The sequence below is a fragment of the Populus nigra genome, chromosome 9 (assembly GCF_951802175.1).
Source record: "Populus nigra chromosome 9, ddPopNigr1.1, whole genome shotgun sequence".
In the NCBI taxonomy this organism is placed as follows: domain Eukaryota; kingdom Viridiplantae; phylum Streptophyta; class Magnoliopsida; order Malpighiales; family Salicaceae; genus Populus; species Populus nigra.
This window is the reverse complement of record NC_084860.1, coordinates 3,079,901-3,151,431: the sequence shown is the minus strand read 5'-3', so window position 1 is coordinate 3,151,431 and position 71,531 is coordinate 3,079,901. Positions and strand designations below refer to the sequence as shown.

General features: G+C 33.1%; 6 protein-coding genes and 1 long non-coding RNA gene across 11 annotated transcripts in view; 4 read left to right on the top strand and 3 right to left on the bottom strand.

Annotated features, from left to right (window-relative positions):
- Positions 1-10,231: 10,231 nt before the first annotated feature.
- LOC133703893 (transcription factor MYB102-like) lies at positions 10,232-11,918 on the top strand. The gene is made up of 3 exons (XM_062128627.1): positions 10,232-10,571; positions 10,671-10,800; positions 10,898-11,918. The coding sequence occupies exons 1-3, from the start codon at positions 10,439-10,441 to the stop codon at positions 11,760-11,762; spliced, it is 1,128 nt and encodes a 375-aa protein (XP_061984611.1). The 5' UTR covers positions 10,232-10,438; the 3' UTR covers positions 11,763-11,918.
- Positions 11,919-21,162: 9,244 nt separating this feature from the next.
- LOC133702670 (uncharacterized) lies at positions 21,163-27,966 on the top strand. Of its 3 annotated transcripts, none has more exons than XM_062126987.1 (6): positions 21,163-21,454; positions 23,005-24,340; positions 24,455-24,721; positions 25,176-25,331; positions 26,905-27,028; positions 27,601-27,966. In XM_062126987.1, exons 1-5 carry the CDS (start codon positions 21,447-21,449, stop codon positions 27,022-27,024), a joined length of 1,887 nt encoding a protein of 628 aa, XP_061982971.1. In that variant the 5' UTR covers positions 21,163-21,446; the 3' UTR covers positions 27,025-27,028; positions 27,601-27,966. The 3 variants fall into 3 exon arrangements, with proteins under 3 accessions (XP_061982971.1, XP_061982970.1, XP_061982969.1); XM_062126986.1 differs by having other exon boundaries at positions 27,520-27,966; XM_062126985.1 differs by lacking the exon at positions 27,601-27,966 and having other exon boundaries at positions 21,164-21,454; positions 26,905-27,422.
- Positions 27,967-30,389: 2,423 nt separating this feature from the next.
- Positions 30,390-37,989, bottom strand: LOC133702669 (lysine-specific demethylase JMJ28-like). 3 transcript variants are annotated; one of them, XR_009843777.1, is made up of 14 exons: positions 36,942-37,985; positions 36,714-36,859; positions 36,318-36,423; positions 36,086-36,218; positions 35,910-35,973; positions 35,068-35,803; positions 33,717-34,046; positions 32,523-33,053; positions 32,378-32,450; positions 32,207-32,292; positions 31,694-31,813; positions 31,522-31,589; positions 30,729-30,851; positions 30,390-30,632 (listed from the first exon to the last, which is right to left on the bottom strand). XR_009843777.1 is itself a non-coding variant. In XM_062126982.1 (13 exons), exons 1-13 carry the CDS (start codon positions 37,566-37,568, stop codon positions 30,827-30,829), a joined length of 3,045 nt encoding a protein of 1,014 aa, XP_061982966.1. In that variant the 5' UTR covers positions 37,569-37,985; the 3' UTR covers positions 30,390-30,826. The 3 variants fall into 3 exon arrangements, 2 of the variants coding, with proteins under 2 accessions (XP_061982966.1, XP_061982968.1); XM_062126982.1 differs by having other exon boundaries at positions 30,390-30,851; XM_062126984.1 differs by lacking the exons at positions 30,390-30,632; positions 30,729-30,851 and adding an exon at positions 30,858-31,086 and having other exon boundaries at positions 36,942-37,989.
- Positions 37,990-38,942: 953 nt separating this feature from the next.
- On the bottom strand, positions 38,943-40,569 carry LOC133703371 (uncharacterized). Its single transcript, XR_009843874.1, has 2 exons — positions 40,072-40,569; positions 38,943-39,959 (listed from the first exon to the last, which is right to left on the bottom strand). It is a non-coding gene; the product is annotated as an uncharacterized LOC133703371 (long non-coding RNA).
- Positions 40,570-48,838: 8,269 nt separating this feature from the next.
- On the bottom strand, positions 48,839-57,228 carry LOC133702549 (equilibrative nucleotide transporter 3-like). Its single transcript, XM_062126852.1, has 9 exons — positions 56,888-57,228; positions 56,684-56,788; positions 56,388-56,543; positions 56,153-56,296; positions 55,958-56,045; positions 49,878-50,053; positions 49,582-49,745; positions 49,069-49,327; positions 48,839-48,983 (listed from the first exon to the last, which is right to left on the bottom strand). Exons 1-9 carry the CDS (start codon positions 56,933-56,935, stop codon positions 48,870-48,872), a joined length of 1,254 nt encoding a protein of 417 aa, XP_061982836.1. The 5' UTR covers positions 56,936-57,228; the 3' UTR covers positions 48,839-48,869.
- Positions 57,229-60,281: 3,053 nt separating this feature from the next.
- LOC133703424 (uncharacterized) lies at positions 60,282-63,229 on the top strand. The gene is made up of 5 exons (XM_062127913.1): positions 60,282-61,492; positions 61,609-61,732; positions 61,997-62,326; positions 62,408-62,518; positions 62,609-63,229. The coding sequence occupies exons 1-5, from the start codon at positions 60,942-60,944 to the stop codon at positions 63,137-63,139; spliced, it is 1,647 nt and encodes a 548-aa protein (XP_061983897.1). The 5' UTR covers positions 60,282-60,941; the 3' UTR covers positions 63,140-63,229.
- Positions 63,230-70,173: 6,944 nt separating this feature from the next.
- Positions 70,174-71,531, top strand: part of LOC133703098 (protein PAL OF QUIRKY-like) — a 1,921-nt gene continuing 563 nt past the window's right edge. Inside the window, exons 1-2 of the mRNA XM_062127521.1 lie at positions 70,174-70,741; positions 70,856-71,531. The exon at positions 70,856-71,531 is cut by the window's right edge and continues 563 nt beyond it. Coding sequence (XP_061983505.1) covers positions 70,498-70,741; positions 70,856-71,531 — 920 coding nt within the window. The 5' untranslated portion in view covers positions 70,174-70,497. The remainder of the gene's footprint in view (positions 70,742-70,855) is intronic.

Sequence of the window (71,531 nt, the reverse complement as noted above, 5' to 3'; positions counted from 1 at the left end):
GTGATGCTATCTCAATTTATCTAACATGCATTAAATGGGCGTTGTAGAAATTTAGAATAGAAGAAAAGGATATTATTCAATTATTTGATTATATATTTTGTATTAACTCCTGTGAAGTTTATATAGCATTACAACAACAAAACATATAAGAAAATAAAATAAAATAAATTATACAAAATATTTAAAACGATAAAAACATCATGGGAAACAATCATGCACCGTAAATCAAATTCCAAGCTAAACTTTCATGTTTGCTACTCGGATATAACAAGAAACAAGGACTAAATACTCCAAATAGAAATGACACAAAAGGCACAGTTATGGTTTCATAATAATAACAGTGATAGTTTTATCAATGAAGATGAATCAATAAATTATGAGTTGATATATCATTAAAGAGGATAGTAAATAAAATATTTTATAGACAATGAACAGAATTAAAAACAAAGTATTTTAAAGTGGTCTCATGATAACATAAAGTTATCGTTCGATTATTACCCAAAAAAAAACATAAAGTTGTCCGCTGCAGAAGTGGAAGCTAATTTTTTAATTATCTTAATTTGTTCAATTCCTTAATTTCTTCATTTTATTGATTATGAAATAATGAAGAGTGTATATCTTGATTATTTCCTTAACAGGGTATTATATGTTAGCTACGGGATCAACTCATGCTTGGTGACCCAAAAATATCTGGGCGCTAAACTGCTGTTTATTGTTCACTACTGTCATTTTAGAATCTGAGAATGATATTCCATATTTTCCATGGATGTTCTGAAGCTGTGTTTTCTTATCTTCTTCATGAATAGCAGGGGATACTCCATGTAGTTCAACTTGGCTCGATGTACCCATCCGAAGAGTCATTTCGAGACTCTGACAGCAATCCCCTGCTGTTCTTGAAGAAAACAAATACCCAGATGAATTGCTCTTAACAAGTCATAGAGTGAGCATGGATTTCTCCAAGTATTGCCGGTCAATGCTTCCTAGTTTAAATTCCTTCACAAATTGTTTTGTGGAGGAGGCAAAATTAATTGAATATCTATACATGTGATGTGAAAGGCCTCCAAGAGTGGAAATGCAGCATGAAATCTTGACGTGCATGTGAGGCAGACTTAAGGAACCCGTCCTTCGTATACTCGATGGCTCGGTGGGAAGCAATTTGTGGACAGCATTGTTTCTTTCCAAATTAACAACGCCGTGCATGACATTTCGTGAGGTGATGATTGAGTGTTGAGCCGTAGGTTTAACAAAGAAAGAAAACCCCATTTTTGTCAGGCATTGATGTTGTGTGCGTCATTGCATTCATCATGCCAACTGATCTAGAGTTTTCCAGGATGAATAATCTGTGCATGTGAACTGTTTGAATCAGCTGACACAATCTTTCAAATATGTTCATGGTCCTGGGGAAGAAAATGGAGGGGGATGCGATATCATATTTTGCAGTTTTCTTCATTTCTACCAAGTTACTGTTTCCTTCGAAGAGTAAAATCTAGCTACAGCTATAACTAGGTGTAAGCATGCAGTTGGTTCGCTCGGTTTGAATAAAAAAAATCCGGCATAATCGGGTTTTATTTATTTTAAATTGAACCAAACCAAATACCCGGTTCAAATCCAACAATTTGGTTTTTTATTTTAAAAAAAAATGTGTACATGGGCCTTATAGTTGGCCTTTTTAAATTGGTTTTGATATAATACGCGTAGGCTTTTCTGAGTTCTTTTTTGTTTTTGATTTTATAAAAAATGGTTTGGTATAATTTGGTTTTCCAGCTCTAAAACTGAACCAAACTGATTTTTTAAAAAAAAATTATAAATGTTTTTTTCCCGGTTCGATACTTTGGATCGGTTTTTTTCAATTAATTTGATGCCAGTTGTTTCAGCTACTGCTCTGTCAAAATTAGAATTGAGCTTTTGTACTTCCAATGGTATTGGATGCTGCAACATACGGTGGGATATGTCATGGCCTTTATGGGGTCTGAGGGGAGAGGATCGGCCACTGGCTATGCCATAATAGGGGAGGGGGGAGGGGGGAGGGGGGGGGGGGGGGGGGGGGGGGGGGGCCTTTTCGACTGCCTAATGAGCTGTTAGGACTTGGAGCTATAAAAAATAAAGGCCTCCTAGATTGTTGTCTAACCAATTATATATATGTGTGTGTGGACGCGCGTTGATGACAGTAATATTTAAAGAAAAACATAAAAAAATCTGAAACATATTTAAATAGTTTTTAATCCTAGAATTTTAGTTTTAAACGAAATCATGTTATCCAATTTCTAATAAAAAATTAAATCTGAATAAACAATAAAGCTCAATCTCTAATTAAATAAAAGTTCAAAATTAAAACTGAAAAAACATGAGTTTAAAAAAAAACATAAAAGCAAACCCAGAAGAATCTTTTAAACCCGAATTAATCTTATAAATTTATAACCTGTGAAATTCTAGACTCGAGTTCAGTCAAGAAGATCAATTCTCAACCAATTTATATTAAATGATAAAACCAGAAAAAAAATATCAATTTAGAAAAAACTATCAATTTAGAAAAAACTATCAAAGTAAAAAAATCAAAAGAATGAGGATCAAATCTGATAGGAAAAAAACTGAAGAATGATAAAATCATAAAAAAATCAATTTTAAAAATTATCTTTAAAAAATAGTAATCAAAAGAATAAGTACTCAATAATGATGAAATTAAAAAAAAATCAATTTGATAAATTATTTTAAATAAAATAAATAGTAATTAAACGAATAAAGACCAGATTTGACAGTAAAAAAAAAATTAAAGTGCTGCTTTTAAAATTTAAAAGGTTCGGCATGGAAAACAAAAATAAGAGAGAAAATAAGATGAAAAATAAAAAAGAACAATAGTGTCAAATCAAATTTAGTTTTACACAATGTAGAGATTATAACTATGTAAAGAAGGTCGTCCCGACAAAAAAATCCACCATGCGCATTGTATGAACACAAAGGAGCAATGGACATATTAATACATAAAATGCATGTGCCAACATGTTTTGGCTTTAAATAATATACTATATTTATGAAAATATGAGATTTTCCCTCAATTAACTTGATTATAACTAAAAACATAATACAAAAAAAAAACCCATTGGTGCCACTTAAAGAGAATTTGTTGTTAAGAGTAATTTATTTATTTTACTATACTTTAAAAATATAAAAAGATCAAGTTGTTCCCAATCAATATAATAATAATAATAGACCTTGCAAAATACTATATTATCTCCAATCGGCAGTCCACTTATTTTTTTAGAAAGGTAATGTAAACCCTAAACTCAAAAATTGGTAAATCAATGTTAAATAGGGAAATCCTCAACTAAAAATAATAAATTAAAACAGAAATTTTTAGTATTGGAGGTGAAAAATTCCTAGAAAAATTAGTTAAGTCTCAGATAAAATATAAGTAATAAAAATACGATGTGAAATATTAACTAATGATAATCATGAAAATTTCTTAATTGGGTAAAATAAATATTTTTAAAAGAAGAATTTGTGTGAATTTGGGGTGAAGATATTTAGAAAAATATCTCATAATTCTAAATAAATCAATGTATGATTTTATGCGCAACTAACACTAACTATCGGTATAAGTATCGAGTATATATAATCATGTAGTTTTTAACTGAAGGAGGATGAAAGTTTCAGATGAATTAGTTTAAAAATCTTGACTATTCAAGTAAATAAACAGTATATAAAATAATACGATTTAAGGAAAGGTTGAACAAGCAAATTTAGATTTTAGTGTAAAATTATTTATTGTCTGATTATACACTATCAAGTATAATTTTTAATTTGACTATTGCATCGAGTTAAAACTTTTTAATGAGTCTCCTAACATGTTGAGAAGATTAAATGGATTAAAATAATAGAAATTTATAATCAGAATAGAGTATGATCCATGGTTACTATTGGAAATATTTGCATCAATGGAGAAAAAATAAACGTGAGTATTGTATAGAGAATTTGGGATAATCATTGAGTTCGATTGAATTCTAATGATTATGAATAAAGTAAATTAGAGACATATTCTATTACTAACGAATTCTATTGGGAATAAATAGCCATTCAATCAATATAAAATAAAATAAGCTGTAGAGCCAAATATGAAGGATATTAAATTAGAAAAGATGAGGATTATGACTATACATTATAGGTATTTTTTGTATCAGAACGATAAATTTTGGTTATAAAGCTTCTCAATGTTCTGTATTGAGATCTTTTATATATATATATATATATATATATATATATATATATATATATATATATATAATTTTAAAAATATTAATTTGATATACATGATTTTAATTTAAATCTAAAAGTAAATTAACTTCAAAAGATGTTGCCTAGCTAGGGATGGGTTGGCACAAACCTTGACCAGTTTTTTTTGGTGATAGCGAATACTAGTGAAGGCCTTTATCTTTAGCCACCCAAGACAATGCGACAAAAATCTTAAAGCTTGAATTTTCTTTCTTAGCTGCACCAAAAAGTTGATGCCACTATATTTTCCACAACCTCAACTGCCATGAACTGCATGTTGTGTTGCCACTTCAGTATTATATGATTCTGAAAAATTAAATGTGGACCGACAAAGTAAACCTAAAATATCTCAGCTGGAATTTAAATAAAAAAATTTAAAATTATCCTTGAGACCCAGAGAGAGAGAATTTATTTCACACGGGCTATTCTAACATGCCAGAATTAATTGTCAACCTTGCTATATTAGGCTTTGAATAATTCCGGCCTAAATATTCATCGAAAATCACAGGGCTAATTAAGTTCTTCTGGAATCATACGCGTCTCGACGTTAATTACATTGGTTTTTTAGTTTAATGTGGGTGTTTGGGCTAACTTACGTATACCTCAACTGATTTTATGAGTTCTAAAATTAACAACCATATAAATCTCTAGTAAATATTATATAAATAATTATAAAACTCAAATCTAAAATCATCAAAAAAAAATTTATCTTAAATTTTTATTGCTAGTTTTTAACGTAGACAAGTACATTAATTACATTGTTTTTTTTTTATCTTAAATTTTTATTGCTAGTTTTTAACGTAGACAAGTACATTAATTACATTGTTTTTTTTTATTCACGTGGGGTGTTCGGGTCAGCTTGCGCGTCCCACGACTATTCCCCACGGTCCACTGGACATCCTGCAAGCCCAGGGGCAGGTTAGGCATCGCGGGGGTGACAGGCATGTACATAAAAAATCAAACCCGGAATAAAAATAAAACAAGTCACACGATTAACCACGACAACTAGACCCTCAAGTGCCATTAATTACATTGTTGCTTCGTGGGCCAGTAGCCTCCAAGCTCTTCCTTAACTTTTGCAATCATAGGCCACAGTGTCCAAAACGAGCTCGTCCAATGAATGTGTCTTATACATTGTTTATCTGTTGTTGTACCAATCAATGTAAGGTCAAACATGTGAAGTGGCAAGTGCTTTTCAGTTTCAAATCAATCTGCTTTGGGCACGTTAACCTTTCCTAGAAACCATTATTCACTGCTAATTTGCCCCCACGTACAGCTGGATGCCTCTGCTGTGCATCACGATGATTTTGATTACTTTTATGTTTTAAAAATATTAATTTTATTTTTATTTTAAAATAATATTTTTAATGTTTTTAAATCATTTTGATATATTAATATCTGTTACAGAATAATATAAATTATATTTTAAAATCTCACATAGCAGTTGAAGTTATTAGGTTGAGAAGGTTATTAGACATGGTATCAAAGTTTTGATGACCAAGCGATCACGAGTTCGAATATCATAATTCATATTTATTTAATAAAAAAATAAATATAAAGTAATGTAAGAATAATATAAATTATATTTTTGAACCTCACCTAACGGGTTAAGTTATTATATAAGAATAATATAACAATTATATTTTATTTAGTTTTATTCCAATAATTATAAATATCAAAACTAATTATAAAAATTAAAAAAATAATTTCAAAAAACGATATTAATTCAAATTCTAAATTTTTTTTTTGATATAATAGCATTACAAAAACTATTAAGAGAGTTTATCCTTTTCATTTAATTTACTATACAGTAAAAATCTATACTTATAAGAGAGTTTTTTTTCTTCTAATGTGAGATAAATATTTTGAGTTAATCTACCAAGTTTCTATGCAGATCGAGAGCGGTTGAGGTCAGCATAACACATATGCAACTTCTCTGGGTAACCCATGCACAAAGCAAATCGTAAAAGTTGGACAAGTAATTAACGTTTCAAGCAGGACCACGCCCAGGAGACAGTGTTTTGCAAGATCAAACCATCAACAGGCTGCCACGATTTAACATATGACGCCTGGTGTCGGCTCCCGACAAGAAGATTTTCCTTCTTTTATTTATTTTTTCTTTCATCGATCATCAAGTCTTTGCCTCCTTGACATCAATGAATCTAGCTATATATATATAGATGCATGATTAAATATAATATAATGTTGATTATTGCAGCCAGTAGCCACCATATCCTTAGTGGGACAATGAAGCAACATAAACATTGTATACAATAATGCAATTTACTTGTGTTATTGCACTTGTAATTAAGCATATATATGCATGGGAAAAAGAGGATTATTCCCTCCCTCCTGAGTTCATTCTTCACCATCCTAATAGTCTACACGAAATGAGAAAAAATGATAGTCTACATATATTATAATATTATATTATGGGAAAAAGAAATATAATATTATGTTCTTTTACGAGTATTTTTTATGCACATATATACACGAAATGAGCATAAATGATAGTCCACATTATGCTAATTACCTTTACTATTCATCAACATTAAAAAATCATGAAAAATTGTCTTATCCACCTTTAGCCATCAATGCAAAATATTAGGTAAATGGGGTCGTATATTATTATATGTTTATCAGATATTGATTTCTACCTAAGTTTCTCTAGGTATAAATTTTGAGTTTTCACCCTATCCCTAATCCTCATTAGCTTTCTTGGATATCCTTCTAACCTTGATCAATTATTTCATTCATCTGATTAGAAGTAAGGGATTATTCCATTCATCTGATTAGAAGTAATCCCTTCGATCAGCTTCTCATAAAAATTTAATTTAAAACAAATAAATTATTTTTTTTTACTGTGAATATCCAAACTAACTTACGTGTATCTCGACTAATCCTTCAAGACCCTGAAAATTAACGATCAGATAAATCTCCAGTGATCCTAAAGTTTGTGATACTTGAATCAATGATTTTTTGAAAATAAATTTAGAGTCTAACTAGTTGAGTCATATTTCCTTAAAGTTCAAGAATAAAAACAATGATAAATATATTTTTTTCTAGCAATGCTTTTAAAATACTAATTAAATTGATGAAGATTAACACGTCCGTAATCTCAGGCATGCCTAATGTCTCCGTGCTTGTTGTCATGGAGACACCCCATGTCAAATTACTAATTATAATAGCCTAATCATCATATTAGAGAATTAACAAGTAGAGATTAATGCTTAATTATTGAACAGAGTGCTTACATCCTTCAATTCAATTTGAAGGCCAATCAAGCTTCTCGCATGGTGACACGTTTGATCAGACTAATCAGATTACTTGGTTAGAAAAAAAATAATTAAGCACAAGCATTTATAAAAAAAAAAATGCACTGTTAGTAATATTATATCGTCGCGGTCGTCATTCGTGCAAATATAATATATAGTTTCTATTATATTTTGGATGATCATCCACTTTTTGTATAGTTTGATTCAGGATATAATAAGTAACGAGTGATTTTGATGACGTGTGGGAGCTGCATGCATGCATAGTATATCAATAATTAACCGATGAGAGCATCCGCTTTAAGCAGATTTATTAACATATATTGCATATATAATCATTATGTTATTATTTCTACATATTATATATATGAGTTGGTGTAATGGTTAAAAAATATATTAATTTTCTTATAATTAAGCATCATTATTCAAAATTTTAATTCGAATCGTGAGGAGTAAAAATTGTCATGAATCTTTAAATCAGATAATGCATATGATTTATCTGATTAAATCAAATTTAATTTTGATTTAAAAAATATAATCCAAAGACATCTTAACTTGACATAAAATTAAAAAATATTTTGTCTATGTCAATTTTGTTCATCCAATCATTCGAACTGGAGGCAACTTAATTATGAGTAAAAAAGCTTCAAACGAATTAACTTTGCTTAATTTATATTATATTATACATACTGATTACCGTGTCAGGTCTAATCCATATTGATTGAAAAGGAGTGACAGATCACATAATTATAAGTTGGCACAATTTCAAATTGTTTCATAATTTTTTTTTTATCATAGATATTCAGTTAACTTGCGTGTATTTCGATTAATCTTAAAAGTCCTGAAATTAACAATTATATAAACCTTCAATAAACCATAAAACTTAAATCTAAAATCATAAAATAAATAAATTTTTTAATTTTAAATTTTTATCACCAAACTTACTAGATAATTAATTGATCGTCTGGTAATTATCATGAGTTTATTAAAAACAAAAGGGGGCGGGGGGTAGCTGGGCCATAAAAGTTGGACATCATTAGTCTTAGCTTAGAGCAGCCAATAAGTCCCAATAAGCACTTTTCTTACGGTAAATTTTCTTTCTTTTCGGCTTTCTTTAACTTTTTATACTATTTTTCACTTTGATTCAAGTTGATAGTTATGTTTAGATCCAATTCTAGTCCGTGTTCATATTGGTTTCGTGTTTGGCAACCAAAAACGTCTTCCCCACAAAAGTTATATTACATTTCAATTTGTTGGACCTTCTTTGTTATATAATTCATGATTAGACTAGCCTTGAAATCGATGGCTTTGGTGGCATAAATAAATCGTGCTAGCTCTAATCATATGATTACTCTATAATTCAAGTGGAGATAAGCTAGAAAAATATATGTTCATGCAGTTACAGATTGTGATTTATGAACAACTATATGTACTGGAATTCCTGCAGGGCGTATATATGCTTTAATTCTATTAATTTATATTTTTCTGAGGGACTGTTCTTAGTCTACTCAAGAAAAAAGCTATCATCCCTGAAAATAATTGCTCAGTTGATTTGTCGAAAGTCAATGAAGTTGAGGTCTTGACGTTTTGCTTGACAACAAGTAATCAAGTACCTGTGGCTAAGGAAGAAAGGGATTAATGGAAGGTGTGATATCAAACACACAAACACACACACAGTATATAAAAAAATCAATTTTAAATCACAGTTCAAAATTTTAAGCACTGGTGTAAAAGGATAATCAGTAGAAAAAAATTAATTAACCTATCACAACAGTAGAAGAAAAAAAAAAGAAATTTCTCGGCAAAAAGATAAGAATTGGCTTTTGTAGAACTCCATTGAGTCAGTTGGGCTGCACGCTATAGTCCTTCGTATTCACATTAACCAAACTTCCTTTCCTTGGTTTCTCTCTGTGCTAAAAAAAAAAAAAAAAAAAAAAAACCCTCCAAACTTTTTATCAAATTTCCCAATTTTGTAAAAGAAAAAAAAAATCTATGAATCCAAATAAAAATCTATTCTTAGAACAGATAATTAGAGTAGAACTATCACAATCTGCATCATAAATGCTCTTCCTTCATTTATTACACCCAAAACTAAAACTGCTTAATCATTTACATAAAAATCTAGCTAAAATTCTTGAACTAAAACATGCCCTCGATAACATGAGTAGTTCATTAATAATTTAATAATATGGTAATAGTTGTTTTTCAAAATATATATCAATAATATTTTTTTATTTTTAAAAATTATTTTTAACATTAACATACGATCTAAAACATATAAATTATATTAAATTTTAACCAAAAAAAAATAAATATTTTGAAAACAAGATTTGCACGGCATTCGGTTTTTTAAAAGGGAACAGCGTGGTTTTCCACACACAGAGAGACACGACAAGCTCAAGCCAGCCATCTTAACTTTGTAGCATGGAGCCATGCATGAATTCAAGAAGAAACCCTGCAGCAAAGGTCATGTTAAAGATGGGAGGAGTACGTGGCTAATTCATGTTGGTGACAGCTAAATATGAACCCAAAAGGCATGGATGATAGATATGGTACCAAAAATTGAGATATCAAACACATTACTTGTAAGATTTTGCATGAGAAATTAATTTCGTATTTTACGATATGGTGACAGAGAAATTAGACTTTACATTTTAATTTTTCCAAGGAGAAGGGACACGTTGCTAAGCAGCGGACGGCACCGAATCCTCTTTGACTTCATTTTGTTTCCTAACCTTCCCATGGAGGGCTATTTATACACAACTACAAGCCCATGCGGACCCAGCATCCATTTCTTTGCTCCAATTTTCAGAAACTGAAGCAAAATATCTACCTCTGGATTTTCTCTCTAGCAAGCACAGTACCGAATTGCTATAGCCAGGAGTACTTGATAGTGCAACATGGGGAGGGCACCTTGCTGTGAAAAAAACGGGCTAAAGAAAGGGCCGTGGACACCAGATGAGGATCAGAAGCTGATTGATTACATACAAAAACATGGCTATGGCAACTGGAGAACACTTCCAAAGAATGCTGGTATGTTATTGTTTTATATATCGGTTTTGATGCTTCAGTTATCTTAGGCTTCAATTTGTGGACATGGTGTTGATGGGTTTAGTTTCTTACTTTGTTCAGGGTTGCAGAGGTGTGGAAAGAGTTGTCGTCTTCGTTGGACTAACTATTTGAGGCCCGATATCAAGAGAGGTCGATTTTCTTTCGAGGAAGAAGAGACAATAATTCAGCTACATGGTATTTTGGGAAACAAGTAAGTCTTCTTTTGACAAACATGCATAGGTGGAGTTAAGGAGTCGTGGAAATTTTGATTTTAACTTCTTTTTCTTCGTTTTATATTTGATGTATAGGTGGTCTGCCATTGCTGCTCGACTGCCTGGAAGAACCGACAACGAAATCAAGAACTACTGGAACACACACATCAGGAAAAGGCTTCTGAGAATGGGAATTGATCCAGTGACTCATAGTCCAAGGCTTGATCTTTTAGACCTCTCCTCAATCCTCAACTCGCCTCTTTACGACTCCTCCAGGATGAACATGTCAAGAATTCTTGGGGTTCAGCCTCTAGGCGACCCAGAACTCTTTAGGCTAGCCACATCTCTCTTATCTTCTCAACGTGACCAAACCCAAGATTTTGCTTTCCAAATTAGTCATCAAGAAAACCATCTTTCCAGCCCACAAGTCCATCAAAGCCAGCACCAATCGGTAATTCATCAAGCTAACCAGTTTCAAACCCCAGGTCAAGAAATGCCTACGTGCACTACATTGACTACCACTCCTTGTGTTACATTTTCTAATGAAGCACAGCAAATGGACCCCAACGTAGACCAATACCAATTAAGCACTATTACCAGCTTTAGCTCTCCAAATTCTCAGTTAAGCACACATGATCAGTGGCAAAGCAACAGGATGGGCTCGAATTTATCACAAGATTGTTATCTGCCTGCAGGATCAAGTTACAACAGCGCCGACAACTGCCATGGGACTGATCTTGTAGACCCTTCTTCTGAGGCCTCAACTTTTATTTCCAATAACAGCAACCAAACCTTTGGTTTTGCTTCAGTTTTATCAACTCCTTCCTCAAGTCCAGCGCCATTGAACTCCAATTCAACATACATCAATTGCAGCAGCACTGAAGATGAGAGGGATAGCTACTGCAGCAACATCTTGAAATTCGAAATCCCAGATATTTTAGATGTTAGTAACTTCATGTAATGTATTAGGAATTAATGAGGTTGATCAAACAGTTTCTTCTTTCTCAATTTTCGATTTCCCATCCAAATTTCTTCGCTTAATAGGATGTTAAACTTTATTCATGTAATTAACTTATTAATTAATTACAGTATCAAAAAACAAGCCAGCTTGATAGCCCATGTTTTCTTTTTCTTTTTTTTTCCCTTTTTATAATCCCTTGAGACTTTAAAATTAATCTATGTAAATTTTTAATAGTCATGACATTGGTTACTCTCGAACTAATAATTTTTTATCTAGAAAGCAAATCCACATCATCAAATCCATGTTTTCTTATTTTTAATATAACAGGAAGAAGTTCCCATTATTGATCATGTCATTCAATTATTTTATCATATTAATTAAAATATGCCATCTTATTATAATCACATTATCATTTTAAGAATTTACACTTCTATTGATGATTATATATACAAAGAAGATGTATGTGCACCTATTTATTACCCACTACAGAGCATAACACTATGAATAACATTTATTTATGCTGCTAGCAGGATCTTGAAAATTAAATTCAATATTCAGAAGAAAAAAAATTATATTTAATAATGTCCTTGGACCGTGCATATATTATATTAACTTTAAGCTTTCCGTAAACGGCCAGCCTTTAACTATAAGAGGAAGGCTAGGAATCTAGCTAGACAAACAAACATAAAAATCAATTTCAATGTATCTGACTTTAAGTTGATTTAAATATTGACAAAATTATTTGTTGGCGGAGAAGTACAGTGTAACTCATTGACAAAATTATTATTATTTATATTTAGTTTAGAAAAATATTTTTATTTTTCTTATTCAGTTTATGAATTTTATGTTTTTCTTAATCAATTTAGATCTAGAACTAGTATAAATAAGGCTAAATAAAAGAAAAATAGATTGAAAAATTAACTCATTAATTAGTAGCAATAAAATTATAAAGGCAAGTTGATGAATCATAATGTTAATTGGAGAAGATAAAAAAAAGAAGAAAAACTAGAGGGTAATGAAAAAAATGATAACAAATCTATAACTAATTTTAATAATTCATTTTAAAAGTATGAGCAATGAAGACAGAATGAGTGTCGTATAGGTTTTTGTGATGTTGTTTATGATGGAATATATATGAATTGGTTTTTTTTTTTTATTGATTTATCATGTTTATTTTAATAATAATAATAATAATAATGATATTATAAATAATAATAGTAATTAAAGTGATAATATCATTAATGATATTCTCATTAATAAGTTAAAGGTTGAATATAAAGAAAAGTTAAAAGGTCCTTAAAACAAATATTAATTTAGGTTATGTTGACTTTTTCTTACAAATTTACTATTATCGTATCATTAAAATTAGATTTATTCAAGGGTTAAGCAAAATCATTTGATGGCAACAATGGCCCACTAAAATTACGTCAATAAGTGCATGTCTTATGTTTTATTATTATTATTATAAATGCAATTTTTTAATCACATGTCTATGAATTTCAATTACTTGAGTTTTAAATTTTCTTTAATAAAGATATACTCTTATTCAAGTTTTCCACACGGGACTTGTGTGGAAATAATTTTTTTTAATACCTAGCTTATCAAATAAAATAAGAAAAACATTATTTCAGAGATATTGAGAGTGTAGTTGTAGTTGCTTTTTAAAGTATGTTTTACTCAGAAAAATATTAAAATAATATTTTTTATTTTTAAAAAATTATTTTTGATATCAACACATCAAAATGATCTAAAAACATCAAAAATATATTAATTTAAAGCAAATAAAAAAATAATTTTTTTAAAAAATACTTTTGAAACGCAAAACCAAACAGGGTATCAAATTAAAGAAAGCTTTTCCTCAAATAATAATAATAATAATAATAATGAAGCAACCTTGTTTCCATATTAATATTAACTCATATATGAATGCAAACCAAATTGTGTTATAAAAAAATTCTCATGAATAAATTAATTATTCAAATGAGAATAACCTATCTCAAACTCAAGAAAAAAACATATTTTCTCTGGATATTTTAAAAAAACATTAAAATTTTGATTGAAAAAAAGGAAAAACGATAGCACTTGGCTATTATTGGCTAATGGCTAGAGACCAACTTTTGGAAAACAAAAGCAAAAGGAAAGGGCACAAATTTTATGGAGCAAGCAATCATATGGAAGTAAGATATTGCTCCAAAGAACCCGACAACAGTAGTCGAATACCGGCAACCATTCCGGCGAGGACAGCCGGAGCATGTAAGGCGTACAGGGCTACAAGTGTCCCAGCCACCTGTGAGATTAACTGTCCCATCAAGTAGGATAATTTACATGGGGATTACGGTAAACTTTGACAAAAAAAAAAGCGTGTACGTGGCGACATTTGAGCGGTGACTTAAGATTTTTGGAAAGGTAGGGACCACAGTTTGGTTTATTGAAAATCAAGGCGGGGCTTCTGTGCTGTTTTTTTGTCTCTTTAGTATCCTCCCCCACTTGCATCATTAATTATCTCCAGAGAGATGTTATTAACGACGTTAGATTTTTTTAGATGACACGTGGATCCAATAGCAGAGAGTGGGTCCCGTTTTATTTTCGTTTTTTGGTGGTTAATTAGGATTAGTGGTTGACCTTGTGATTATTATGGGGTCTCAAGCCTGTAGATACATTGCCCAGTAGCTTGCCGACCCTCGGTGATTATTTCATGATCAAGTGAGATTAGTAGGCAATTAACTTGGCGAGTTAATCATTGAGAGAAAGTAGGCAAGAGCACTACTGAATGAAAGTGACGTGGTATGGTTAACTTAATCAACACTATAATTAGAATATGTTAAGACTTAGATTCGCACGGCAACTTAGAGCCCGTTTATTTTTTTATTTTTAAAATGATTTTTTAAAAAAAATTATATTTTATTTCAAATTATTTATTTTATATATTTTCAAATCATTTTAACATGATGATATCAGAGATAATTTTTTAAAAATAAAAAAATATATATTATTTTGAGCAAAAAAAATATTTATGAATTTTTAAAATATATTAACATTAACACATTGAATTATTGTAAAAATATTTTTAAAAAAATGAATTTTGATCCACCTCTGATCCTAATATGAGGCGCAATATCCTAATAATCCAACCCTGCTTTTAGATCGATCCACAATTATGTTATTGCGTGCAAGTTGGTACAAAACTCGGTATGTTGCATGGAAGAAGCAGATTTCATTGAATCACGACATCGCCAGGCAACAACTACTAATAATTTATTTTTGATATTAACATATTAAAATTTATTTTTGATATATACATATTAAAACAATCTAAAACATTAAAAAAATATTAATTTGATGGAAAAAAAATAAAAAATAAAAATATTTTTTTTAAAAAAAACATTATTGAAACATGAAAACAAAAGGCTTGATGCACATGCCTAATTAATTTCATGGTCGACGTGTACAGATCCTGGTCATGCTTTTTGTCAAAGATGCCCAGGCAAAAAGGCAATTTATAACCACATGTGATGATGAGTAAGTAACCTATGAATAGTTTCTTCAAGGGAGCAAATCAGCGAACACTTCAGCTTAGCATGTCTAGCTTGGTTACTGTCTCTGCTTCCCCTTTTCTGCCTCCATTCAACACCTCAAGTCCCACGTTTGGGTGCCAGGTGTACACGTTGAGCCGACACTAAATTCTTTTTCGTGTGAAAAATATGAAATTCGTGGTTTTTTTTTTCTTTAATTAGCCAAGTTTGACAAAAATTCTGGAAACCCCGCCTAATATAACAAAATCTTTTTTTTTTTTAATTTATCATCTGCTTTGCTTAAGGTTTACTGTCAACTTGATATCAAAAATAAAATTCAATTAAAACTTTATATTAAATAATAATATTAAAAAAACTAAAAAACCAAAAACCAAAATATTTTATTATATTTATTTAGGGTTTGTGTTTAGGGTTATTAATTATTGTTTGTTTTTAGAATTAGCAATTCGGTGTTTATGAATGTTTTTTTTTTATAATTTAGGGTTGTTGTACTATTTATAACTTCTTTTTACTATTAGTTTGGGGTTAGAGGTAGGAGTAGTTTACGGTTTGGTTTTTTTAAACAAGATCATTATTTTTAATTATATCTTTGTTAAATTATGCTGTTTTTTTGAATATTTTTTTATATTTACCAAAACCTTTTGCTATTCCAAAGGAAAAATATCCAAATCCATGGTGCTAATATTTAAATTAAATATTGACTAGAGTTTTTTAGAGTGTGGTTATAATTGTTTTTTAAAATATTTTTTATATCAAAATATATTAAAATAATATTTTTTTATTTTTTAAAAATTATTTTTAAGATTAAAATATTAAAATAATTTAATATATATAAAAAATTTAAATTTTTAGAGAAGATAATTTTGCAGTATAAAGGTAACGGTACGGACGTCGCTTGTGTAGATTTGACAATGAACCGACCTCAGGAATGACAGATTTCACTTTCTTGATCCACCGTCCAAAGAAAAAGCCTCCTCGATGGTTTGAATAAAGTAAGCTCTTTGAAGTGTTCTTCTTATGTCTTTGCCATTGGCTTTATTTTTCCATGTTTTGCTTTTGCTTGCTTTGTTTCTCTTGTTTTATTGCTCTGAGGACGACAACTGCAGCAGCTTTCACTAAAGAAAAAATGGGCACCATATCGGAAAAAAGGGGCCTCTTGATAAATTGATTTTGTTTCCTTGGACCCATTGCCATATTGACCAAGATTTATCTTTTTTTTGGGGATTCTTTACACTATAAAATTAATTTTGAGGTAAGAAATTGCGGGCTCTAGCCTTCTTTTTTTGTTTTGCTGAGACAGTGGGATGAAAGTAGGCAAGAAGCTGAAGTGTATCCTTAATTTGGGATGTTTGGTAGGCGGCTAAAATATTATTTATCTAAAATTTAAATTTTTATTTGTTTAAAATTATTCTTTTGTATTTTTTCAATCATTTTAATGTGCTTGTATTAAAAATTAATTTTATAAAATAAAAAATATTATTTTAATATATTTTCAAACAAAAAAATAATTTAAAACACACCAATTACCCCATTGTCAAATACACTTGTTTTTTATATATAATTGTGCAACTTGGGACAAAAGGTGATAATCTTTGAGGTTGCAATGATTTGTTTAATATTATTACTGGTTACTTTGATTTGTTATTACACAACCTAAAGTGCGGTTTCAATATCAACCAAAGTCCAAAGGTCCATTGCCAGCATGAACTAATTGACTAATTTGTTTCATACAAAAGCAATACGCATGGTGAAGAAAGTCCGACGACACTCAAATTAAAACATAAAAAAAATTAGTGTGATCATAGTCAATTTTCATTAATCATTATTAATCCAATTAAAGTTGAGATTAGATCTAAACCAAAACATAAATTGCTCACTAATAAGTTAAACTTTTACAGTAAATGGCATTTAAGGTTGCCGCTTGTTGCTTAAATAAATATCTTGCAAAAAAAAAGAGATTTTAGAATTTAGATTGAGTCCCAACTTTAATAATACATGGTTAATTTTAAAAAACTATTCTTTTAGTATTTTTTAATGATGTATTTTGATGCGGATGTTAAAAATATAAAAAAAATTATTTTAATATATTTTTAAATAAAAATTATCATACATTATAATCTCAAATATGCCCCAAGTGACCATTTTCAAACTATAGTATTAATATCAATGACAAATTCAACAAATTATTTACGTTGAATATAACTCCCAGCTCACCATTAAATACAACAATAATTGTCCAGACTTTTGAAAATACTTAAAATCCTAATGAACAAACAATATTTTTGTGTCTATTGATGAGAATATAGCTAGCTGGACTAACTAAAAAGTGCAAATTAAAAATTGATATATCAATGTATTTCTAAAAAATCATTTTTTAGCCTAAGTTTATATTAAAAAAAAAAGCCAATGATAGGGTAATAATTTAATATATCTAGACTTGGCACAATATTAAGCTCATATGACAAAGATCTAGCTCAATATTTTTGAGTTCAGCTATACGTTGAGCTCAAGTACATATAAGTTTGATAAAGTGTCAAATTCAATGTTCTTGAGTTTAGTTACACGCTAAATCTAAACAGACGTGGATCTGGCAAGTTTCCAGATCCAACGTCCTTAGATTCATCCACATGTTAAACCGAAATTGACATGGGGCTGACAAGTTTTAAGACCTAATATCTTTGAGATTAGTCACATGCTAAGCACAAATAGACGCAGATTTGACAATTTATTAGACCTAATATTTTTGAATTCAATTACATGCTTGACCTAAATAGACATGGATCTGGTTATCTACCATACACAATATCCTTAGGTTCAACTATGCGCTGAGTCAAAACAAACATGGGTCCGACAAATTACAAAATCCATCACCCTTGGGCTTAACATCATTCGAAGTCCACATGGGTATAGACCTCATGTTAGGCAACAAGACTTTATTTGTTCATTTTTAAGACTTTTAAATTTTAAAAGTTGACTTGAAAATTCTTAAAATTATTTTGGGTAATTATCAATTTTAATTGAGAGTATATTCACCACAACATACGAGTTGTGGAAAACTCTTCACTTTCTAGAATAGGTGAACCCTGTAAGAGGACTTACATGATTTCTTTCCACAAGAATTTATCTAGACATATAAGCCAATAATGAATTCAAAACTTTAGGTTTAATCATAAAAATAAATCTTTATTTTAAACCTTAGACGAACCTTCGGTTACGAACCCATAAATACCTTTAAGCCACATCTAGATTATATAATATAGTTTACCTCATATAAGATGAAATGCTAATATATTTCCAATCCATAATCAATCTTTTACTTTAAAATTTCATATAAAACCTATTTTTTATTTTAAAATTTCATATAAAACCAGTCAATCGGATGTCCTATAAACCTTAAACGGCAACTTCTTAATCCCAACCCCGCAGTGAAAACCTGAGTCAGAGAAATTTAAAGGAAATAAATGGCATTAAATCAGGTTTGTGATTAACTTGTATTGACGTCCATTATGTCATAGCCAGTAGTAAGAATACTATTTATGGATGGTTACATTTTTGTGGTTCGCGTGTAATGTCCAAACTTGGCCCATGCATGGCTTCCATACGTGGTGTGGCTAGCTGCTAGCTAGCCGAGGTCTAAGGCTATTCTTTGATAGAACAAGATAAGTTATGAAGTGTGGCGTGTGTGTATGTCTATATATATACTATATTGGTGGCCCGTGGTGTCAATTTCTTTCTTTTAACCAGAAAGAATGGAAACCATCGTGTTTCTAAAGAAGTAATAAAAATTCGAGAGTTAAATTTTGAGTAATTTGATTATATAATAAAAAACAAGATAACAATAAAAAATAAAATAAAAAATATTTTCCTAGATAAAGTTTAGTTAATATGTTAAATTTATGATCTGGATATAAAAAATAAATATAAATTAAGATATTTAATAGCACAACATAATAAGTTATTTATCTGGTTATGTTTAAAAAATTTATTTATTCAAATTAATTTGTAATAGAAATTAACATGCACATAAAATTTATTGAATAAAATAAAAAAAATACCTTGTAAGGTTATACATATTAAAAATATTATAAAAAATAAACACTTTTAATATATATATTATAAATGAATCATATTAACCTCATAAAAAATTAAAGACATTCAATATAATTAAAAAAATAATCGCTATTTAAAAAATATTAAATAAGTCAAAAAACAAAATAGAAAAAAAACTTTAAAAATATTAAAAAAAGATATAAAAATGGTATTAATTGAAAAAAAAAATTAAACATGTGGGCCTTAAAGCCTGGGCTTGCACGCCTGGGTTTAAAGGGACATATAACAAATCTTCTGCTCCTTTTTTTATTTTCTAAAAAAAAAATTAGGCAAACTATATGTCATTGTTTGTATCCAGATTCTTGCTATTACTATGGTGACTGGAACAGGTTTTTTTTATCTAAAAAACAAGTTTTTCAACCTATTTTAACTACAAAAAAAACCTACAAACACTCTTAAAACATCAGGAAACCTATCTATCAACTCATTAAACCTAGAAAAAAGTTCAAACTACTAAATCAAACCAGAAAAAATATTGCATCATTGATCTAGATCTAGCTTTTTAGATTACATTGAGACTTAAAACAAACACCATAAAACTCTTTTTGTCTAATGAAATCTTTTAACATTAATTTTAACCTATTTTATGGTTAGAATGCCAATTATTAATTTATTTTTTAGTGAGAAAGTCAATTGTTTTTGTTGGGTGGTTTTATGATTATGATTTAAAAATTTCAAATTCTATTTTGAAACAGTGAATTATCCATCTTCAAATTTAATTTTTTAAAGTACTCATTTAAATTTTACAATTATTTTCTAATATAATTTAAATCAATAATATTAAAATATTATAGTAGGTTAATTTAATATTGGTCTTAAATTTATTATTTTGATACCACAATAAAATATTTTTTTCTACAGCACAAAAAATACATCATGAGTTTTTATCTTGGCTTTACAACTTGGTTTTTGAAGTGTTTTTCACAAATTTTTTTTATTAAATTGATATTTTTTAGGTGTTTATTGATATGCTAATGTTAAAAATAAATAAAAATCTAAAATAATAACATTTTAATATATTTTTAATTAAAAAACACCTTTAAAAAATATTATATACCATAATACCAAACACTTTTTATCCATAAACATATTAATTGAATCCAAGTGGTGCTTTTAAGAGGAAAAAAAAAACCATGAGTGCAATATTATATCATTTATCTACCTAATCTTCTCCTTGACTTATGTAACAAATATTGATCACAAAATGAAACAACTTGCATATTTTATTCATAAAATATATGTTTTATTTGTCAATTCCATTATTTGGCACATAAGAATAAATTAGTAAATGATTTTTTATCATGTTAATAAAAAATAGAAAGCTCTTGTAGATAAATTCTTGTAAAAAATAAAATTTTAAGTTTATAAATAAAATTGATAGCGTAATTAGTAGCATTTGATTATCGTTTCAGAAAAAAAAAACAAAGGTAATAAAAAAAATAAGATAAGTCTCTCTACACTTATTATTTTTAAAATATAAAAAATTACTTTAAAATTATTATAAATATAAATTTATTTTATATTTATATCTATATATATTCGATCAAACAGATTTCTAACTCTCGTATATCTATCTTTTCAGTCATCCAATACTAACCAAAAGCAAACAATTAGTAATTTCTTAGAATATTTCAGAAACAAACATTTGCGAAAATGATTCTTAAACCCGTGGACCCAAGATAACAGATAGCGTAAAGCCCACGAAGACCAGGTAGCACGGCCCATTCATATCCCCGTGGGTGGAAGTTTCCAAAATTACAGTCCCAGCTTCCTCTCTTTTCTCCCTCTTTCTTGCGCCGTTGGCCACCCCCAACCCAACCTTTCCTCCGCCTCCGCCTCCGCCTCCGCCTCCAAAATCTCATAAAACGATGCGTTTTACCAAGGTCAGCAAGTAATAAAAAAATGCACCGTTAAAAAGCCCCCCTAGGGAGAGAAATCCATGAGAAAATGCATGCATCAACGACAACAATCAACAGAGCAGCCATTTTCCACCGCCTGCGCACTTTAGCTTCATCAATTAATCCTCTTGGTTCTGATCGCCATGTTCAGGTTCATGGAATTATCCTCCTCTCACTGAGTTAATTCGGTTTTTTATTTTATTTGTTTTCTTAAATTTGAGCTATTAATTTTGGTTAATCACGCATTTAAATTCTGTAATTGAGTTCATAATTCCTTATCTAGGGCTAGAAATTATAGGAAAAAATTATATTTTTAAAAAATGTCGTTTATATCTGTAATGCAAAAAATAATAATTAAAGGGTTAGGGTAGTAGCTCAGTGAGTGTATTTTACAGTATAGATAGGTTTTAGAAGCATAAGCTTTCAGCCAAGCATTCATAAGAAGCATTTCTGCTGTTCTCTGTTTCGCTCTTCTCCTGCGGCCCTCACCTTTTATGCCTCTTTCCTTACACGATCAGACTAGTTGAGGAAAAGAAAAAGATTTAGATATTGGCATTGGGAAGTTTTCTTTGCTGATCCCTAGATGAATTATAAAAAGATTATATATAACCAGAACTGATTGGTTAAACCTTCCCAATCTAGGGTTAAAAACCATGTCACAAGTCCTCCACATTGCCCGTGAATGATGATCCATCACAATACCTAACCTTAATTCTGTTCCTGTTGCTGAAGTCTTCATGTTGAGGTAAAATTCAGTATGTAAAGAATCAGAAATCAAGCATCAATATAGATTTCAATATATAATTTATTGTATTTAAGTAATTACGTGAAACCTGGATTAGATTTTTGCTGTCTGCTTAGTATGCCAGAAAATCCCATCTGTTTTTTTGCAATTTCTTTGATGAACCTGAAGTAGTGTCCTTACGAGACTCACCCTGAGAATCCATAGCCAAAAACATAGTAACAAGTAGCTTGTAGCTAGTAGCTCACATACACAACTAGATGACCTTTGGGGCAGACGTTATCTTCTTCATTGCCAAATCTAGCTCATACTGACATTTCATCTTGGTCGTGGAGCATTTCAATTTTCAAGGCATCTATTGTAATTTTTTGTAGATAAGACCAATCGCACGTGAGAGAGGAAGAGTCCATGGAGATTCTTTCTTCAAATATTGTGTGCTAGGATGTGTCTCAAACAAATTTAGTGATCAGTTTTAGACTGTTTTCAGTGCTTGATGGAGTTTAATTTAGACAATCGTCCACACGCATAGGAGTTAAATTTGGTCGGTCATCATGTACGATGGATGGACTTTAATTGTTGCTCAGCGTGGGTTTCTAGAGAAGAGATTGCATTGGATTTACAAATCCAAAGTCAAAGGTCTTGAATTCATATGCAATTTTGATGGTTAAAGTGTAAGAACTGAGACCCAATTGTGTTTCCCTTGTATTAAAGCCAAAAACAAAAGAAAGGTGTTGTCTTTTGAATTTAATCCTCGTTCTTGTTAAACCTTAGCAATGACTGTCTGCTTGATATATTACATTTTTTTTGGTGTTTCTTATTGTTATAAATACACGGAAAAGGTTTTTTTTTTTTTGAGCTTATAATGTTGTTCTACAGTATATGTATTTTTGGAGTTCATTTTTGAAATTCTAAACATTTTCTGAAATATTTGATGCGATCATGTAATTTTGGTATTGCAGGTTTTTGACAACTGGAAATATTAAAAAAGTTACGGTGTTGATTTTTGGTAAACAGAAAAGTAGTGATCAATTATTGGAAGTAAAAGAGTATGGGACAGTAGTTTCAGTTTGTTTGCATTTGCCGCAATTTAGAAATTACTCGCAGTATAGCTTTCCAAGTAGAGAGTGTTCGTCATTTGCATTGTGCAATATTAAAGAGCAGTTTGGCCGTAGGTGTTTTACAAGGAATTATTCACTTACGAGTGATGCGGTGACACACAATGCCCAGCTTGCCTGGAAAAGGCTATTTAGGAAAGGTTCTGCTAGTGGCTGGAGTTTTCCTCGGATAAGTAGGATAGCTCAAGCAGTTAGCTTGGCTTTGACACGGTCTCAGTTGGTGGTCCCAAGTGCTTTAGTGTTGACATGTGGGCAGGTGGCATGGGCACAAAGAACATTGGTGGAACCGGATTATTATCCCGGTTCTTTGTATATGCGTGCACAAGATGGGCATGCTTATGTGACATCGTTAGTATCTGCTATTGTAGAAGCATTTGTGTTGTTAGTGAGAGCTATATATTTAGCAATTTTGTTCTCACCCAGCTTGTTGATGGCTCCATTTGCTGATTCTTGTGGGCCAGAGTTTAGGAAAATGTGGCTTCATGTTGTTCATCGGACACTGGAGAAAGCAGGTCCAGCATTTATAAAATGGGGTCAATGGGCAGCTACCCGACCGGATCTATTTCCTAGAGACTTATGCACCAAGCTTTCAGAGCTACATTCTAAAGCTCCTGAACATAGTTTTGCGTACACGAAGAAAACTATTGAAAGAGCATTTGGTCGCAAACTTTCTGAAATTTTTGAGGGTTTTGAAGAGGTTCCTGTAGCATCTGGAAGTATTGCTCAAGTGCATCGGGCCTCTTTGAAATGTCACTACCCTGGGAAAAAACAGACAAAGCCTACCGTGGTTGCTGTAAAGGTTAGACATCCTGGTGTTGGCGAATCAATTAGAAGAGACTTTATGATAATAAACTTGGTTGCAAAGATATCAACATTTCTTCCAGCTTTGAATTGGTTGAGACTTGACGAGAGTGTGCAACAGTTCGCTGTTTTCATGATGTCTCAAGTTGACCTTGCAAGGGAAGCTGCACATTTAAGCCGCTTTATATATAACTTCCGAAGGTGGAAGGATGTTTCTTTTCCGAAGCCTGTTTATCCACTTGTGCATCCTGCTGTTTTGGTGGAATCGTATGAGCAAGGAGAAAGTGTCTCGCATTATGTAGATGACCTTGAAGGACATAATTGGATTAAAACTGCACTTGCGCACATCGGGACTCATGCACTTCTCAAAATGCTTCTGGTAAATTTTTGCACACTTTATTCGTGTGTGTTTGTGTTGTCTCTAAGTTCCCAATGATGAGTCAAGGATTGTTAAGTGCTTTTCAGTTAGAAAATGGGGTATTTCTTGTTTCAGGTGGACAACTTTATTCATGCAGACATGCATCCTGGAAATATCCTCGTCCGGGTTTCTCCGAACAGTTCTCGGAAACGGCTCTTTAAATCAAAGCCTCATGTTATTTTCCTCGATGTAGGCATGACTGCTGAACTTTCTCAGGGTGATCGCGTGAATTTGATTGATTTTTTTAAAGCAATTGCCCGCCGGGATGGCCGCACTGCAGCAGAATGCACACTAAGATTGTCAAAGCGACAAAACTGCCCAAATCCAAAGGCCTTTATTGAGGTAGGATATTGGTTGCATAGATTTGTTTTCTCATTTGACTGGTTATAATTGTGTTAAGAATGCGATGAGTACCTTCACTACGAGGATGATTGAATTTAATGTTAGTTGTATGCTGTGGTGACAAATTGAAAAATGATATGTTATTTCTTTTGTTCTATTAATTGCTTTTCCATTTTTATTTGATTAGGTAGTAAAACACAGGTAGGCTTGAAAGTTAAATCTCTCTAAGCGAAGAGTTATTGTGAATATAAGAGAATAACAGTCTATTAAGGTTATTGGATAGTTTGCAGTGATTTTAAATTTAACATGTTTAGTGAAGAGAAGTTTGTCTTAAGCAAGTAATTTATTGATGGCCTAATGCTCTCACAACAGAGTCATGAGCATTTTGATATCCTTCCCACCCTTCTTCTTTTGGAGTATCTTGACTTGCGATACCATCTTCTTTTTCTAACAGGAGGTGGAAGAGGCATTCACATTCTGGGGTACCGCTCAGGGTGATCTAGTCCATCCTGCAGAGTGCATGCAGCAATTACTTGAGAAAGTCAGGCGTCATAGAGTTAATATTGATGGCAATGTTTGCACTGTCATGGTCACAACTTTGGTTCTTGAGGTAATTTAGTTCTTTACTATTGCCATAATGTTTCATTAGAAGGACACTAGCAAAGCTTCTTTGATGTTTTTAGCAACAGGGTAGAGAAAGAACTGGTAGGCAAAGCAATAAAGTGCTTTTTATGAAGAAAGGCAAAAGATGATGTTAATTATCTAAGAACTGAATATATCTAAGACCAGTTCAAAAAATGATCTAAGACTTATGTGAGAAATCTTTGCTTGGTTGAGATCAGGGTCAGATTTGTGAAACTTGGGAATTGTGGAATACAATGTTTGAAAATTGGGTTCAAGCATGAATCACTCTCCATGACTATAAACATTTTTTCATGTTTGCTTGTATTGCATGTGTCAAAGTGATTATGATTTGGATAAGTCAGCAAATTGGAATCAATTGATATTCAGTGGAATAAGTCATCAAATTTATCAATGGTTTCTTAAATTATGAATAATTTAACAAATTCTCATTGCAAGTCTGCTAGTCCTTAATAGCTGTGATCTTAAAAAGTTAGGTCCAGGACTAAATACTGAACTATAAATTCACTTATATGGACTACATTATTTGTTCACTTTTCTAATTATAAAAAAAGAATTTGAATCTATTAATCAAAAAATCAAATTTTAATCAAAATAGCAAATATATATTATTGACATGGACAAACTGAAAAGGAATTAGTTAGGTAGATTCAAGAGTTATGATTTTCCTTGAAAGTGCAAGAAAAAGACACTAATTTCAAACCTTCAAGCTTACAAGACACTGGTATTTTATATTTCTATCAAGACAATAGTCTTACATTAGAATCAACTCAGAATTTTATCAACTACCCTCGTATTAAATATAGAAGATGATTCTTATTAGTCATATTAAGTTGTATACTTGGGATACTTGATCGTCACACTAGAAAAAATGCATGTTTGTGTATAGATGTCACGGGCCACTTCCTAATTATGACTACTATATCTAAATGGTCACACAAGTATGAAAGGTCTAACACTAATGCTAGAAATTAAAAAGGATTACAAAATTCAATTTTTTGTTTTGATGTTGTTAGCAACAGGGTAGGGAAAATAACTGGTAGGTGAAGGATAAAGTGCTTTTTATGCATACAGCAGGTGTAGAGTATAAAGAAATACTGAATATACATGTTGATTATTTCGGAACTGAGTATATCTAAGACTTTTGTTTTAAAAAAAGATCTAAGAATGGGGCAATAAACTTCCCCTTCCTCTTTTTGGTTATAATGTATGGACTTGAACTGGGTATTCAAAACTTGGAATTATGGAATACAAGTAATTCTACTGCAAAACTTTTGATGTTTCTTCTTCACTCTTCTACCTTTCGATTACCTGCTTTCCTTAACCATATAAGATTGTAGTTTTTGTTTATTGATTTCTGCAAAATAAAAGTAAATTTGGTGTTGGCCAAAGGAGCCCCAGAGGCAGCCAAATAGTGATGTGTAATGTAATATCATGATTACTGGCTACAAGGGGGGACCTCTGCAATATATTAGTGATTGTTATCATTAACAGGGGTGTAATTTAATATCTTACTTTTGGTGTTTTTACAATTTCTTTAGGGATGGCAGCGTAAGCTAGATCCAGAATACAATGTGATGCAGACATTACAAACACTGCTTCTTCAAGCTGACTGGGCTAAGTCTCTTTCCTATACAATTGATGGGTTGATGGCCCCATAAGCAGGTTTTTCTTTTCTTTTTTCGCGATGCTGTTTTTAAAATAACAAATTTGACAGTCCAAGGACTCGGAAATTATAACAGTTTTAAGAAATAACAAGAGTTGGCCATTTGTTTTCCCTAGAAATCTCCAGCAGTTCCGTCTTTTTCCGTGAAATTTTGTCCTTTTGTATTTATTGTGCTGAATTTAACATATCATTTCCCCCAGCACACAAAATGATGATGAGGACGGGGCAAGAAAGGAATGTAATAAAGACTTGACATTCTATTCTTTACTTAAGTTTTTCATTTCATTTCATTTCATTGTAAATTTAGCCTTTTTTCCCTTCCCTCTTGAGGAACTAAAACAAAAAAGAAGTAAATTCATGGGTAGATATCTCAAACAATCATTTTCAATTCAATTATTTCTTTTGTTTGTATGCAATGGACGTACTACTTGAGCTGGTTTTTAAACTTGTAGCCAACATGACATTTTGATGGTGAATGTTGGCATGACAGGAGACAAGTTATACATAGCAAGAAGTTAATTTGAATTTCCAGATGACCAAACATAAACTACAGCAAGTACTTTTGTAACAGGTGTGCAATATGTAATGGTAGAAAGAAACAAAACATAGATTGTGGACTTTGCGAGCTGAAAGCTTAGAACATCAATTTTTATTTTTAAGCTGCATATTCACTGATTGGTGGGAAGCTTGAAAGAGCTCAGTTGATTAGCATGTTAGCTATCATTTCTGTTTCTCAGAGAACCTACCCTCTCTTGATCTTGGCTAAACGCAATTTATGGGATTTGTAGATTTTCCGGTGGCACCGAACTGGTTGATTTCCATATTGTAATTCATTGTTGCCTGCTCATTCAATCATATTGATATTATAAACAGTGATTGCCTGAGCATTCAGTTAATAGCACAAATTGAAGTATATAATCATCTAATCATATTGTCAGGTTACCTTCTCGTTTCCATCCATGCTTGATTCGCAGTGTTTGCTTCATGGTTCATATGACTTTTATTGAATTTTCCAACCCCAGGATACGAGCGAATGTGTAACTAGTGATGGATGAAATTCGGATTTATTCAGATGGCCACCAACAGTAGTAAATTGAAGATTCACTAGTAGTTTCACTTTGAGCAGCTTTAATGTTCTTAAATACTGCAATGCAATGTGAGCACGTTTTTCGTTTTCAATCTCTCTGCTTCTTATCCTTCTCTCTCTTCTTTCAATGATTTCATGCCACTGTAGCTAATCTTGTTATTTAATGGCTCAGCCGGATTGTTTTAAAAGGTTCGCCGGAGTTTCAAGATGCCCCAATGTACCCCTTGTGGTCTGTGTCTGAAGGGACCATTAACTTCCCTGTCAGGAGGAGAGTTTAATATAGAGGTGATGACTTTCCTATTTAGTTGATGGTAGTGTGTCTTTAGAGGAAGAAAAATCTAGGACACGGAGGACACGTGTTATTAATTTAATAAAAAGAATATAAGAAAAGTCAATGACAACTGAAAAATAAAAATTAATTGTAAAAATATAAACGCTCAATATATATTTTAAATATTTTTAAAATGTTTTACTTATTTTATTATTAATAAAAATAAATAAATAAAAACATGATAATTTTATAAAAAATATAAAGAGAAAAAAAAATTCTGAAATTTAATTACTAATAAATCAAGGTGGAAAGATGAACTGAAAAAATAATTAATTTTTATAAAAGAACAAAAAAAATCTAGCTCGAGTTAGTATGCAAAATTCTTAGCCTAGTGGCAAATTAAATGATGGAAGGAGAAACTGAAAAAATCAATAAAAAAATAAAAAAAATACTAAAATCAATCTGGGTTAAATCGATCAATTCATGATCCAGGTTATGAGATTTCAATAATTTTATAGAAAAAAAGTAAAAATAATCATGAAGTTAAGATCCAATAATTTAATATTGAATGATAAAATTAAAAAAATATTAATTTTAAAAAAATCTAAAACTTTCAAATTGAGCCAATTTTTGAAACTTGTGACCCGGATCATGAGACTACATTACTCTATAGAAGATAAATATGAAAAAATAACGAAGCAAGATTTTCAATAATCAAAATATTGAGGTATGAGATTGAAAAAAAATCAATAAAAAAAAGAATTACAAAATAAAATAAATAACAATCATAAGAATGATGATAAAATCTGATATATAAATTAAATGAAATAAAATAACAAGATAAAATTCAAAAAAATCATGAAAAATAAAAAAAAATAGTAATAAAAAAATAAGGATCAAATTATATATAAAAATAAAATGAAATAAAATGATATGGAGAAAATTGAAAAACAAAATCAACTACAAAAGACATTAAAAGCAAAACAAATAGTAATTAAAATAATTAAGATCAAAATTAACACATATAAATTGACATGACATTTAATTTTTAAAAGGATTGACATAAAACCCGAGATCAAGAGAAGGAAGAGAGGGGAGAGAAGAAAAATCATCCACATAGCCACATTGACTTGAAGGCTAGAGGAAAAGACTATTATTATTATTATTAAATATTTTATATTTATTAAAATATTAAATTACACTGAACTGAACTTAATTATAATTAAAAAAAAATCAAGAGAAAAAATACAAAAAAACCTTTGGACACAAGCTTTTATTTTTATTTTTATTTTTAAAAGTAATTCAATTATTTTACTGTGTTTAAAATATGAAGATAAAAAAAACCCCTAAACATTAGTTTTACCAGTTTTATAATTTTTAGCTTTTAAAAATAAATTAGTTATATTACAGTTTAAAAATTATAAAATATTATGAAAAAACCATTTTAACCCAAATCTACCCAAATCTATTTTGTAATAATAAATAAACCTTTACGAAAAGAATGTTATACTCCCATGACCAAGTGTATTGAGTTTTGATGGGAGGGGCAAATACCCATTTCATTATTCCAATTCACAATGTGTCTTATTGGGTTAATTTCTTTTTGTTTTTGTTTTAATTTTAATTCAGCATGTGAGAATATTTTGAAGATTTCAAGCATTTCGCTGGTTCCCTTGCCAGTGGGTTTGTTATTTTGCTTTATAACTCTTTTGAACTTAACTCTCTTTAGGAAAACTGGACTCTTCTCTTTGAAGGGGGGATGCTTATGAGGATGGAGTATGCCACCACTTTCTGTTCTTGGACGTAGCGGGTCTCTTAGATTCGTTATTGAATCTCAAACAATCCGTTGCTGAAACCCCAAACCATTCTTTATAGAGGCAAGGAACATCAAGGATAAGAGGCCTTTCAAAACCAAGCATTTTTACTCCAATCAACGACAATTTTTGCAAGAATATCAAGAGCTTTTTTCATGCAATTTGTCTAGCATCAGATGACTGCAGCATGAAGAAACTATCACAAGGTTGTATATATATAAGAAAAGAACTAAAGAATCAATCATTATTACAACCAAACTGATTAGTCATTATATACAGTCGAATGGATCGATCATATATACGTGCTGTTGCAACAAGGGGAGAAAATGCTAACCTTAATGAACCCATGTACAAGTTGTTGCAGAAAATGAGGAAACCAATGCAAATTTTTGATAACAAAAAGTTGGTGTTTTTCACCATGAATGAGAGATCTGCGAAAATTAGCCTTTTAATCATTGAAGAGAGGAGATCTATCAAAATTTCTGCTTGCGAAAAAAAAAAAAGACGGTCGCAGCAGAGACCAATACCCTGCACGATTCATTTTAGTAACAGCAGCAGAAGCTCAATGCCTCCACGTCAGGTTCTTCCCTTCTATGAATTATCTTTCCGTTTTCAGTCCTTGCAGTTAGCCATTGAGGTCCATGCTGGTCCTAAATTATGAAGCACATATAAATTGCCTGGGCAGAAGAATCTTGCTGACACATGCTAAATAAAGTTCTTAATATCCATTTGAAGCATAACATATAGTTCAGTATGTGTAGTATCATGCTTACAAACATGAGGAAAACCTGATTGGCACTCGTGTCGTTAAAAAAGTATCTAGAGGATAAAGCCTCATTCAATTTCTGGGGAGACTAGGGTGTAAGATGGGCATCGGCAGTTCATCTGAAAGCATAAGCAAAGGGATGGATAATAATTGCCTAAGACAAAACTAGGAACATGGACACCCCCTTTTTTTATTGAGAATGGATCGTCAAATTTATTTGATTCCATGATTCTTGTCCATCACAAGGATTTTGATATAATCTCCCTCTAAAAGTGTTCCACAAATTAGCAACCATCAAAGATATTTCATACAAACAGGTTCTAGTTCATTCTCCTGAACATATACAAGCCATGCTTCCCAATCCAGGTGATATGTTTTTAAACTATACACTGACACTGCATTTGATTTTCACTATTAAAACTTGATGAATTTCATGCACAATGTAACACACAATCATGAAACAACGTGGATATCTTAAATTATTTGATGACCAACATACTGAGAAAGATAGAAGAAAAAGAACAGAACTCATGCATTTCAATGTGAGCGCTTACTCTGCCCGTGTAAGCTCATGAATTTTTCTGACTGCTCTACTGATACTGTGCAATGCCATTTTCTTCACCTGGTTTTTGCCAAAAAAGAACAAAAAAGAACAGAAAAAAGTAAAGAATTCATCACACGGGCAAGGATGGAGAGGAAATGTGTACTCCTTCATGTATAATTTACCTCTAAACTGTCAACTTTGGCCTTATGGTTCTCTGGAAGTTGTCGAAATTCATCCATCAACTGAATGCATTCAGTAACATTTTCTGGCGAGAGGAAGTCCAGAACCACGCTGACGCATGACTGCAATTCGCATGACAAGTCAAATGAACAAAAATAGTAATCAATATTGCAAAGAAGTCAATGCAGATCTTGAAACCAGAACCAGAAAATTTGACAATAAATCAATTTGAACATGACAAAATCAAGTGTGTTACAAACTCTCTATCTTCCTATCTCCTTCAGATTCCAAGTAACGATGCAAGCTTAAAAAAAGTTGGAGAACTGGTAAGATTTTTATAAGAGAAAACATCAGGAAATTTTGACAAATATACTTAAAACCGTGGTAAAAGAGCTTTAGATAGAGCAGATTTTTTGAAAAGTAGCCAACAATGGAGTATGAAAGGATTCTAAGAAAATCAGGGCACTGACAACAAGATTTCTAAAAAACTAGTTCAATATTATTGCACTTGTTACCTTAAGATTTCTAATTTGGTAAGGGCATCCAGCAGGAACAATCACTGCTTCTCCAATATGTTGATCAAAACTCCAGGGTTCAATTTCTGGAAGCATCAGGCAAGGTGGAAATTTAAACAAAACTTCAAATTTTTCATCGTAAGAAAAGGGGCAAATAGAAGTTTTACTTACTGAACTCCTCCTTCAGTCTCATTTTATGATATGCATCAAGAAAGAAATTCTGATCAAGTATTGGATGAACCATCTGCAAGAGAGAGACTAGTAAATAATCCACTCTGACCTGCTAATAGAGGCTGACATCTTATTCAGAACTTACATGCTTTTGGAAGCCGTTTGTGTGAGTGAACTCATTAGAGTGCCTTCTAAGGTATTCTACAAGCTTGGGAACATCCTGTTTACGAAAGACATCCCATTGGGCACCACAAGACTCGGATATGAAATGATTGGAAGTCTCCGAGTGATTCCCATGAAACTTAAGATTATCTGATGACCTTGAACTTTTAACAGGTCCAAAGAAAAATTTTGAGACTTCAGTATCAGTATCAGTGTGAGAATCAGAATCAGAATCAGAACCAGAATCCCCATTATGGAACACGTCTCTATCTTTCAGATTTGAAGCATGAGTTTCATGTCTTGCAGCAGAGAACCAGGATACTCTAGCAACTTTCTTGTTTACTTGCATATCTTCTCTGAACATATCATGCAATTCCACTTCAATGTTTTCCTCATCTAAAGGTGCTTCTCCGCTCTCTTTATTCTGGTCCTTGTGCTTTGTCATTAACTTTCTTATGTAATTAAGCTGTTTTGTAGATACAGGGACATCAGTAGCATGTGCCAAAATATTAACCTGAAATTAGAAAGACAAATGAATGATTCGTGCTTTTTGTAAACTCTTCAAAGAATAACAAGTTTGCAGAAACCTAATTACAATAATCTTGGTCTAATAAAGATTCAAGAAAGTTAATGAATAAAGAAAGCAGGAAGCTGTGACAAATAAAGATTCAAGAGGTGCTATATAAGAAAAAAGGAATGCAAGTCACTGCATACAGCAATTACAGAATAAGCCTAATTACAATAATCTTGGTCTTTGCTTGGCTCACCCACCTAGATGACGAGACCAATAATTGATATTACTTCGAAACTATATGTAAGCACCGATTTTGAATTGTTTTTGAAAAACAGTTATAAAGTAGGTAGCAATCCATGCTAACATATTACTTGGACATTGTCACATGCACATATTGCTCAAAGCATAAGGAAGAAATCAAGGAGATGGTTCGTTACAGATTTGGAAGCATAGCAATTTCTGATCCTTGCTTCTCAGAATGCTGCATGCTTTCTAAAATGCTTTAGAAAGCAATTGTGTATGAAGCATGCATCTTGCGTGTGTGGGTGCCAATCAAGAAAAAGAATAGGAAAAAGAAATTCACAAAGTAAATTAAAATCAAAGTTCAGGGAAAAATCTAAAGAGGATTAGACTGTGATATAATTTAAATAGAGCCACACTTACCACATCATATGAATTATAACGCAGTTTTGTCACAGAATCAGCCTGTGAAAGATTCTCACCACTTCCATATGAGATATAAAGACAAGGACCCAGATCAGACTTTGAGGTTTCCTGCCCCAAATCTGCAGCAATGTTTAGAACACCTGAAATGGGGTCCATGTATTCTGGAAGTGGTAGAGCCTGAAGGACGTGACTATAATGAACTGGAAAATGTTCTTGGAATAAATAAGAAGAAAGCAAACCCTTCAATTTCAGCTTCTCATGCCATATGTTGGCATTCGTCAGGCCCTTAAAAGACCCCATAAACATCTGTCTTATACCAATTTCTACCTGCCACACCAAAGAAAAATTGTTGAGAATTAGAGTTTTGGTCTCAAATTCTTGACCAGAAAAAAAGGAGCAAAAAGCAGCAGGAAATCAGAATTGCAAAATGTTCATTATCATGAAAAAGGGAAAAAAAGATTTCAAAGAAAAGGTGTTAAATGGAAAACACTAAACAGTTCGCAGGAGCATAGAATATAAAGCAGTGCTAAGCTTATAGTCCAAATCAGTCTAATTTCTTTTCATGAAGTAAATATAATGCATATGAACATTTTCCCTAAAGACAGCCATTAGCACAAGTTTTTCCATCACAATCAAATTAAGAAGAAGAACCTGGCATTTTGCAACTTGAAAAAGAAAATGTCCTGAAGTCGGATAAAGCGGAAAAGAGAAGTGAAATGCCCCAAAAGTTTGGAAGCTAGATTATGCTGATTTAACAGTTAGCAGCCAAACTAACGAGAAAAAATAAGATATTTTGAAAAATATTCTAGATTCTCTAGCATCCTCTAGGAATCTTTCAAGGCTAGCAGCTACATTTATTTACGTCCTCCAGAGCGTCAAATTCTTTGAAAATCAGAGAAATTGGAAAGGAACCTTCCAGCCACAAACAATTAATTATTGTTTTCAAGGAATTTTGTACCAACATATTTCTATTCCTCTTATAATTTAAAGCTTTACAACTCACAAATATATCGCACAGAGATTTGTTTTTATATTTGCATGTACAGAAACATTAAACACTCCAAATTCATAATGTAACCAATTTTCACCGCTCAATCCCCCCCCCCCCCCCCAAGTAAAACCAACAGGTAACAACTCAGTAATGTACAAGAGATTAATTCGTCTTCTAATAACTCATATGTTCACCAGAAATTGAAGAGAAAGCCTTGATATTATTTTGAACTATGCTGGTTTCTTGGTACAAAATACTGACACCATCTGATATTTGACATTTAAAAAAGAAACACACTAGGCACATGCACGACCACACAGCATATTAACACAGCACATGGCTGAGAAAAACACTAACCTCAAACCAGTCCGAGCAATCTGTAGCTTGCCCATTTTGAGATCTGGCAGCATTATTCTTAAGATAATTGCAGAACATGACTATTGGATCCCAACTCAAATCAGATGTACTCTGAAGCACATTACGAACTATCACAGGCTGACCTCTGCCCCAGTGCTTCTGAAAGTGTTCTAGGTTATCACTGCGAACATCCATGATGGTTGGATAATATAAAAGGTTATCACCAGAATCTTCTCTTGCAGCTGCTTCTTGCAGCTGTTCAATACCGTTAGATTCACAATCCATCCCAACACATAATGAGCAACATGATTGAACATCCAAGGTTTCTGGTAACTCATAGCAGCCAACTAATTCTTCTGCACTTACTTCCAGATCTTTTGTCCAACATAAGGGGAAAATGCAACTCAAATCAAGTAGGCTACCACCACAACCTCCAAACTTTCTAGAGGGACAAGGTATACCACCATTACGATCCACAGCACTCCGACAAGGTGAGAATGTCGAACCAAGATATTTGCTGCTGTAACTCCGCTTTGTGGTACAAAGTGATTTCCTTTCCGAAAGTCGTTTGCCAGGTATACAAGCTTTCCTTCCATTTGGACATTTGCATAAAAGAGTTTTAACACCTCCATGTACGCCCCCATGAAAAATATCCCGACAACAACTTAAGCAAAGGTTATAGGAACACTCAGGACAGCTCCTATGGAAATCCACTATGGAAGTCTTGCAGTTATTGCTGCTCCAAAAGTCATACCATGCACCAGAGAGCAGATAACAAATTGAAATCAGATACGTTAAATATTAGCAGATCATCATAACTTTTTCAGAGGCAGATTATATACCAGCAACATTGCTTATTGCAGCTGACTTCAGCCTGCTGGATTTGAACTTCAGAAGGCTTCTGGCCTATCACAGAATGAAGGACATTATAAAAAGAACTTCTATGGACATTCTACAATAAGCTATGAAAAGTGGAAATCTATTGCAGAATATCAAGAAGTAGAACTATGATCACTACCTTTTATTTTCGCCTCTATTTCTAGCTCAATGCTCTGATCTTGATTTATTTGTTTCAGTATGGGAAGAAGCATGCAAATCAAATAATGAAAATGTAAAACGTTGTCTACTTCACTTTTCTCCTTGGACAAGTCCTGTGACATAATAGTTTTTGCATATATTTAGACATCATGATTCAGCAAGAAATATGAAAGTACTACGTCTAGCTCGCATAGAAAAATTAGAAGTCAGACCTTACATGCAATGTCCCTACTTTGAATCGCTGAGCAGACCTTACAGCTGCAAGTTCCACGACACATAGGACATTCCATCCTAACTTCTTCTTGTGTTTCCAAATACCTAAATTCATTTCAAAATCAAGAATCACAAGTCAGATTTTACTCCTAAAGACAGAGCATTAGGCTGAAATCACAAAATCACTGTTTTCAGCAATAGCTGGAGCTATATATAGAAAACAGTTGGCCTAAAGGATACAATAATTATTAAACAGTCCACATTATTATAACCAATGCTTGTTCCATACAAAAAATGACAACCTTTTGCACATAAGCTTCAAAAGGGTAAGATATCTGGCACCGAGCAAAGAATACAAGTCAAATTAAACAAATTAACATGCAGAAACAACATACTGCTCTTTGATGCAATCCAAGCAATAATACTCTTTCCGACAACTCGAACACCTAATCAATGTCCTCGATCTACTACTCCTACACCAGTGGCACTTCTTCCTCTTCCCCTTCCTCAATCTCACTCCATCCCTCTTATACGGCAAAACCTACAAAAACCAATCAATAAAAAAATGAAATACAAAAACTTTCAAAACACAACTCAAATACCAAACAAACAACAAAACCAACCTGCAATTTCCCAATTGGCATTGGCTCAACATTTTTAGACCTAAAACATCTTCTAGCAGTACTAGCCCCGTTAAAAACATCTCCTCCAATCTTAATATCACAATGTGAACTAGAACAACCCACATTGCCATTCCCAAAACTCTTAGCAGGTGATATTGCCATGAACCCATTTGGCAAATTTCTCATTAACTCTTCTCCTTCTCCTTCTTCACTCTCACTACAGTCATTCACATTATCATTATCATCACCATTATCAACACTTACTTTCTCTGAAAAACTTTTCCTTTTCTTACTTTTCTCCATTTCTTTCTGTAAAACCATCCTAATCAAATCCAACTGTAAATCCCCTCTCTTCAATTTCTTTCCTTTCTTCTTAAATTTCCCTAATTTCCCCTCTTTTGATGAAACCCTAATTAGGGTTTCAGCATTAGAACTTGATGTTGCTGATTTCTTGCTCTTCTTTCTCTGCAATTTCAAATTCTCTGGAACTTTCCTTCTATACTGCCTATGGCGGCCTTGAAGGTGGTGAATTTCACAGAGCTTCTTATCCTCCATCACCCGCCGGTTGCACCGCCATTGCCGGCCGTCTGTTCTCTTGCACCGGAGGTGGTCCGGTAGTGCCTCCATTAAAAAAGAAATGTTTGGAAATTTTCCCGGAAAGTCCTGATGTTTCTCGGGAAAGTGACAGAAAGTTGGGATTTTTATTAGAGAGAGCGAAGGGAGGAAGACTGAAAAGGGTTTTTTTAAGAGAGGATTTATTGTTGGGTGTGAGAGTGGCAAGTAGGTTAATTGTGAAGAAAAGAGGAGGAGAGTTTAGGGATAAAAAAAAAGGGGAAATCTTGAATTATGGTCACGAGAAAGAGAGAGCTTGACAAGTAATGGACTCTCATAGACAGGTGTTTATATTTTGAACTGATTGTATTGTATTTATGAAAAAAAAAGGGAATCTTTTCAGGATTTTGCTCTGCTTTTCCCCCCTCTTTTTACACTTGACATAGATATCTCTGCAGTGACTTTCTGTTTCTGTACTTGGGTTTCTGTTTCTCGATTTCTGCTTTTATAGTAGTATTTGACTTTATATTTGCATGGATTTTTGGTTCATGGGATGTGATTTTAGTCTATGTTGGTGCTGTCTGTTTTTCTAGATTTTATGTTTGATGTAAGAATTGAGACTCGTTAATGTTTCAGAACTTGACAATTTCAGGATTCAGGTTCTTTTTGTGGTGTCCATTGTGCAATGATACATATAATAAGTTGGATTTTTGTGGTGTGATCTTAGATTATGCTGCCCCTTTTAGATTTTGTAGAAAATTAGTGTTTCAGAATTTCAGAATTTGGTTAATCGGAGTCAAGATTTTTGAATTTTGGGTTATTTGGTAATCAGATAGCAGCAGTACAGCTTTTATATATGGTGGCTGCAGGGCTTTTTCCATGAGGAATTTAGCCGCATTTTTCAAATATATAGCAGTCGTGATAAATAAACGAGACTAAGACAGACTATTATTCTCAGTCTGTTTTTGCTTGCACACCAAGTTTTTTTTATAATTTTGTAACCCTATTTATTTTTCTACGTGGTCTAGTCTTGGCTAAATATAGAGCTATAAATGTGGGCTAAGGATCTGCATATTTTTCTCTTGTTTTCTGCATTAATTTCACAGCTTATTTAGACCAAGTTATTCTTCAGTCTAAAGGTTGGTTGAAAGCCAACTCGAGTATGAAAAACTATTGAGCATGCATGATTTGGTGTCAGGCTGTCAGTTCTGATATTGATGATGCTTATTAACCCTCTCATCTACTCATCCCACAAAATTCATCGTCTAAAACAAGTTCTAACAGCAAGCTTCAGATGGATGGATGTTTTCTGCATAATTTAGTTCAATTTTTAGTGTCCTGGGCTAGGAAGAGTGTCGTAGGTATTTATATTATATAAAATAAATATGTCTTCGAGATAGTTTTAAAATGAATTTTTAAACATCACAACAAGAAATAAAGAGAGACATGTTTTTTCGTCTTGAATATCTTTATTTTTTTTTTTATTTCGAAGCAGTAATTAAACGTTATTTTAGATTCTATCATGCTTAGAACTTACACGGGACCTAAAAATGGGTGAATGAAATGAAAAGATGTGGGATAAAGGCAGAGGTGCATTTGCTATGCCATGCTTGAAGCTTGTCCAGGCATCGAAAAACTGAACTGAAAATATGTAGAGATTTGACTTGTCTGGTACCACTGGGCCCTCGTATCTCTGATTCCAATGCTTCAAGATGCCTTTCAAGTTTCTAACAATACATGGGACAGTACAAGGATAGGGCACATGGTGGTTCTTCTGTGAGCCTCAAAAACTGTAGCAATCTTCTTGAAACTTTTTAAATGGGAATGGACAGAGAAAAAAAAAAGAAAAAGTTTCTCTAATTTATGTTAATTCTGATGAGCAGTAGGGCAGCTGACAGAGCAAAAAAGGTTAATCTAATTTGTGTTTATTCTGATGATCAGTGCGCCAGCACTGCATGATCAGCCTGGAAAATAAGCCTGCGACTGGTTTTGTGGCTCACTGGACCTGGGTTTGGGTTTTGGGTTCCTGGGAGTTGAACTGGATTCATTCAAAGAAAAGAAATGTTCAGAAAAAAGAGAGACTACAAACTAGTTGCCTAACTATGAACTGACTCTCAATGTAGTCCCCAACTATCAACTTTATCAATTGGGTCAGCAAAGTTATCATAAATTTCTCAATTGGGTCCCCCATTTAAAATCCTCCCACTTTTTCCTAAACAAAGGCCAAACTTTCCTCAATCCACACCTACACTTTGTGTCATATATGCAACTTACACATTTAACCATTAATAGACATTGAGAAAATTGATAGTTTGGGGACCTAGATGAGAATCAATAGATAGTTGGGGGACAAATATGAGGTTTGCACAAAAGATATATAAGAATATATAGCTGTGCATTTTATGGTGAAGGAGGCTGTGAATCATTGTCATTGGTGTAAATATACTTTACTTCACTCTCAAAGTGCTGCAAAAATAGCATGAATTCATTAGCCTGAAACTAGCAAATTAATCACAGACAAGGAATCCAAACTTGTTCAAAACAGAGGGAAGAGAATGCCTTTTCCATGATGATTCACCTTTTTACATATTTCGAAAGAAAATGAAACAAAGTTGGGCTACACAGGAACAGCTACAGCGCCCTGTAGACATGGATCACAAATAGTGAGCTCAACAGACCACGCAAATGCCTGTTTCGCACCCACTATTAGGATCCACAACGGCACTTTCCTTTGACATCCAACAAAAGTTTCTTCACAACCCCTTGATACATGCACGCAAAACCATGCCCGGAAGAGTTAGAAAAACATGATTGAATGCAGCGCTGGTGAAATGATGCCATGCCCCATAAAGGGCTGGTAACAGTTTAATAGCACAAAATGTAGGATTTCATCAACGCTGCACTCAATGATGGTTCTCCAATCCAGGAAGCCTCCCCTAGCTAGCTCACTTTCAAATGCAATAGATCTGCACATCTTGATGCATGCATAAATAGTAAGCATATAAAATGCAGTACATTTACACATTTCTGCTTGTACTACAATATATGCCAGCAAAGTTTTGATCCTAAATTAGTGTTCTCATGTTGAGTAAAAAAAAAATGGAGCGGTAAGATGAACGTGCTATCTCATGACATGTACTACTGCTTTGTACTGGGATATTGTAGTACATGGCCCACCTATCAACCTCCATGTGAGGTAGGAATTTTTTTTGGCCCAACAAGATTTGCCTATTTGGTCTTTTCATGATGTTGATCTCTTGATTGGTGTGTCAGAAGGTTAGATGCCTAATTTTTAAATGATGCTTGTTCTAAGTCAACTAATTTCCACATCTCAACTATATATTAGGAAGAATCTATAGAATATATTATCAAATAAAATAAATAAATAATTGCATTTGTGATCGTGATCTGTATTAAAAACTCATTGATTTATTTTCTGCAGAACATACCAATCTCTTTCTTGAAGGAAATGCGTTCTCTTTCTTTGGAGTTCTTTGAGGGGGAGTTACTTTTCTGCCAAAACTAGCATTTTGGGAGGAAATTTGTGGTTCTTGTAAGAAAATGAAAAAAAGAATTTCATGTCATTTCTTTTTTTGATTGAACATTACCATAGTTTAAGAAAATGAAAAGTACAGTTAGCCGATAACATATGAAGCATCATAGGACAAGAATGCCTGTCCTCGGCAAAGAATTACACAAATCAAACAGTATTTTCATTCTTCTTATCTTCTTCGCAAAACAATCTTACCATCTGCATTTTCATGTAAGATTTGCAAAATGGTATCAGGAGGAATGTGCCTCCAAATTATAGGCTTCTGCAACTGATAGCCTATTGGAGCCAATTTATCGGCAGCTAGCTCTTGTTGCCTTCTCTAAAAACATGGGTCGCAAGGCAATTTTTAAGCTCTGGGCTAATCAAGTTTATGCAGCTAACTTGTCTTTGTGCTTCCTTGCATCTAACTATTTTGCTTTTCAAAATAATATCCACTAAAGACTTTGAATCTCCTTCAAGCCATACGTTGCTCCAACCATTCTCTAACACCAACTCGAGGCCTCTTCGGAGAGCAGCTAATTCGGCAATCATGCTAGTAGTTCTGCCTATGGGCATAACCGAGTAAGAATTCAGCCTCATGGTTCCTGAAGACACCTCCAATGCTAGCTTTTCCAGCCGAGTCTTTGCAAGAGCCATCAAATTTTAATTTAGTCTAACCTATCCGAGGCTTCTCCCATGCCACTGGAATAGGATCTCTGTGCAAATTCCTGATGAAAATACGAACTGGGCTTTCTATTATTCTTCTTTGGCACCTCAAAATGTTTGTAAATGACAACATTGTTTACAACTCCAAGAAATTATGAAAAGTTTTTGATCCTTCTGAGGCTGCCTTTGCGCAGTAGCCATTCACCACTGGAAGTTTAGGGAAGACAAGTGCATAGAGAAGAAAGCACATAAACTCAAAGAAAGTGGCTATCGCCAAAAATAACACCGCAAGGACTGACTCGCAAATATCAGTCATCAGTATTTCTGTATTCTATTTATTTTGGTGAGCTATATATTCACCATATGAGAACGGTAAATGTTGAACATCCAACTTTTTTCAAAGATGATGAATTTGGTTGAACACTGAACCAATTACGAAAGATGAATGAATTTGGCTGAACACTGAATCTACGTTGGTGAGATGAATGACTTTGCCTAGAAAGATGAAGAGTTTTAGACCATGTATAAAGTCGCACGTGTGCAATGATCATCTGCTCTAAAAAATTTATATGTATAGTTTATTTGGCAAAATATAAAGAGACAAGGAATTTTTATTTTTTATCAGTAAAATATAAACTGGGAGTTGCCACTTAATATTCTGGTCATTAGGAACCCTAACTGATTTCGAAGATGGGGTACGGAGACTGGTTGTGTAAAGAGAAGGTATTAGCACTTCAAATACGCCCTACATAAGGTAAGTTGCATTGTTTTATTTTCTGATAAAATCTAAGGTCTTTTTATGATTTTTAATTGTTGGTAATGTCTGTCTAAGATTTAAGAAAAGCCCTCCTCTGTAAGGAGGTTCTTATATTAATGGTGTAAAACCTAACTGTTCTATGTTGTCAAAACAAAACCTTTTTAATATCGGGAATATATTTTACGTATAAATTCGTAATTTCTGATATTAAAACCAAACAAAAATATTTTTTTGATGTTTTTGAAATTTTGGCCAATGTTCTCTTGACTTTAATAAACTAGTTATTAAAGTCAAAATACATGCTAAAACATTGTTTTTTAGTGTATGAAAAAAAAAACACATGAGATGATTTTTTAGCTTTGAGACACTTGGTCGTATGCACAAAAATATTTTTTCTTTGTTTATATATATTTTTTGGTTGACGAAAACCGGGTATTTTAATACCCGATTTGTATTGTTCCGGTGTATTTAATTGGAATGAGCCGACACGGCCCAACATAAAAAAATGAAATGGGCCAACACCGGCCCAACATAAAACGAATGGGTCAGCACCGGTCCATAATGCAAAATGGACCAATACTGGCCCAAAAAATTATAATTGGCTGGTAATTGTGCACAACATAGTAACTAGCCAATTATTTATTTGCTGCAGAACGTGAATTGCTCACGTTTTGCATGCAAATGAAAGGAAAATAGAAGACGGAGCAGAGAAGGAGAGAAGCAGTACCTGGCGTGAAAAGGCTTGGCTGTTGTCATCTACGGTGGCTGGACCCGGTGGCGCTACTTCTTTTCTCCTCTGCTTCTCCCCTGCTTCACTTCTTCGTCTGTCTTCTTCGTTTCTATCCCTTCCCTCTTTGCTTTTTTTTTTTACATTCATCCCTCCTGCTCTCCTTCTTTCTTTTTTTCTCTCAGTTTTTTCTTGCTCTCTCTCTCTTACTCTTTTTTTTTTCCCTTTCATTATCTCCCTTTTCTCTTTATTTTTTCGTCACCTCTGTCTCCTTTCTCCCCTGTATTAGAGGGGAGAAAAGGAGACCTACACCCCTGCCCAGTCAATGGCGCAGGAGTGTAGGGTTGACAGGGCGGCCACTGTTCAGTTGCCCCTCTACCACCCTAGGGACACCTCTCCTCCCCTGAGGCTAACATGCGGAAAGTTGTGCAGTTGGAGGGGCCCTTGGTCAACATCTTTTTGGGTCATCGGGGGTAGGGAAGTCGGTGAGAAACATTTGAGAAAAGATTTTCTTCTTCCCCTGTTTCGCGCGCCCAGGGAAAGAAGAAAATCCACAGTGCCTTCAAAACGGCATCGTTTTGGCCTTTTTTTTATGAACAGTGTATTAAACGATGTCATTTTTTGGGAAAAACGTGCCATTTTATTTAAATGAAAACGGTGCCAAACTTATGTGAAAGTACAAATCAGTCCTTCATTTGTGATTTGTTCAATCGAGTCCTCAATTGCAATTTTAATTTTAAAAATCAATTCAATTACATCCCTGCCAAATTCAATCGCCAGCCTTGAAGTTGGCTATCTTTTCCAAATTGATCCTTGGTCTCGAATTAGTGCAATTTGATCCTCAATTGAGCAATAAACTTCTAATTCCTTCAATTTGACCTCTGATCCGGTTTTAATTACAGCCCCTTTATTTACGTGCCTTTTCCAGTTTGGTCATTGGTTTCAGATTTCTTCAATTAAGTCCCTATTTGGCCATCAAACTTCAATATTTATGCAATTAAGCCCCTAATTTGATCAAATTAACTCTAAAAAATTATAATTTGACCAAAAACTTTAATTTCTTCCAATTAAAGCCCAAATTAACTCCAAAATCAATTTTTTTTGCAATCAAAACCTCCATAAATTCAATTAAACCTTCAATAACATTTAATTGAGTCCATAAACATCTGATTTTGGACTTTTTTTTTTCTCAAATTGAATTTTCTTTGTCAACAGGGCTCTCATCAGTTAAGAAAATACTGTTAAATTTCAAACTTTGTATTTTTGAACCTCCTCAATCAATTTTTGACCATTTTTTTGAGCGTTCTAACATCCTTTTTTCACTGTTATTATTTTTTTAGGTTTTTTTCGAACATATATTTTTGATTTTTTTATATTTTCTCCTTTTTTGTGTAGGGATAAAAAATGGGTTACAACACATAAATTAGTTTTTAATTACTAAATGTTTTCTCAGTATGTGTAATGAGATTGAAATAGTGAACATAATTTGATGAATAAGAGAATTGCCATACTCAACATATCTCTCCCTTTTTTTGAATGAGTTAGAAGCTTGAACAATTGATTGTTTTTCAACTCTAACAGTAAACTTATTATCATCATACTGGTTAAAGAAATCATCACATACTAACTCCCTTGCGAAAACCAACTCTAACAGTAAACTTATTATCATCAAACCTGGTTGAAGAACAGCGAAGCAGAGGAATTGATAAATCATGATGGGTTTTTTAGCTTGTGTTTTCAGGAATTTGTTATGTGTGCCAACGCTGTGATTAGTGAATCTTCTTAACAAGAAAGAGCATTCAACAAGCTAAGATACTTGTTTTACAACAAAAAGATTCTTTAAGATTTGAATTAACATCAAAGAAACATGCAAATATCGGATATGAGCATCAGAGTACTAGCAGAAACATAGTAATAAAACCAGGCCTGCCACAATGAGTCAACTTGGTGACTTGCTGACTTGCTGACTCAGAATCTGGTTCGAGCTGGTTTTCGTGCAAACAATTTTTCTCACTATAACAACATCGTTTCAAATAGAGGAAAAGGCTTAACACAATTATTTTTGCCTATAAGCCACAGCCAATCAAGGACAACCCCTGAAAATATTCCAGAAATAAGCACAGCACAAGCAAATTGCCCAAACGCATTCTGTTCAGGCCCCTGCAAAAATCAACCATTTTTCATGAAGTGCCGTAAGAAAACATTTGTTGCATGGTAACATGCAGATGGGCTAGCCTTATAATCTTCTGGGCTCCTCTGTCAGGACACAAACTGAAAGATAAGCATTTGTTAATCCCTGGAAAGATGTTAGCATAACCATCCATCTCTGGTCACCATATTTTGCTGCGAAGAAGAAAGCAGGAACGAGGAGTAAAACTAGAAAGACTAGCAATCATGAGGCCCTTTCTAGACTCCAATTTCAAGCACTCCACAAGGGGAATATATCTTGATTTAACAGAGCAAGAGAATACCTGAAAAATCAACAATCTTGAGAACTTAATTCTAGACCATGCCGAAAATCCTAATAAATTATTTATGAATTTTGGACAAACACGCAGAATTTTGCCTCGAATGCTAGAGAAAGAAAACCATTTGCTTAGATGAACGATCCATTCCGCTTGGCCACTACCACCATTGTTTTGATTAGCCTTTGCTTGACTTGTATAGCTAGTAACAGCAGCGATGTCCATTCTCCTACAGCGTCAGTCTTGCTTGCAAGCAGTTATCGATTAACAGTCCTTTATGAACCCATCTGAAGAGGTCCTATTGAAGGCATGCCAATTGTTTGGAAACAAACAATTAATTCAACCAGTTTTAAGGTCTCAGATTATAGTCTGTCTGTTCTAATTACAAATTAAAAGTAAAGAATGAAATAAATTAACTCAAACCAGTTTTAAGGTCTCAGATTAGGAACTTTACAGGTGTATGAAGAGAAACAAAAGGAATATGAGTGCATGATTATGTATCATTCTGTCTTGTCTTCTCGGAACAACATCCTAATGCTGTCTAGGACACAGCTTCCAGATTATATGTGGAGTCTTGATGAAAAGAGTATCATTCCATGCATGTCTATGCTTTCTGCATTACAATGCATGGAGAGACCATACTGCGTGCGCCCAGGACCCATATAGCCTTTAAACCAAAGCCCGAACTTCAATTCTATGCCTGTGACAAAAAAACCTAGAGGCCCAAAACCAGAAAATTGGAGGGTTTTTTTTTTTTTTTTTTTTTTTTTTTTTTTTTTTTTGGGATTGGTGTAGGAAATGGGAGAGTTTTTGAGTTGATAAATCATCTACGGCCACAAGTGACACATTAAAGTTTGCTTAGCATTACTTCTAAAAAATATTTCTTAGTTTAAAAATTGTTTTTCTATGATAAAAATAAGTTAAAATGATTGTTTTTTTAAAAAAATGAAATGTGTTGTAAAAAGTGATTCAAAATAACTTCTTGAAGATTTTGCATAAGTTAGGATATATAATTTAAAAGTTGAGAATTTTAACTTTTAATTAAATAAAAAATTTGATTCATTTTATAATAAATCTTTTATTTAAGTAAAAAATTAAAAAAAAAACTTGAATCAATTTGTAAAAGTTGTATTCATCAGAATCATAAGAAATTAATAATATTTAAAAAATATAATGTTATTTTCTAGATTATAGTGTGATATCTGCTAAATAATGAAAAAATATTGCTTCTCGTAAAATAGACAAAATACCTTCGTTTTTTCCCTTATTTTTAGAATGTAAAATACACCAATAATAATAATAAAAAAAATACAATGTGCTCATAATTTCATAGTTGTGCTTGGTATTTAGTGAAGATGTGATTCAATTCTAACATGTTATAAGCTGAAACATGCCCGGATCTAAAATATGCTCTTTAGATTCCTTTTGACAAATTAAAATCATCCTAACCAGTAAGGTTTTCAGCAGGTGACTTTGTAGCTGTGAAAATTGAGGAATGACTTAGTAATGAATGATTTATTAGTGAATATATCCCTCGATTATATAAAATATTGATTTATTAGTGAATATATCCCTCGATTATATAAAATATTGATTTATTCATGTAAAATATATTTATTATTAATAATTTTTTTAATATTTGATTAATAAATATTTTAAAGTAGAGATAAAGTTCATGAGACAAAAATACTTTGCAGATAAAATCATAAAGTTGTTATAATTATAAGATTCCTATTATATTAAAATATTATTTTTAAATATTCTTGATCAATATCATATTAAATTGAACATTTATTAAATTTGTTGAGACTAATATAAATTATGTTATTTCTTTTATGAAAGAAAGTAGTCGCTATTATAAACTGAGGTATGATAGATTTCTAAAACTAATATGCAAGTGCTTGTCAGATGACATATACACCGAACTGACCCATAATAGAATTTCATATGGAGAGATAACCTATGCCTATAAAAAGATTCGCGTGATAATCATATAAGTGATCATTAAACTTAAGATCATTAAGTTATCTTATATAAAAAGTGTTATGCTTTGATTCTGACTACATGTTGACCTAGTAAATGGTAACAAACAAGCATATATTAAGTATAACATAAATTATATAAAGGTATTTGAGTAATCAAAAGAAGATTCCTTGCGTGAATTTGAAAAATAATGTTCCATCCGTTTTCAAATAATATTGTGAAATCATTGGCCAAGATGGAATGATACTTGAAAAAAATTTTAAATTTTATTTAAAAAATCAATGATTATAGTATGAGAATTAAGATAATTTAACAAAACAGACATACTCAATGCTATAATGTTTAAATTAGAATGTTCTTAATGAATGGATATAATTACATCAGAAAACTAGTTATTGAAAAGTTAAGTCAAACCACTTATGATTTTTTTAATATTTAGGGGATCATAACAAATTTCTAGATATTGTACTTGATTCTCAAATATAAATGAATCAATTGTTGAAATGATAATATATTAAATTGTTTAATTTAATTAATCCTATTTTATTTAGGATTATAATTTATATTTAGACCAACTTATTAGGGAATCTAATAGGTCACACATATAAGAACCATTGGTTAAAAATTAAAATAAGATAATTAATTAAGTACAACTTTATTATAAATAAGTTTTGTAAATTTAGGACTATAATGTAATTAATACAATGGATTACAATTTTAAACCTAAAAAAATCAAGTTGATACTTAATTGAATAAATTTCTAAATCTTATCTTGAGATAATATATGTGATATATATTATTCAGGGGACAAATTGATATTGTACTATTTATAGAATTTTTAGATTTTCTTTCATGCCTTTTATTTCCTAAAAAGAATAGAATGCAATACATAAACACTTAAACACACAAAAAAAAAACCAACCATTCTAAGGTATAACAATCATTGTCTTAAGGGTCTAGAAAATTTTTTAATGGTGGTTCATATGGATTATCATTAGATGTTAGACACTTAGATAATTTATAGTTTGCGAGAACTTAGTCTTGTAGCAAATATTCAAAGCCGAAAAAAAATAATTTTATCGGATAAATCCTAAACTCTAGATCTAACTAATAGGATATTTAGAGCTCCCAATTTTTTTTTAAAATTTATTATTTTCACTATTTATATATATGTTTTGAAAAATCCAACATATAATTAATGAAAGAGGACCAACTTTGTTTATCAGTTGCAGGCAGATTTAGCACTCTAGAAGGCCTTCTTTTTGCCTATGAGCCAAAGCCAATCAAGGGCTGCCCCTGAAAATATGCCACCTAATAAGAACAGCACAAGCAAATTTCCCAACGCATTTGCTTCAGGCCCCTACAAAACGAAAACCATAAAAAAAATGTCATGTGTGACCACACCAAAATATTACATTTGTAACATCAAAGTATTGGTGACTAACCTTGTAACCTCTTGGTGCAATTGTAAGAACACAGACAGTGAGATAGCCATTGGTCAGTCCCAAGAAAGAAACGAGAAAGATCATCCATCCTTGATCACCGTATTTTGCAGTGAAGTAGAATGCAGGAATGAGTAGAAAACGAGAGAGTACTGCAACCAGGAGGCCGTTCCTAGACTCCAATTTCAAACATGGAACAAGAGGAATGTATCTTGATATAAGATCCAACACATTGTACATTGCAATCAGAACAAGAGGGTACCTGGAACATCACCAGTCACTGGACTTAAGAAGTTCTAGTCCAAATCACGAATTTTCTAGCATAACATGATCAAAACTTGGACATGTAAAGGTCTTAATTTCAATGCCCGAGATAAATAAGAAAATTCAGAAAGGAAATTGAAATTGCAGAGGAGAAGAGAAATATCATCCTCTTCTTGTGCAGCCTCACTTCAAATGCTACAGATTAATCAGTCCTCAAGTACAATGAATGTTGCATCATGAATGAGCACATACCATTTGTTGCCCAACTTGTGTTTACCAGTATTTTCAAATACGAATCCTGGGAATATTGACAATGTCAACACGTATATCAGATACAGGTCAAGTGCATAATCTATATTCTGGAAGATTAGTTGTTTGTTGCTCAATCGCTCCCGAGGTTTGGCAACATCAGCAGCCTGCAAGAATCCAGATTTTAGTGAGGGTACAGAACTATAACATTTCGTTGAGCATCCAACATGAGAAATAAATGGTCATCCTATGAAATGCAAATAAACCAACAAGGAAAGATTAAAGACAAGTAGCAATACTTCTTGGTTTGCTAGTGTTTGGATGCCAGCAGCAGCAAGATCAGCTGAAACAGTCTTTGATCCTTCTGCGGCTGCCTTTGAGCGGCAGTATTTCACTATTGGCAGTTTAGGAAAGAGATATGCATACAGCAGAACACACAGGAATTCCAAGAAAGTGGAGATTCCTAGAAATAGCACTGCAAACATTGGAAATCAAGTAATACTCATAAATCAAATCTGCAGCACAAAATGACAAGCCTTATGAAAAAAATCTGAAGTTGTTTGACAAAATTACTTTTGTTCGGCCGATGACCTACTTCTGTATTCTCTTCTTACTTTTCTGCTAAAGCCTGAAGGCATAGCTCTATGTCCGTGAATTACAAACTAATCACCATGGGACTATTAACTATTAACTGCAACAACACACCTGCTCTGCAGCAGCAGCAGGAGACAGCAGCAGCAGCACCACAGGATCCTCACCCTCGTCAGCAACCATTCTGAATTAACACCTCCAACTGCTACTATTCAGAATGGTAATTAACCATACGTGGAAATCATAGGAATCAACAGCTACCTCAACCAACGGCTACTTCTCAAAGAAGGAAACTACAACCATGACAGATCTTTCATAGAAGGAAACTACAGCTACCTCATATCAGAAACAAATCAATATATATAAATAAGGAATATTGTATTCATAGAAAGAAATAAGTGATGAAGTTAATTACTACTCTATATATAAAGAGTATCCTGTACAAATTAAATTTAGTGCTCACGTTTGTATTCTTGACAGTAAATGCAGTAAATTCATATTCTTCATCTACTAAGTTCCCTTGGTCAGCTTTCTTCTCTTGGTATCAGAGCGTGAGTGAGCACACACATATCAAACACAATTACATATTTCACAATGACTTCGTTGTCTCTCAATGTTGGCAACTTTATTACACTCAAACTTAACCAAACAAACTACCCATTATGGAGAGAACAAGCTCTGGCTCTTGCAGAAAGTCAGGAGCTAGTTGAGCATCTCACCAATGAAGATCTTGCACCAACAAAATACAACATACAAGATTCAATCAATAACCTGCACACAGAAAATACAGCACCAGTCCTAACAGAAGCTTTCATCACTTGGAGAAAATCTGACCGACTCCTTAGAGGTTGGATTATTGCAACCTTGTCTGAAGATGCACTTAGTCTTGTTGTTGGACTAGAAACAACATCTGCTGTTTGGGAAGCACTGAAGAATGCATATGCTAAGGATTCACAAGAACGTGAATTTACACTTCGTCAGCAGGTTACCTACTTCCGTAAACATGAAAATCAATCCATGGAAGAGCATATCCGCACCTTTAAAAGCTTGTGTGACAGCCTTGCAGCAATTGGAAAACCAGTTTCAGACAATGAAAAGGTTTTTTGTCTTCTCACCAGCCTTGGTCCACAATATGAAAACTTCACAACAACCATGTTGAAGCCTCCAAGACCATCCTATTCAGAGCTGGTTTCACAGCTTCAAAATTTTGATCAATGCCGAACTTGGTTTTCCTCTCATACAGATATAACAAACACACAGTTTCCACAACAACTTGTGTTTTATGGACAACAACAGCAACGCCATCAGCAGAGAACACAGCAACCTTACTCAGCACGCAACACATATCAGTTCACATCTAATGGCAGAGGATTTCAAGCCCAGCAATCCAGAGATCAAAACAGAAGGTATTTTAATCCCACTCAACAACCCACTCAACAACGCCGACCTCCACCACCAAGAGAACGCCGCATGACTCAAACAGAACAAGATTTGTATCGTGAAGACAAATGCCAATATTGTGGCACAACGAGTCACATTGCTAAAATATGCTGGTGGATACCTAAACAAAATACTACTCAGGACACTGCAATCCCACAAGCACTAGCAGCCCTTACGCTAGACAACACTGTGGTTGACACGGAATGGACATCAGACACTAGTGCATCGAATCACATGACAAGTCAGCCATGTATGTTAACTGATGTTCGTAAGTATTTTGGAACTGATTCTGTTGTTATTGGAAATGGATCGTCTCTACCGATTGTTGGTATTACCTATTAATGATGTTCTTCTTGTTCCTGAATTAACTAAAAATTTATTTTCAGTAAGTCAGCTTACCAAACAATTTCCTGTGAACTGTGAGTTTTCTGACGTTGATTTTTGTGTTAAGGAACGAAAAACAGGACAACCTCTTATCACAGGTAGACGTAAGGGTGATCTTTATGTCTTGCACAACTCGCTAGAATTACATTTTTCTTATCGTTTTAAAACTGGATCAGCAACAGTTTGGCATCAACGCCTAGGACATCCTCAAGTTTCTGCAGTGCAGCTATTAAAAAATAAAGGATTGATTGACGTCACAGGAGCTATGAAGACTGAGCACCTTTGTGATAGTTGTCAATTAGGAAAACTTAGCAAATTATCTTTTTTGCATTTTGAACATTCAAGTACTGATGTTTTTGAAAAAATACATTGTGATTTATGGGGACTTGCCCCTGTTTTATCTATTGGAAAATTCAAATATTATGCTTGACTAGTAGATGATTTCTCTAAATATACATGGATAATTCTTCTTCATAACAAATCTGATTTTCTAACAGTGTTTATATCATTTGAAAAGTATGTTAGTAGGCAATTCAATAAACAGATCAAAGTCTTTCACTCATATGGAGGAGGAGAATTTATTAACTCAAAATTATCAAGTCATTTTCGCTCCATAGGAATTGTTCACCATGTATCTTGTCCTTACACTCCTGAACAAACAGGTATGGTTGAAAGGCGACACAGAATTATAAGAGAACTAGGTATGACAATGTTATTCCATAGTAGTACTCCTTTATTTTTATGGGTTGAAGCTTTCACAACTGTTGTTTATCTCATTAATAGACTGCACTCTTCTGCTCTTAACTCTGACGCTCCATACTTCCGCTTACATGGTAACCACCCTATTTATTCATCTCTTCGTATTTTTAGCTCCCGATGTTTCCCTTACACTTGGGACACAAGATGAAATAAATTTGATCCAAAAAGTGTTCCATGTATTTTTGTAGGATATAGTGATCAACACAAGGGATATAAATGCTTTCATCCAACAAGCAAAAATTTTTTTGTCTCACGACATGTGGTTTTTAGTGAATCTATCCTTCCGTATAAACAAACTAATATCACCACAAATATTGATCACTCTAATCATGTTATTAGCATATTTGATTCTTGGCTAACTATCCCTGCTTCACGTTCTCCTGCAGATATCTCTGAAACACCAGTGCAGCAGCTCACTGCCCATACCCCTGCTTCCTACTATGACCTCAGATACACCAGCGTGCTTTACAAATATTTCTCCAGCTGATGTTGCTCTGCAAATCCATGATGACAGTACTCCAGCCCGCCACCAGCTTCAACAGCAGTATGACACTTCAATTACTCAGCTGGAGACATTCCAGCAGGAGACAGTGCACACTTCTTCACCTGATATCACTAACTCTGCGGCTGTGCAATCCCTTTATGATCTCTCTAATTCTGGTTCTCCCACTGATCCATATATAGAACCCTCTTCCTCACTACAACACCATAGTCTAGAGAATGATATTCAGCAGGTGGCAGCTCCCACTCAGTAGGAGATTGCCCACAATCTTTGCCCTGATATTTCCCAGCAACCACTCTCTGAGAACTTAACTACTCTGCAGCAGCAAGACCACCCAAATTCAGCTCCTCACTCTATGGTTACTCGTTCACAACGTGCGCTACACCAAGCTGCACAACCTCCCTGTAGTGATGCCTCCGCAGACGAGTTTGTTCCCAATTCCTCTACTTTAGCTCTTCGCACCATGACCACTCGGTCCCAGCATGGCATCATAAAACCAAATCCCAAGTATGCATTAACATCTGTCATCTCTGCTGGAATACCACATGAACCGCGATCTGTGCGAGCTGCACTAGCTCATCCAGGATGGAAAGCAGCAATGGAGGATGAACTTACATCTTTACACCAAAATCAGACATGGAAATTGGTACCTCATACCACCGATATGCATATCATAGGTTCCAAATGGGTGTTTAAAACCAAACTCAAATCTGATGGCAGCTTGGAGCGTCTCATATCTCGTGTTGTTGCCAAAGGATACCACCAGATTGATGGCCTAGACTACACTGAAACATTCTCTCCCGTTGTAAAGCCTGGCACCATTCGACTAATTATCACTATAGCTCTTGTTCATCATTGGCCACTACGGCAGCTTGATGTAAAAAATGCGTTTCTGCATGGTTTGATTTCTGAAAATCTCTACATGGAACAGCCACCAGGACTGTCAGATCCTCAACGTCCACAGCATGTCTGCAAGCTCCAACGTGCCCTCTATGGCCTTAAACAAGCACCTCGTGCTTGGTTTGATCGTTTTAGTTCCTTTCTCCTCAAATACAGTTTCCTTTGCAGCTTGGCAGATCCTTCTCTATTTACTTTTCATTCTGATCATGGTTCTCTTATTCTCCTACTTTATGTTGATGATATACTTCTTACAGGAGCTATAGATACACTTGTTGCAGACTTCATTACTCTACTCAGTCAAGAATTTGCCATGAAGGACTTAGGCCCTGCTCATCATTTTCTTGGCATAGAAATTTCACCCACGCCAAATGGACTTCACTTATCACAATCACATTATGCCTTTACAATTCTAGAACGTGCTGAAATGGTTGACTGTAAACCCATGACTACACCACTTGAAGCACGAACTAAAGCCTCCTCTAATGCTCCTCCTTTAGCGGATGTCAGTTTCTTCCGGGGGCTTGTTGGCTCCCTCCAGTATCTCACCCTTACTTGACCAGATCTCTCTTTTAGTGTTAATTATGTCTCTCAATTCATGCATGCTCCTACAACTGTTCACTTAAAAATGGTCCGCCGTATCTTACGATATGTCAAAGGTACTATTAATAATGGTCTGCACTTCACTTCTAATACTAATCTTAATTTCTCTGCTTTTTCAGATGCTGATTGGGCTGGCTGTCTTACTAGACGACGTTCTACCACTGGCTACTGTATCTTCCTTGGATGTAATCTCATCTCCTGGTGTGCCAAGAAACAACATACTATTTCGCGCTCTAGCACTGAAGCTGAATATCGTGCTATGGCCAACACGGCTGCAGAACTTACCTGGTTGACCTACATCCTTCATGATTTACACATTCCCTTGCTATCTCCGCCGATGCTCTATTGTGATAATCTCAGTGCGCTCCATATGACGGTCAATCCTGTTTTCCATGCTCGCAGCAAGCATATTAAACTTGATTATCATTTTATACGCGAACGCGTAGTTCTTGGGAAACTTGTTACACATCATATTCCCACTACACATCAGATTGCTGATCTGTTTACTAAGCCGGTGTCCAAAGCTACTCTTCTTCGTTTTCAGCGCAAACTTTGCCTCCAACCTCGGCAACGTTTGAGGGAGGGTATTAACAGCAACAACACACCTGCTCTGCAGCAGCAGCAGGAGACAGCAGCAGCAGCACCACAGGATCCTCACCCTCGTCAACAACCATTCTGAATTAACACCTCCAACGGCTACTATTCAGAATGGTAATTAACCATACATGGAAATCATAGGAATCAACAGCTACCTCAACTAACGGCTACTTCTCAAAGAAGGAAACTACAACCATGGCAGATCTTTCATAGAAGGAAACTACAGCTACCTCATATCAGAAACAAATCAATATATATAAATAAGGAATATTGTATTCATAGAAAGAAATAAGTGATGAAGTTAATTACTACTCTATATATAAAGAGTATCCTGTACAAATTAGATTTAGTGCTCACGTTTGTATTCTTGACAGTAAATGCAGTAAATTCATATTCTTCATCTATTGCGTTCCCTTGTTCAGCTTTCCTCTCTTTAACCACAATATCATATGATGAGAAGGGTCAATCTTTTTCTCAAACTGGTCAATATGACCTGCTTAAGTGTCGAACAACAATTCCAACTGGTCAATAAAAGAATTAGCTGTTAAAGATACAAAATTCTCATTTTCTTAAAGAAAAGTGACATACTAACTCCCTTGCGAGGACCATCTTTAGATTTATCAAACGCTGCTTTTGTGATCAATCTCAGAGCTGAGGTCAGGGCTCCTGATGCAGCCAACCCAGCAAAGAAAGACTGCAGGAAAAGAAATCGAAGGTGTGTTGAGATGGCAAGTTTTTTTCGAAATGCCAGGAAATAAAGACTTTGAAGAACATTTGAAAAGGAATTCCAAGGAGTGTAACCTGCATGAACTCAGGACACATGAAAGCCATGTCTCCAAACATTCCACCTTGAACATGGGCATCTGCGACTCCGAAAGCAGCAACAATTGCACATATGCCAATAAAAGGTCCAATTCCTCCTCCTCCTGATGTAGCTAAATCCACCTGTCACAATTATCAGAAGCAATCAGTCATGTATAAAACTGATAATAAGGAAATCAAACAATAATGGTTTGGAGTTGTTCAAGTTACTTACAACCATAAGCATAAGAGTACTTGCAGCAAAGAGAATGTATCCAGCTACGTTCCGCTTTCTAGTATTGATCTTTGCCTCATTATAAGCTAGTATTGCCATTGTTCCAAGTGCAAATGTTTGATAAACAAGAGTAAGTACCCTTGAAGGGTGGTATTTCTTCAAACAGAAAGAAAAGAATCATCAAAAGATAGTTTTGCAACTCCAGTTGAACAAATTACTTTACTTTCCTGAATGACTATTCAAAACCATAATTTTCAAAACACAAACAAAGTATATTTCCTTTACGAGCAACTTACTGGGAACAGACAATAGTAGTAATCTCCTATTGTCAGCATACTGCTCCATGAGACAAGAGAGCCAAGTCCAAGAAACCAACAAACTATAATTCCTTCATGTTTTCCCTGGTTATGACAGAAAATAGAGTCAGCATCATTTTAACTTCATTAATTGTAAGAAATTCAATATCCCATGAAAAAAAATATACATGTTGGAGTACAAACCCCAGGCCTTGTAGGAGTTGGAGCATGATTTCCATAAGCAATAGTCATGGCTAGCCCCTACAAGATTATAAGCCAAAGTTAGTATCATATTTCTTGTTAGCATGAAAGCATGACTAAACAAAAATTACCAATCTGGAACCTTAACGGAAGAACAATAAAAAGTGGTGTCACTGGTGATTTTGAATCTGGAATCCTAGTAGCCGAAGTTAATTCAAGAAACCACTCTGAATGCATGGCTGCATGGAAGATCTATACATAATTTATAGTACCAATAAAAGTTATCTTATCAAGATTAGCACATAAAAGAAGTGATGGGTTCAACTTTTTTTTCTTTTATCCATTGTTGTAATTAAATCAAGCCTAACTAGCAGCTTACCTAAAAACATTTTAACTTATAGTTGGGTTTTTAGTTAAATCAAATAATATATTAACATGAATAAACTCATACTAGATTTTTAGTGATTCAATTGATTTGATTAAATCTAGCTAGGTTAACACAAAAAAATATAAAAGAAACGTCGTTAATTTTGCGAGTCAACCTAATAATCTAGTGACCTAAGACTTTTTTTTAAGTCGGTCTTCAAGTCGAGTTTGTATTATGGCTGCGAAACAATCTCCTGTTGGATTGCAAAGTTTATAGATCACTACTAAAAACAGGGGGCATTTGCATCTGAATTTAGCAACGGAATTATCCGTTGCTAAATTCAGTAACGGATTTGCAACGGATTACACATATATTATTTTTTTAATATTAGCAACGGACTTTAGCAACGGATAATCCGTTGCAAAATTTACGTTGAATTTAGCAACGGATTTTCCGTTGCTAATTGAAAAAAAATAAATTAAAATGTTAAAATTATGTAGACCGTTGATTGCATAAAATCTGAACCGTTTATTTTCACTCTCTCCCCCCACACCGAAATACAGATCCAACAACCATTTACGCTGAAAATTAATTTACTTCCACTCTTCCAGTATCCTTCTTCGTCCCTAATAACATCGATTCCTAACTGTTCAAAAATCACCCTCTCTTCATCGATTTCATCTTCCTTTACCCGAAACTGTTCATCATCTTCGCACTCGTCTTCGGCAACCCTATTTTTTTTCTTCATCTTCTTCTCCTTCATCTTAACAGTTTCAATATTTCTCTGCAAACCAACAAAAACAGAGACCCATGGCAACATCGCACCAGATCCATCGATTTCACCATCGAACATCCTGTTTTACCCCTTCTCTGTAAACGGGTTAGGTTTTGCACTGTTTTCTTCGATAGCTCAGGTAATTAATTTATGGTTTTTGTTTTTTTTGTTTCAATTTAAGTTACACTAAACAGTTCTAACCTAGCTTTCCCAATCTCAGGTGTTATTCTGTCGTGTTGATCCATCTCCCTCACCTGTAACTGAAGAACACAGGTAAGAATTTTTTTTCCCGATACTGTGAATAATGGTTTTAGGCTATTAATTTGAAAATATAAGGTTTATGAAATGTTTTTACCATGATTTATATCCTAATTATGCACGTTTAAGTGAAAATTTATGAAAACCCCCAAATTAATTTTTAGGGTTACGGTTCATAAATTGAATGCTGGCAATTCTTGTGTCTGGAAGAGAGTGATTGATGGAAATTATGCATGTTTAATTGAAAATTTATCAAAACCCCCAATTTAATTTTTATGTATGAATTATTGATGCTGGGTGATCTTTGATGTCTGCAAGTCTTTTTGTCCTCCTGTGTGCAGACACCTAGGTGTTTTGAATGTATTCATATGCTTATATATATATAAGGAAACTTGCTTGTTGATGTTGTGTTTTGTTAATAAGATTGCTGTTTTATTTTTGTTTCTTCATTCATTATTTTTTTTTCTTGCTGTTTTACTTGTTATATATATAAGTAGCAGAATTGTGTAGTGAAAGAGGTTGCAATTCATGGTTGCCTCCTCCTTGCATGGTGATCAGTTAATTTTCCACATTAGCTATATATGTTGTCTGTTTTCATTTGATTGTCCTGTCTTGAGGTCAGCATGCATGATTTGGAAACGTTATTGATCACCAAATGGTTTAGGTGGCAGGCTTTTAATATGATAGTCACATTGAGAATTTTATAAAAAATAGAGAAACAATGTAAGAAATGGGATATGATTTTTTGCATCTCATTATTTTGGTGATGACGTGCAAACAATTTGGAATCGAGTTCCACGGAATGATGATGGTGGCCTTAGAAGTGTAGATGGATGTCTCTCTATTTTTTCCTATCCAGGGAAAAAATTATCCAAAAGATTTTATAAAAGGCAGTTGTCACATGCTGAAATGCAAATTGCGCATAACTATGTGATATTCAATTGTCAAGAATTGAAGCCTTATTTAGAGTAAGTATGAAATATGAATTTGTACTAAATTTATAATAATTTATTATTAACTTTAACATTTTAAAATTTTAGGCAATGTCGACAAGAGCTAAAGTCACAACAACCACATGCGAGTGATGGTGAAATTGAAAAATTATGCGAAGTGATCTTTCCAAATTGGTTAAAAAATAATGTAAGTATTTTAGTAAAATTAATTGATATTTTATGTCAATTAGCTACTTTAAAAATATTATTAATCTCTTTTGAATCATTATTTCTTATGGAGTTAACTATTATGCTAGGTGGAATACCAATCTAATGGAATTGAAAATCAGCTCTTTGGACTTGCTATGGGCCCTTCAACTTCAGTGAAATGTTATAATGGCTATTATGTGAATGGTTTTAAATTTCATACTCAACGTTATGGTCGTTTTAAAAAGACAATGAATAGTGGAGTTTGTGTGAAAGGAAGTTGCTATGATGATAATGAACGTGATTATTATGGAATGCTTAAAGAAGTTGTTCGGCTAAAATACTTGGGGAGTAAGTGCAAGTTATTTATGTTTAAATGTAATTGGTATGATACAAAACGAGGGATTAGAGTGCATCCTTCGAATGGTTTGGTTGAAATCAAGCATACATCTCGACTACACGGAAATGATGATTTTGTGTTAGCACAACAATGTCAACAAGTCTACTATACATATCCACCTGGTAATAAATCATCTGAATGGTGGACGGTTATTAAGACAACTGCTAGAAGTCGTTATAATGTTGACATGGGTGAATTTATTGAAGATGCCAACAATGTGAGATCATTTGATGTTGATCAATCAGATGAGATTTCTCAATCATGTCGTGTCTTTCCTACTCAAACACTTGATGATCCAAATATACTTGTTGAACCATCTTATTATGAAGAAATCGGGCAACATGAATTGATTCAACTTGACATGAATTGGGGAAACAGAGATGATGAAGATGAAGATGAAGATGAAGAAGAAGAAGATGATGGTGATGGTGATGGTGATGGTGATGGTGATGAAGAAGAAGAAGATGATGATGATGAGGATGATTGTTATGGTGGTGATGGTTAGGAATGATGATAATAATGAGTAGCACAAGTTAATTATATTTTGTAGTATATGTAATGAATTATCTTTATTATATGTATGAATGATTTCATATTATTTGACAATATTTAGGCTGTCAATGTTTTTTTTTTTTTTTATATTCAAGTGTGGGTTATGCATCACATTACATAAATCATTTTCATTCACCTTTGAAACCATTTATAACCTTTCAAGTATCAATCTTTAAATTGTGATTCTGATGTTATATTTTATTTTGTGATTCGTTTTCTTGCTTACAGATGCTGAAGCGTGAAAGAAAGGGTTCTTCCTACTCAATGTTTTGATTTATAGGACCAAACATCAAGGTAAGCATACTCATAAATTTTGATTTTTGCTTAATTAATTATTTAGATTATTATTTTTATTATTGTTTGTGGTAATTGGCTTTTGACAATTTAAACTTCATGGCTGAGTTTTGTCAATGAGATGTAACAGTTTGTTTTCATTCTAGTTATGGCAATCTTGGGAAAATATCTGTGAATTTTTTGTTCCTGATAGTTTAACTATGAACTAATTTATTGTTATGTTGTATAAATTGCCATATTCTAAATGTTAGTTATTTTTTCTGGTTTTTAGCATGCCTCGACGAGGATCCATATTAGATTCTAGGAGTGACAGGTCCACTTCTAGGAGTGACAGGTCCACTTCATCCAAGTCATTTCAAACTACATCAAGGCATAATAACAAAGGATCCACATTTCATCAACCTGTGTATCAGAACGCAAATGAGTATTATATACCTACTTTGGGGAGTACACATCCTCCTCAACATGATTATGGGAGGGTTGATTCATATCAATATTGTGAGGGCTTTCGTTTTCAAGATTTGCTTCAAACTCAAGGAGGTTTCTCTCGAGATAATCAACTTGTTTATGGAGGACATAATTTATATGGGAGTTATGGGAGAGTTGAAGGTAATGATGATGATGTGAACATTAGAAATGAAGATGAGGGAGACGGTAGTAATGAGAGAGGTGTATGTGATGAGGATCACGATGGTGTTCCATCATATCACGGTTCAACATCTTCTCCATACAATTATGATCAAAGTGTTAAAAGGAAGGGTTTTGACACGTCAATAGATCCAATAACAAGAAAAAAGGAGCTTTGTTTGTATGGAACAACCGAGTAAGTTCAAACTTTCAATAACTAACTTATTAAGGTTATATTTTCAGGTATGAAAAAAATTACTTATTATTGTGTAATTATTTGTTTAATATAAGTTTGTTATTATATATTTTCAGGTTCAATAATGCATCGTGTGGTCGTGCAATCGGAGATATTTTGAGGTCCAATTTTAAGGGAGCATGGCACTCTTGGGAAAAAGTAGATTCAATGTGCAGGGATGAACTCTTTAAAGAGTTTAAGGTAAGAACCAACACTAATTGTCATAATATTCTTTTTAATTTTGATAACTTTAATGTAGAATTATAAAAATTATCAACTAAATAGCTATGATTGATTTGTGTTATAATTTGTTCTTATTTCTTGTTTACTCTTTAATATCATTTAATTTCTTTAGTTATTATATCATCTTGCAAATTCTGAACAAGATAACACAATATGATTAATTATTTATATAATTTGAAATTTTGTGCACTCTTTTTACTTGGTATATATATTATTTGGTAGAAAAAATATTCCTTTCCTGAGGAAGATGAGTCGATTGTTCGTAATATTTGGGAAGATAAGGCTAGGATAGCTTTGAATCAACAATTGACCCGAGCTCGCAAGAAAGCCATGTCAAAAGAAAACACTACAAATATTATAGATTGTCTTGATAAAGGTCCTGCCTGGATAAACAATGATGACTGGAATCAAATGATCAAAGATGTTTGGTCCACCCCTGAATTTCAAAGGAGATCTGAATCTGCTAGGAGGAATCGATTAACCAAAACAGATGGCAAAATAAGCACTCATTCTGGAGGAACAGTGTCATTTGCATCATATCGAGCTAACATGGTAAGGATTTTTTTTTAATGCTTAAGATAATAAATTAAAATTTGTATATTTATCTTTTATAATATTTATTAATCTTGAAAGCAAGAGGAAGCTGGTGGAAAAGAACCTCCATGGGATGATGTCTTTACAGCTTTGCATCAAAGTACTAAGCAATCTGGTAGCTTTATCGACAACAAGTCTAAAAAAGTGGTTGTATGTATTTTTATTTGATTATTTCTTAATATAACTTAAGTATTATTCAACATTCAAATTAATTTATTGTTGCATGTATTTTATTTGTAGGAAAATTATAAAATGGAGATGATTTCAAAGTATGGAACTGATCGGGAAAATCATCCTTCATTTGATGGAGCAGCTTGGTGTGTGGCTTCAGGAGGAGTTACAAAGGGTAGGGTATATGGTGCACCTCGTATGCCAAAATCAAAAGTTAGTACAAGCTCTTCATCACATTCCTACTCGGTGGAGTCATCATATCCCAGTTCATCGTATCGAGCATTGCAAAAGGAGATAAAGGATAAAGAAGAGGAGATAAAGAAAAAAGATGATTTTATTCTTGAAATGAAACGGCAGATGGATTCCATGAAAGAATATCTTGTGAACAATCTTGGATACCATGGTGGGACATCAAATATTGATCAAGGTATGCCACCACCTTTGACTCCATCAATACCGCCACCTATGGCTCCTCAGATAATGACACCTATGGGTCCTGCATTTCAACCAATTTTTAGACCTACACCTCGACCTTTATATCCTGCTCAATCTTCTGTTGATCCACAATATCATGGTTCGTCTTCGCAACCAGCACCATGATTGTATTTTTTGTTGTTTTTTTTTATTGTATTTGAACTTAATTGTATTAATGCAAGTTTAACTAAATTTTTATAATATGAATATTATTTTTATTTTGTTTTTTATTAATGATATAATTAGTTTTAATATTAATTAATTTATGTTGGTTATATATATTCTACAATTTTTAAATTATTGATAAATAATTAAATAAATAAATTAAAAGTGATTTTAATAAATAAATAAAAATTTGATTTAATAAAAAAACAAAATGCATGAATCAGCAACGGAGAATCCGTTGCTGATTCACAAAATGAGCAACGGATTTGTCCGTTGCTGATTTGGCAGCAACGGATAATCCGTTGCTAGTTTTGCAACGGATTATCCGTTGCTAAATGTCAGCAACGGATTTTCCGTTGCTGCCAAATCAGCAACGGACAAATCCGTTGCAAAAAAATCAGCAACGACAAATCTGCATCCGATTTGTGCTGTTGCTGATTCCGTTGCTAAATTGTTTTAGCAACGGATGTTAGTTTTATTTGCAACGGAATCGTCCGTTGCTAATTACTCCATTTTTTAGTAGTGGATGAATGTTGCATTTGCTTTGCCTTGCCTTTCAAGATTCCTTAGAAAAGCTAGGAAAGATAAAGAAAGGCAAGTGCATCAAAAGAATCTTGATCTCTTTTAAATCTTTCAGGGTCGATCGAGTTAAATGTTGCCAGAGCAAAGTTCAGTGTATCCAATGGAAAGTTGATTGGTTTGACTCGTGAACGCCCCCATCATTTGTCCTGAGCACCGAGTTTAAATTAATGCTGAAATTAAGCAATCTTAATTTCTACACAAAGAAAGACAGGTTTAAGGTTGTCTAGGAAAACTATAAGGTTAACAGAAAAGATTAATTGACAAAATTAAGAAACAATTTAGTAACGTAAGAGATTATTTTAAGATGTGAACTAGTTTTGGACAAACGAGCTGTCAGTGTGAAGGAAAATTTCATCAACTTAGTACAAACTTCCAAGCTGAGGAATTGCCATATCGTATATGATTCTCATCTTGCTGCAACCTATAGTCAGAGCCACATGACTTCCATCTACATGACTTCATTTTGGTATTTGGGGCATTCGGTTCACATCGATCCCAAACTTTTTCCCTCCTCCTTTTTCTGTGACAGTCTTCTCACTATTATCCCAAATTTCAGGAACTAAAATAGAAGAAAAATGAAGTTTAGGATTGAAATGCCAACACCTAAAATAATAGAGATCAAATATGAAAATACTGAAAATTATAGGGTCTAAACAATAAAATCTACTCAATCTTTTCTATAGTAACATCCGCAATATAATTGGGTACCATAAAAACCAATCCTCATTTATTTATTTTTATTAATTATTAATTATTAATTGTTAACGCCGTTATACATATATAATCGCGCACATCTTTCTTCGTTCATTTATTAATTTTTTTTATTAATTTCAAATTACACTCCAAGATTTGTAGTGAATCCAGTTTGTTCATTGAAGTTTTAATAGTGTAAATGTTCCTCCTAAAGATTCTTAATTTCACACATGAATTTACCCCTCAAGGTTAAACAAATTAACTAAAAAAGGTTTTTCAGTCCTTATATAAACTTTTAAAATTTGTTTAAATATAACTCTTTTAAAATAATTTGATGAGATCAACTCTTATACACCAATTAAAAGGTCTAAATGATACCACACACATTACTGACATTTAAAAATATAAGATACAAAGTTAAAAAATTATTTTTTAATAGTTTATATTGAAATAAAAAACATAAAATAATTTAACTATTAAAAAAAATTAAAACTAAGAAGTTTAAAATGTAAAGAAAACCAGCTTTTAAACTTTTATATTGTATTACAAAGAAATAATATATTTGATAATAACAATTAATATTGCCAATCAATTTGACATGCCCCTGCACGAATTTCATGAGAAATGAAGTCATATGCGTGTAGGTTCAGAGTTGTACCATCGTACATAAACCGGCTGCTTCTTCAACTTGAATTGGGTCACGAAGAAAAAACATAAAATAATTTATTTATTTATGAGTTTAATGTGCTCGATAACTTTAATTTTTTTTTTTGCATATGATTTATATTTAACTATATTTTATGATTTTTGTATTTATATCTTGAAATATAAATAAAATACATGGTATTATTAATTTGTTATTTTTAATTAATTGTCAAGAACATGCTTTTTTCTACCAATACTTTCTAAAATTGAGGCTAGCCCGAGTCAGGAAGAGCCCACAGCATCTACACAGGAAAAGTCACCCTCCTTTGTGTGTGGTCTCATTGATGTTGGCCGAAGCTTGCAGAATGTATTTTGTCAGCTAATATCTTCAAATAAACGGAAATTATTGGCGAGGAGTCAAGGTATTTGCTCCGATCGTGCATGGACCATATGGTGATTGTTCATTTGGAAGATGCTACCTGCTTTTTAGCCTAATATATTTCTACTTTTGAATTGTCTTGATTTGAATCCTCTAGAGTGTTTTAGTTTGATTAAATAATTCATACAATGTCCATAATGTAGTTCCTCTCTCTGTCCATGTGTTGCCCGCTGATAAAAATAAAAAAGAGTAAATAAAATGAATCATCAAGTTGGATATATATTAATTCACTTTTTATATTAGTCAAGAAAATAAAAATATGTGAATAGAATTTTTTAAGTTGGGTTTTTTATATTTATAAAAAATAAAAGATTTATAGTCATCATTTACATCATCACTTAACATGCACGCTATTTTAAAGTCTATGTATTGATTTAAAAAGAATAATTAAATTTCCAAAACTCGATTATAAAAAACTACAAAATACAACCACTTCACGAGTTATAATTATCTGGAAAAAGAGCCCATTGTAGAGATCTCCAAAATGAGCATAGAGTTTTCTTTGTCCTAGGCCGAAGCTTCTTAGCCTAGCTGCTTACAAAGACAAAGGTGATCATTTGTTCTTGAAAAATAGAAGACGTTGGTTCCATTTACGGGTCGGAGAAGAGAGAAACAAGATTGAGAAACGGGCAAACCCATAGTCAAATAAATTACCCTTTTCTTTTAAATATTGTCACGTAAGTGAGAAGTGAAAAAAAATACAGAAGTAATGTTTGGTAAATTCTATAAAATGCCAAAATCCCTTCCAAGACACATCATGCTAACATCTTCTTCTTCTTCTTCTTCTTCTTCTTCTTCTTCTTCCTGATAACGATAGGATTATCTTCTTAAGACGAAAGAAGCAGAAGGTTGCTTTCTACGTTTCTTTCTCACCTTTTAGGGCTAGCTTTTTACCCTGCTTTCAGTGGCCCAGTACGCTTTATGCATTGGTTTCTTACTCCAATGGAATTTCAGCTTGTCACCGGCCAACATGGACAAAGCCATGGAAGTCCCCTTTTCTTATCTTTTTTGTCACAACCACAGCAATATTCCCTCAATCAATCTCCACTTGCCATAACAAACTAATAATATATTCATGCATTTCAACATCAATCAAAATGAGACGTAAGACATCAAGGGGCGTTCCATAAACTTTAATCAAACTGAAAATTAAATTTGATTTGAGGAATCATGCGGTTTTATTGCAAAAAAATATTAATAATACAAATTAACATGGTTAGAAATTAATCCATAACTGCTTGAATTAAAATGTTCATTGCATTAGTATATATTTTGATTGTTATAAAATAATATAAATTATATCATGATTACTATTAAATATAGTATGCTTTAATGACCAAATAGTCAGAAATCTCACTAGTAACTATTTTTTATCTAATTAAAATCTAATTAATAGAAAGATTTTTACTTGAAAAATCCGTTAAAAATAAAATAAATCGTATTTTAAGATTTTATTTAACATTTAAATTTCTAAATTAAATTAATTATTTTACATTAACCACAAAATGATTTGACATCTTTAAGGTGTTGGTAAGCATAATTTAACACGCAAAATACAAAAAGATTTTGTTTTTGTTGTTTTCCCCAGACAATGACATGGAAATAGTAGTGCTGGTGCATTCACTTTGATAAAGAGAGGATATTATTAAAGATAGACAGCACACAAATTACAAGAAATTTTCACTTAGCGAAAAGGTGGGGTAGTAGAAAATGGAAAAAATAAATAAATTCTACACAAACCCACATTTACTAATCTCTCAAATTTGGTGAGCAAGTGAGTAAAACACGTTTAAGCTAATTTTTTTTTTAACCAAGAATTTCTCCAAATTTATTGAACCCGAGACTATTTTTTTATGGTCGGGAGTATGAAAGTAATATCCCCAAATCGGCCGATATTAATTATATCCTTCACAATTTTTCTTCCCTTTTTTCCTTATGTTTTCTCTCCTTCCATTTAACTTTTCCAAAAAAAAAAAAAAGACGTACGTAAAAGTAAAAAGGCAAAAAAGAACGACTTTCCTTCAATATTTTCCTTTCCTTTTCCTTGCTTTCTTTTCTCCCACTTTTTCTCCTCTTCCATTTTATCCCTCAAAAAAGAAAAAAAGAAAAAAAAACTTGTAATCAAGGTATGGTTATCATGACGATAGCCGATAGGGTCATACTTACCTGCACGAGTGGACAACAACCGTGGAGGCCATTTCACGGGCCGACCATAGATTTCTTGCATCTAACAACTGGCGGAGTTGGCTAATATGCATCCCTATCTTCTTTTGCATGATCAGCACCTCGTAATTCAGGCACACAGGCGCGCGCACGCCCACACAAATATTAGGGGTGGTTATTTTTTGTTCGGTTTGGTTTTTATAAAAAAAATAACCAAACTGAATTTTTTTAAAAAAAATCGAAACCGAACCGAAACTGGGTCAAACTGACCGGTTTTTGTTTGGTTCGGTTTTTTAGAGCCAAAACAGGTTCAAACTGGTTTGAGTTGATTTTGGCTCGGTTTTTTCCGGTTTGGCTTGGTTTTTTCAGTTCGATTCGGTTCGGTTCGATTTTTTTGGTTTTAGACTTATAAAACTGAAACCGAATCAGCTAGTTCTTTTTAAAAATTTTAATCGATTTAATCAATTTTTTTACATGATTCTATTTTTTCTGTTTTTTTTTTTTCTAATTTTCTTGATTTTCTTGGTTTCTTGCTTTGCACCCCTGATATAAACTTGGCAAGTTAGATATTAACTAGCAGTTTTCCACTACTTTAGGCAACAGAGAGACTTAACGTATTCTCAACCCTAATCACCAATCATAAACTTGCCAAAAGGCCCATATATAGTATCCCAAAAATTTCAAGGTGGAATTTTAGAAATATTTTTTTTCTATTTAATTTGGGATTCTATACTAATAAAAAAAATACATTTTTTTCAATTACAATTGATATTACTTGTTAATGCACAATGAGAAAATAAATATTATTTACATTTAGATGTTATTGGATTTTACTATAGTTAAATATAAATAATCAAAATATAATTTTCAATGATAGATTTATTTTAAAGGATTAATTATTTTATATATATATTGTTGTGGCTTAGTTCACCAAGGATGGAGGGTATATTTAAGGAAGATTTTATGGTGAGGAAGTAATTAGTAGTATTTTATTAGTTAATTATTAGGAATTACTATAGACAAAAAGATTTTAAATGTATTTATAATTTGATATTTTTCATCCATTTCATGGTTTTTTCTCAAAATTATTTAATAAAAATAAAAATAAAATAAATGGAAAATTGAAGAGGAAAGAAATTTGTTGAAACAAAAAATGTTGAATTAAGCGTGGTCAACACTAATAAAAAAGTGAATGAATTATTTTTTAAACTAGAATGATTATTTAATTTATTTTGCAAAAAACTAATTAATAATTTCCTCACATCAAGTGAAAGGACAGCAGTTAAATCGTTGAGGAAATCGAGTGGGGTTAGCAGAAAAAAACCAGGTGACTAGCCACCACGTCATAAAAAAGCCCAATCACGCAAGCTCACCTGTACACGTGTGGGACCTAAATGAGTTGGTCTAGACTAGGCGGAGCTCTACTGAAGCTGACTGCCCTTTTAAAGTGCCGAACCTAACACCAACTCAAAGCCGAAAGGTCTGCTTTCTTCAACAGCAGAAAACTCAGGTGGAATCTTCAAAATCGTTTTTATATTTTAAAAAGAATTAAATATTTTTAAATAAAAAATACTTTTTAAAAAACCCAGAGACAAAACACTCCAAAAACACGCTTAAACCTTGTACAAGAAATGGATGCGAGACGAGAAATATCATTGAATCAAAGACCTTGGAAGCATGTATAAAGTAAGCCCCTTTCACCTTATGTTAGTTCCTTGCTAGGATAAGAAAATGAATTTGATTAAGTTCATGCCAGTTTAGAATAAAATGCTGAGTACATCACCCCCACATGGATCTGCTAACTCCCGGCCCCTTCTATTATACTAATGAACACGTTAATTTTTGAAGAAGCAAAACTTTTCTAGAGCAAAACCAAAAAGGAAGGAGCCCCGAAAGGCAAATAGGTTATCTAGGAATTAGAAACCTGAATAAATGTCAGAATTATCAAATTTCCATACCTTTCTATCTTCATCTAAATAGAAAACTAAATCACACTCCTTCTCTGCAATTAAACTTTTCTGCATGTAAAGCTCTCATGGGACCAGAGATTTCTCCTCCAAGATAGACTAACTAAATTATCAGCCGGGCTATACACATCTGCAAGACTTATTGATTGCTGGAGAGAAAGATTATACAATTTAGGAAATAAGTTCTGAAGAGGAGTTGGAATAACTAGCCAAGAATCGGTTCAAAATCGAATGTTACTGCCATCACCTACCTTGAACTCAATCATGGACTTACGAGGAATAGCTATTAATCAAATACTAATTAATGAATGATATCATTGTGATGATATCAAAGTGAATTGGATTAGGAAATTGTCCATTGCTTGATTGTAGTATTGACCAATACCTACTTTGGCAATGCCAACTTCTGATGTATGAATCTTGACAAAAACCACTGCATATGAGAGATTCCTTTGCACTATTGTTTGACAAAACTTTATGCAAGAAATAACAAATGGAGAGATAATCTCACCGCCCAAACTCCCACCACCACTCGACCATCAAAATTAAGAAATGCAACTGTATGATCAAATCCCATCAACTGACGAAGCCCTTTTCCTTACAAGGTAAGGAACATCATCATCAAGATGTTTGTTTTCAACTATCAAAAGAAAAAATAAATCCCAAATCATGATCATATAAAGTAAGTAGTAAGTCGGTCCCCGTCCATGTCATCCTACAATCATCCTAAACAAATTCAAACCAGCACAACATTATCTTTCTTTTACATTTACTACATCACAGGCTTATTGTTTTTTCTAGCAAATTCATTGTAATATTATTCATCAGGCATGTCATCACTCCATCCATCAGAACTGGACTCAGGCGCTCCAGATTCTGTGGTCTCTTCTCCTCGGCCCGGTTACCACGTGTCGCATGATCCACGTGTGCGCTTCATGTGCAGCTTCGGAGGGAAAATTCTCCCCCGCCCACATGACAATCAGCTCCGATATGTTGGCGGTGACACTCGCATAGTTGCTGTCCACCGCTCTACAACTTTCTCTACTCTCATCACTAAATTATCAAAATTGTCAGGTGCTTCAAATTAAAATTGAGTACTCATTTTTTTTTATATTTGAAAGGATTAATGAAATAAATATTCAGCTCTATATCACTGATCCAATTCGTTTATAATATTATTTGTTTCAGGAATTGGTAACTTGAGTGTCAAGTATCAACTACCGAATGAAGATCTTGATGCTTTGATAACTGTTACTACTGATGAGGATGTTGAGAACATGATGGATGAATATGATCGTATTTTACATAATCAAAATCCACGTTCGGCTCGGCTTAGGCTATTTCTGTTCTCTGAAATAGATGAGTCAAGATCAAGTAGTATTAGTTCACTTCTTGATGGATCAACTAACCGGGAAAACTGGTTTTTTGATGCTCTTAATTCGGGCTCTAGCAGGCTTGAACGTGGAAGGTCTGAGGCTTCTTCAATTGTTTCTGAAGTACCCGATTATCTATTCGGTTTGGAGAATTCAGATGAGGGCAACATTCCTCGTGAACCCAAACTGAAGTCCAGATTCGTTATGAACGATAATGTTTCAGCTTCTGATCCAGATTCTCCTGCCCCGCTTGTTTCTTACCCATATTGCTCAGCTTCTTCAGTTGTGCCTGCTGTGCCTTCAATTCCGGATCTTCCACCCGTTAAGACCGAACCCGATGACCTAGAGCCAGTAACGGTACTAGTGAAGCGGAATCCAGTTGAGGGTTATTGTGACCCGATTGAGACACCACCAATCACCCAATCACCTGGATATCCAAGCAATCCAGTCATGCATTATATTCCGGATTCTCTTTATCCGGGGAGTCCAGT

Excerpts from the sequence above, each read along its gene's own strand:
- LOC133702669 (XM_062126982.1), bottom strand. The coding sequence starts at position 37,568 with ATGGAGGCACTACCGGACCACCTCCGGTGCAAGAGAACAGACGGCCGG. Across the intron at positions 32,293-32,377 it reads GAGACTGAAGGAGGAGTTCA|AAATTGAACCCTGGAGTTTT; the intron begins GTAAGTAAAACT and ends TGATGCTTCCAG. Across the intron at positions 31,814-32,206 it reads ACCAAATTAGAAATCTTAAG|TCATGCGTCAGCGTGGTTCT; the intron begins GTAACAAGTGCA and ends TGCGAATTGCAG.
- LOC133702670 (XM_062126987.1), top strand. Across the intron at positions 24,341-24,454 it reads CACTTCTCAAAATGCTTCTG|GTGGACAACTTTATTCATGC; the intron begins GTAAATTTTTGC and ends TTCTTGTTTCAG. Across the intron at positions 25,332-26,904 it reads TCACAACTTTGGTTCTTGAG|GGATGGCAGCGTAAGCTAGA; the intron begins GTAATTTAGTTC and ends CAATTTCTTTAG.
- LOC133703424 (XM_062127913.1), top strand. The coding sequence starts at position 60,942 with ATGCCTCGACGAGGATCCATATTAGATTCTAGGAGTGACAGGTCCACT. Across the intron at positions 61,493-61,608 it reads TGTTTGTATGGAACAACCGA|GTTCAATAATGCATCGTGTG; the intron begins GTAAGTTCAAAC and ends ATATATTTTCAG. Across the intron at positions 62,327-62,407 it reads CATCATATCGAGCTAACATG|CAAGAGGAAGCTGGTGGAAA; the intron begins GTAAGGATTTTT and ends TAATCTTGAAAG.
- LOC133702549 (XM_062126852.1), bottom strand. The coding sequence starts at position 56,935 with ATGACTATTGCTTATGGAAATCATGCTCCAACTCCTACAAGGCCTGGG. Across the intron at positions 56,789-56,887 it reads CAACTCCTACAAGGCCTGGG|GGAAAACATGAAGGAATTAT; the intron begins GTTTGTACTCCA and ends TGTCATAACCAG. Across the intron at positions 56,297-56,387 it reads GTACTCTTATGCTTATGGTT|GTGGATTTAGCTACATCAGG; the intron begins GTAAGTAACTTG and ends TAATTGTGACAG.
- LOC133703893 (XM_062128627.1), top strand. The coding sequence starts at position 10,439 with ATGGGGAGGGCACCTTGCTGTGAAAAAAACGGGCTAAAGAAAGGGCCG. Across the intron at positions 10,572-10,670 it reads AACACTTCCAAAGAATGCTG|GGTTGCAGAGGTGTGGAAAG; the intron begins GTATGTTATTGT and ends TACTTTGTTCAG. Across the intron at positions 10,801-10,897 it reads CATGGTATTTTGGGAAACAA|GTGGTCTGCCATTGCTGCTC; the intron begins GTAAGTCTTCTT and ends TTTGATGTATAG.